We start from the raw sequence: 72,089 nt of genomic DNA, 5'->3' as shown, positions 1-72,089 counted from the left end.
TATCTAATTAGCTTATAAGAAGCGAGGAGCCCGCTCAAGTGGAGAGGGATTCGACGGGGCCGAGCCACTGGTCTGAAATTCGATAGCCGAGTGAAGAGGGTGGTGCCGGCGTCCGCAATTAGTCCGCTTTCCATTACTTAGCTCGCGGTGGCTGGTCGAAAATCGCGGCGGCATGCAACGGAAGCTCAACAAAACGGATCCTAACCAAAGAAGACTTGGCAGAACGAGGTCGTAAACGTGCCGAAAGTGCTCAAAAACGTTACACGGCCACGCAAAAAGTTTTATTATACGCAAATAAGCCCATGCTCTCCGGCAGGTGCGAGTAGCCAGTGCCTGAGCGATCGATGGCAGCCAGCGATCGGGGCAGCCTGCGGTTATTCATAAGGAAATTCAGTTTTGTTCGGCATATTAATGCATCTTTAACGCATACAGGGGACTTTGACGCGGTGACTTTTCGCGGTTTTGTGACGTTGCGTGACAGGCAGGTGAAGTGGGTGCAGCCAGAAAACTTTTGACTAATAGCCGAAGGCTAATGGCGAAAAGGCTTCGAATCAGAAATAACAATTTTTCTTTTGTTCGGTCAAATGCATAATCATTGTGTACACGTCATATCAGATGGCGAGCTCTCGCGGTTTTCGTGACGTCGCGGGACATACAGGTGAAGTGGGGGTGGTCCAAAATGTTTTTGACCAATCGCGGCGGGCTGATTGCAGAATTTGAATATAAAAGTTTGGAATAATTTTACGTTATAGCGCTCCTGATTATGGAGACAACTTTTGGTGCAAGGCCGTGCTACTCGCTTGGGCGCTGCTCCTTGTTTCCTCTCTCAGGGTGTCATGCAGCGACTGACCTGAAAAACAACAGTGGTGCTTTAATATACAAATGGCAGCAGCATGATTTTACAGAGCTCAGTGGAGCACTTTATCACAGGGCTTATTTTCGGAACAGTGGTCAACAAAGCCGTGCAGTGTGTGCGTATCTGAGTACCGTGTGGGAGGCCACCACCAAATAATGTGTATACCAGCCAGACGACTATTTCATTTCATTTAAATGCACAAAATTAATGCGTGGCTGGTAAGTGGCACAGGATGCACTTTGAAGCAAACATCACTCACCATGGGACAAACTGTGCGCCCCTCGCACACGCAACACACACGCGCACTGCACGTGCCAAACACACACATACACACAACACGTACGCAACACCCACACGCACACAACAAACATACACGCAACACAGACACGACTCCATGTTGGTGGTCGCTGCTTGTTTCAAATTGTAGAAACCTATACAGAACATTGCACTGACATGCTTCATTTTATTAGTGCCAAAATGCACTAAACTAAGAATGCGTGAACCTCAGGTTAACTGACGCGTCTGTGTTTTTCTTTTTAACTACAGTTTAGCATACAAAAGATACAAAAGAAGACACATTCAGAATGACAATTGCTTCATTTCAAGGGAGCAATAGTAAATAAGACAAATGAACAAGAAGACCCTGGGTTGGGCTCTACCTCTGCAGATACAAGTCTAAACACCACCCTCCCATTATCTTGATTGTTTTGTTGATTTTGCTTTTATGCGTGTCACCTATTCATGAAAATATGAACATACCTCTCTGCAACTATGGTTGAAACGTTTTTTTAAACCATGCAACCAGTTAGAATGTGATACAAAGACGAATATGCACATTTCCTCATGACTTCCTATGTTATAAATCTTGTAAACTAATGTTACTCATATCCAGCTTTTCTGGACACGTACACTCGCCCACAAAATATTGCGGAGCGTGCGAGCGCGTGGCGAAACGGCCCTGCTCTGCTTCTAGCGGCGCACCCCTCGTGTCGAGACCGACGCCTGTGCGCATGCGCGTCCCGTGAGAATGCAAGCGTGCATGTTTCCGCGCTTCCTCCTTGCGCGCCGGCGATATGCGAATGTAGCCGCGAGGTGCCCTCTTGCGATTGGCGCTGTGCCGGCTTCGACGGGCAAAGCTATGTGAAGCATGTTTATAGCCGCAAGCGCAGACGCATAGGGCCCGTTGGCGAACGCAACCAGTCATTTTTTTTTCTGCGGTGCGCTTTTTCGTGGCCAATCTTCGTTGTTTCTTTTTACGAACGGGGCGTTCTCCCGCGGAAGAGCGTGGCAGAAAACGCGCTCTATAGGCGGAGACAGGCAAGACGAAAATGAACGCTTGATTTCCTTTGTATATAAACGAAGTTTTGCCCGTCGAAGCCGCCACAGCGCCAATCGCAAGAGGGACACCTCGCGGCTGCACTTGGTTATCGCCGGCGCGCAAGGAGGAAGCGCGGAAACATGCACCTTTGCAGTCTCGGAGGAACGCGCATGCGCGCAGGCGTCGGTCTCGACATTTGAATGCACAATGTAACCACGCAAACGACAACGGACGAAGAAGGAAACACTGGACCAGGGGTCCGCCGCTTGAAGTGAAGGAGTTCCGTTTCGCCACGGGCTTGCGCGCCTCGCAATATTTGGTGGGCGAGTGTACCAACTAGCGCCACTAGCACCCCAAGCCGCCCCGGCACGAAGCTGGCGCGTTTGCAATGGAACAAGCGGGTTTTTCGCGAATAACAAGAGGTGCAGGTCGATTATTGATAAAGGCAGGTGAGAGACATGTTTTGGAAGACAATCCACACGAGCCAAATGCAGTGGTCACGCTGTTGCAAGCAAGAATTTTATTTCCAGAGTGGATAAAGATACAGCAATCGAAGCCTATGGAAACGACGAAAATGCGTACTTGGTTTTCGAGACAAAAACGGTAGTTGTATTGAAACTACGGCGTCAATCGTAATAGTCACTGTAGCGTATGTAGTCTGGAGACACAGATTTCGATTGATGCCTATCTCGGCTCTCTACACATAACGTAACACTGTTCCCAAAAGCGATTCTTGAAACACAGTCGCGCTAGTACACGTGCTATACATAAAAACCCGGGCATATCACCTCTGGAAACGTCGGGAGCCATGGCCGCGTGGTTCAATTGCTCACTCCCATTCCTTTTCTTTCTTTTTACCACCACGTACGACTCAGTTCGACAGTCTTCCACCAGATGGCCGTAACACGAAACTCAACATTTGTTTTGGTTTTGGTTTTTTCAGCAGGGCTCTTCAAATATTATATTTTGTATTTCTAATTCCTAAAACGTAGAAATGGGTTGCTTATTTGTTTAGTCATCGCTTCTTTTATCAGGTTTTATTACTTGGACAACATAACAACAAGCATGCGCATATTCTTGTGTTACGATAAAAAAAAACACCATCGTGCCTTGTAGCCTGTACACACTCAGGAATTCTGGACATTGCACCTTCACCATCCCGTGGAACTTCACGGCGATGCACATGCGTAAATGAATCGGCAGTTCACTAGGGTTGAGGATTGGGTGAGTTGATATTTCATTCTAAAACTTGTACAGCGCAACATTGAAGGCAAGAAACAAGCCGAGCCGGCCAGATAAAGGAACAGAGCGCTCTGTTCCTTTATTTGGCCGGCTGGGCTTGTTTCTTCCTTTCTATGTTGCGCTGTACCAGTTTTAGAATGAATGGGCGAAATTTTATGCAATTTTATTTCTATACAGTAGCCAAGTGTCAAGTTTCAACTGTCTGCGGTAGGAGGGTAGTCCTTGTAACAACATATACATTTATGGCACTTAGTCGGAACATTGGTGGTGCGTTAAATCAGTGTTTTCGTCGGGGATGGGCGGTTATGTGAAACAACAGGAGCAAATGGTTTCGCACCCTCTAAGCAGAGAGCACATTTACTTGAAGAAGCGCGAAATTTAAAGCGTAAAGTGATTTATTACAGCTGGAGTTTTGAACGGTAATTGCAGAGCGAGTGTCATTCAGTCTGTTTGCGCACGCATGTTTTTGTGAGGCAACAGGCAAGGAGAGAGAGAGTGTATATGGGTGTGCAGGCCTTGAGCGTGCATGCGTCCGTGCTTGCATTTGCGTGTGCGCGCGTGTTTGTGCCTCAGTATTTGAATATGCGTGCGCATGAGAGCGTGTATGCGTGTGCGAGCATACGCGTGTTTGTGTGTGCGTACATTTTTGCGCGTGTGTGCATGCGTGGGCGCTTGTAGATGTGAATGCGGGCGAGCAGGCGTCGTATCTCTGTGTGTGTTTGTGTGAGTGTGTAGAAACGTGCGCGCGCGTGCGCGTGTGTGTGTGTTTATGAGAGAGAGAGTGAGCATTTCCCCGCTTACACCTACACTTGCGAATGAATGGGATATAGAGTTTATTTAGACCCATATTTATTTCTACAAGACAAGAACGAATGACATTGCATTTATAGCATTATCTATAGAGACAAAGAGACATGCGCAATGCCTTGTTCACGAAATGCAGGAAAACAAGGCTAGACACCACTGTCCTTGGTCAGCGGGAACGAAAGCCAATCTATGTAAGTCAATACCTTATGCAGCGCAATAAGGCATTGCTCTCAGCCATGATAAAAAAAAAGAAGGAAGCTCGGTGAAAGTATGCTTAGAGACTTCCAGTGGACGGGTGTTGGCATGCAGAAATGAGGAGGCGCCTGTAGTCCGCATTACAGATGAAAGAGATCTTAACCATATCACAGTAGAGTCTTAAGAGATAAAGCTTCATTGAAGATGAATCACGCTTTAACTAACAGTACCGATTACTTTACCGTCACTGACTTCAAAATTTTCTGCTGCTGGTAAAACGTTTGCTGCATTGCACATGAACACAAGAAGCATAAAAAGCAAGGTAGATGACATAGCCACTTTTCTCGAGTCATTATCTGTTAACTTCGATCTGTTGTTCTCTGAGACATGGATCACTGAAAATGATGACCTGCCTCACCTGTCAGGATTTAATTAAAAAGATATTTGTCGTGCTATTATGAAAGCAGGCGAAGTTGCAATTTATTACAAAGAAACAGTTTTTCATGTGGTACTTGAATATTGCTGTATTAAACGAGAAGAAAGGCGGTTAACCGAGGGGCCCGATTTTTATTAGTCATATTATAAGAAGCCAACAAACACTGACCCCAAGGACAACATAGGGGTAATTACTTGTGCTTAATAAATGAAATAAATGACTAATAAAATCAGGCCCCTCGGTTAACCCCCTTTCTTCTCGTTTAATACATAACGAGGGTCTCGAATCCGGCAACATTGATTCCTTCAGGTAGCATGTGTGGGTTTATTGACCAGTTGCCTTCACCCAAAAAGATCACGCTCTCGTGACGCCTGCGGCAAAAAGGACGTTCCACGTCCGTCGCCAAGGTCTGGGAGTGGTGGCGCTGGCTAACACTCCCAGGGTTCTACTAGGACACATAAATGCCCAAGAAAAGTGTATCGGGAAGCGGCGCCACGGTAGTTCAATTGGTAGAGCATCGCACGCGAAATGCGAAGGTTGTGGGTTAGGTTCCCACCTCCGGCAAGTTGTGTTTTCATCTACTTTAATTTCCATGAATTCATCGTTTCTTTATTTCATTTATTAAGCACAAGTAATTTACCCTATGTTGCCCTTGGTGTCAGTGTTTGTTGGCTTCTTTTGATATTGAATATTACTGTGTTATTAATGAGGATGTTGAATGCCTAGCACTGCGAATTGAAAAAAAATAACAATTACTGTAGCCATATATAGACCACCTATGGGAAGAAAAAGTAACTTAATATGTTTCTTGGAGAATGTACTCTCGAATTTTTCACCGAGCTATACGGTTTTAATTATTGGTGACATCAACATAGACATGACGTCCAGTGATTCGTGTGCTAGAGAAATGGTAATGTTATTGTGTGCTTATGGTTGCACAAATCACCATCAACTCGCCCACTAGAATAACTACAACTACTGCTACACGGCTCGACATCTACATCTCAAATCGAAACGAAAATGATTTAAAGAGCGGGATTTTTACACACGATATAAGCGTCCATTTACCAATATTTTGTGTCACCTGTTCGGATACCGGTCCACTCAACAAACAAATACGTTTTAAATGACGTATAGATGACGCCGCAAGAAAAACATTCTGTGAAATTGTAGATAAAATTGATTGGAAAAAGTGTTTATAACGAAAAAAAAAATGCAGATAAAGCGTATGAATTATTTTGCCAGTCATTAAAGGAAAAATATAACAAAGCTTTCCCATTACAGCAGATAGATAAGCGTAAGACCAAATAGTACCGAAAGCCCTGGATGAATTCCGCACTTCGTAAACGTAAACATCAATTTTGTCCAGTTTACACTTATTATGATTAGCAATTTACGGAAATACGCTCTGGGTTACACGGAAATTATACAATGTCGGCGTTTTTTTTTTTCATTTTAGCGGTTTTCAATCATTGTTGTGCAAACACTTCACCATCTAAATGAAACTTTTACTTCTACAGTACCTACATTTTATATTTTTCTAAGGCTGCAAGCCTCATTGTATTAGCCGCAGCGGTTGCTCAGGAAAACGATTTTTCTATGCGCAAGTGTTTATTTATTGAGACTCCCGAGCTATTGCTTTCTCCTAATTATGCCGTTCCTGACGTACATCTGTCTGCATGCAACTGTCCGAACCATTTTTGCCTCGACGATGTACTTTCGCATGAACTGCTCTTTGAATTTCGTCATGGCTTGTGCACGTTGTCGTTCATACCCATAAATAACATACGACAAAGTTGTTGGGACTTGTGCGGAGCATTATTATAAATATATCATGAAATTGCACGTTCTTTAGGATGAAAATAAATGAATTGTAAGCACTGGGTTTAGTTTCACAACATTTATTTACCCGTGCAACCAAAACTTCTGGAGCCAACGTGCACACTTTACCTGCAGAACTTTCAGTTCAAAACAGACGCGATACTTACCTTCCAAGAAACGCCTGATATAATGCCAAGAATACTTTGTGCTACTAATCAAGAGGCATTAAAACATGGTACCGTTTGACTTGTACATTTCCAATCGCCCATGTTACCTTAGAGAACGCACGGGTAAACACGTTCTTTGCGAACTCGGAAGCGCCACTGATAAGAAGATTTTCGTAGTAGCGTACTCGCAACTGCCATGGATCCGGTACAGCGATACTGCCAATTTAAGCGGGAAAAATACATTTGATGATGTCTCCATTTGGAACTTCCTACTCTGGCTTGCGAGGTCATTTCTAGTGGAAGTTCTGTCTTCAGAAATAATCAATCCCCAACCGTGGCCTTCAATGCCACTCATCGATCCACAAAAGCATGCAGTCTTTAATACAACTACCTGAAGAACTGTGGCGCAGACATTCATATAAAATACGAATAAATTTGAAGATTTGCGAAAGGAATTTGCGTAAGGATTGTATGTCTCGAAGGTAGTCACAAATGGCACGCAGCCGACACTTTCGTCTGGTAGTTAGAGGTTGTCCTAAAAGATATATAAAAAGAAATAGAAAATATGGTAGTATTACCCAAGTTCTCCACTTGTTTAGCAATCAACATAGAGCTACTTGTTCACGTGAAAACACCAAAGAAGAAAAAAGACAAGGTGCAGTATAATTTCTGAGAAGAGTATGTTCCAATTCTCAATTGTTCAACCCACTCGAAAAAACTGAAAATTATCATAATCATTTGGCCAGACGATTGCGGAGGAAGTGTTCCAAAATGTTTTAAAATACAAGTAAATAAATGGCAGGTAAGTTGGACATGGTGAGTGTGAGAGCGCCAGTCTGTTCATGTTGGTATTACGAACTTTACATGACCTAATATGTACTATGGAGACAGTCGGCTATGCCATAAATGATAGACACATCTCGTTTATTCATTCCACACTTTCATTCATAGTTGTCGTCTATATACGAAGCATCATAGTACAACTTTTCCAAGTCCTAATTACTTTTTGTTATCACTATTTTCTACGACCTCACGCCTCCGGACAAGCAATCACTTTGTAACTGCTGGGTCCTTGTTAAGTTCCTCATAGTGGGTGAGATTACTGTATCAGGAAATAGCAGACAAAGAAAAATAAATGGCTTCGGGAGAATGGCGCTGTCGCAAAAAATGAGTTGAGAGCTGGAGCAATCGTGAAATATATCTCCTTTTTGTTTCGTCATGTGTAGACGTGCACCAACTTGCCAAAGTTTCCCTGCTACCGCACACACTTGTAACTCAGTCGGCGCAAAACCACACCCTTACTCACGTCTGTATCCCAAAAATATAAACACGGCGACTCACTCAATGAGGATATAGCGAGGTCGTCCCGTACAACCCATAACTGTACGGAAGATTCGAGGGTTCTGTAATTACTTGCAAACGTAACATTAAGCCACAAACAATTATCTATCCACCAACACTAACTAACCATAACGATGATCCCATTTCTACAACATATGAAATTTCTGTCACACATAGTTCTTTTACTGACGCTGGGAAGCAATGAAGATAATGGAAGTAAAACGTTTTAAAGCACTTGCTAATCACCCTAAAGGCTGCCATTTCTATAAATGCAGGAAACTTCTCTTACACAATAGGCGCTGTGATGCATTGACTCTCATTGGTTCTCGATGACTCCAGCAGTTTTCTGACGACAGAGGGGTTAAATTCTCCATTGTTCGTTGAAGGCACGTATAATGATGCAGAACGCTTGGAGAGGTAATAAATTGCAAATGCTCTACTTACCTCAACAACCTTGAAATTTCCCGCCCACATTACCGATAAGATTCCTCTTACCTCTACGAAATATAATCAACCTGACTGCTTCACGTAGTCGAGCACGGGCGCCTCGCTCATTGAATAAAAATACGTAGAAAACAAAAGTTCGGTTAGCATTTGTAAAGCTCAGACTTACTTCAGAAGCGTTAAATTTCTCGCACACATTACGCCTTCCATGCCCTCATCATCAGCCTGGCTACGCTCACTGCAGGGCAAAGGCCTCTCCCATATTTCACCAACTAACCTGGTCAAGTGCTGCAAACTTCTTAATCTCATCCACCCACCTAACTTTTTGCCGCCCCTTGCTACGCTTCCCTTCTCTTGTAATCCCGTCCGTAACCCTTAATGACCATCGGTTATCTTCCCTCCTCAATACAAGTCCTGCCCGTGCCAATTTCTTTTACTTGAGTTCAACTAAGATGTCGTTAACTTGCGTTTGTTCCCTCGCCCAATCTGCTGTTTTCTTATCCCTTAATGCTACACCCATCATTCTTCTTTCCATAGCTCCTTGCGTCGTTCTCAATTTGCGTAGAACCCCTTTCGTAAGTCTCCAGGTTTCTGCTCCGTACGTGAGCACTGGTAAGACACAGCTGTTATACACTTTTCTCTTGAGGGATAATGGCAACCTGCTGTTCATGATCTGAGAATGCCGGCCAAACGCACCCCAGCCCATTCTTATTCTTATGATTATTTCTGTATCATGATCCGGATCCGCGGTCACTACCTCCCTGTAGCTGTATTCCCTTAGCACTTCCAGTGCTTCGCTACCTATCGTAAACTGTTGTTCTCTTCTGAGATTGGTAAACATTACTTTAGTTTTCTGCAGATTAATTTTTAGACCCACCCTTCAACTTTGCCTCTCCAGGTCAGTGAGCATGCATTGCAATCGGTCCTATGAGTTACTAGGCAAGGCAATATCATGAGCCAGCCGCAAGTTACTAAGGTATTCTCCATTAACTTTTATCCCCAATTATTCCCAATCCAGGTCTCTCAATACCTCCTGTAAACACGCTGTGAATATCATTGCAGACATGATATCTCCCTGCCTGGCACCCTTCTTTATTGGGATTTTGTTGCTTTCTTTATGGAGGACTACGGTGGCTGTGGAGCCGCTATAGATATCTTTCCGTATTTTTACATATGGCTCCTCTACACCTTGATTCCGTAATGCCTCCATGACTGCGGAGGTTTCGATTGAATGAAATACTTTCTTTTAATCAATGAAAGCTATATGTCCTCAATTTTCATCAAATACATTAGAATCTCAGTAAATGGAAATCGTTTAAACAAAAATAGCCGTTGAAAAGTAATAACAGCCCTATAGTTGCTTGATGTTCTGTAAGGGAACTCCTCAGAAAAGTTCGTTACACGGGATCAAGTTTTTTCTTCATCTTCAGGCGAACGGAACTACATATGCTACAGAAGACAAAGACGAGCAGTGGATCCCAGTGGCACCGCAGTACGCATCACTGTTAGTGGCTTTCCCGCCATTCTTTCTCAGATTTTCCCGATACTTCTCCACGCTCTCACCCAAAGTGTCAAAGGTACATTTCCTGTCTATTTCGTGGTGGCCTGTTTATTTTGTGACATTGCAGTGGTCGAAGTTTGTGCTGTTGTTTCTTTCGCCTGACAAATGTAAATCAGCTGCGAATTTGCTTAACAATTCCCATAGCGGCAAAAAAAAAACCCTTCTTACGCACTTAAACCACGGCTGAAATTACAGACGATTTACAGAGGGGTTGCTTTAAGAAAACTGCAAATTTTTGTGAAACAACGTTGCTATATTTATTTCTTTTTATTATAAGATTATGTGCTAACTGTTCTAGTCACCGGCCTTGTACATGTAGAAACAGCTCCGTGCAGTTGAGCGCATACGCTGGCCGCGCTGTATCTTGGAAGTAATATGTGGCGGGGGCATAGATTATAGGCGAGCCGAGATGGGCGGGTCGCTTCCCGTTTGCCCTCGTCTCGCGGGCTTAATTATGGAGATCGCGTAATCTCATTTATCGCAAAGGGGTTGAAGCGAGGTTCAGCACAAGCGTCCGCTTTCTGATATGAACGTTCGTTATCATTTCAATTCATTATGCTAAAAACCACATTCGTGGTATTACATAAGGTGTTGTTAATGTATATACACAAGAAAAGGCTGGTGTTACGGTGAAATACAAGTTTGAACAGTTTCCAGAAATTCTGAATGACATGTGATAGCAGCGACATTGAAGGGTAGGTCGTTCCAGTCGTTGGCAGCCCGAGGAAAAATTGAAGCTTGAAAAGTGACAGTTCGTGTTCGAGGACGAGAAACTTGGTGTTGATGGCTGGCGCGCTGTGACATGCATAAAGATCATGGCGCGATGTAAGGTGGGCAGCTTATCAAGGTGTAAAAAAATTGTGATAAAGAGAGAGCGTGGCGTTACGATGACGAAAAGCAAGAGATGTCAATGTATATTCTTCCTATAATAGTGAAATGCTGAAATTATATGAATATGAAGAATGGACGAATCTAGTTACCCAATTCTGAACTGATTGGAGTGCATTGACGGTATATGCTCGGTGAGGGTTGCAGATCGTCAGGGCATATGCCAGATGTGGCTTGAAAAACGATTTGTGTGCGAGTAGTTTCACGTGTTATGGAGCATGACGAAGGTGACGTTTCGTGAATTCAAGGGTCCTGTTCGCTGATGAAATTACGCTAGTTGCATGCGCATTCCAGCTTTGGTCGTGGGGCAGAGTTATTCCCATAGTTTCCTACAATATACTAGAGGGAACTCTCGTGGTGCAGTCATTATCCCGCATGGGAATGAGGGGAAGTACATGGATTTGTCTCATATTCGTGCTTGTCGATTGAGACGTTCTTGTGGCTTCGTATATTTAGGGCATTAAATGCTTTCGTTGTCGTAAACTTCACAGCAATCAATACTCTCCGAAGTGCAGAAGACGCTCCGAACACGCGCGATGGCGACTAACCGCAACGATTGAGTTCGTCGACGTGGCCAAGTCGAAACGCGCCAGGCGCGTCAAGACACTGGCATGCCCGTAATAAATTCAAAAGGGTGTTTCACGTCGCTTGTCGATGCATGCGAACGTGGCTTAATGACTTCAATGTCAGGTCTCTGTGCTAGAGGTCCTGTGTTCGAATCCTGCCATCGGGCAAATTTCACGATGGTTAATTATTTATTATTCAGCACATTATGCGAAATGACGAGTTTACAAAGTCACAAATCCGTTTGAAGCCAGAAGGAAGAAGTTTAGGCAAATCCATGTGCTTCTCACGATCCACATGCTGTTAAACCGCTTCCATTGCAGCTCCCATAGACACTAACGCCTGAGTTCCCTCCCGTAATTATTGTATGAGACTCTATGGTGATGCCTAATCACCTATAGGACAGAACTGATTTCACTGGGACTCTTGCGATTTTCTAACTAGAGCAATAAGAATTACAACTGCGAGAAATTGAAGGAAATTGGCGCTTTTTGAGGTTAACTGTCATTGCCAACGGTTGCATGTCTTTTACAAGTTAAGAAAATAATTCTGAAGAGGTTCTTGGTCAGGGAAGTCAGTTAAAGTACGATAAACCGCATAATCACCGGCGAACTTGCGAATAGGAGAAGGTAGATGGAGCGTACTGTCACAGATGTATAGTACGAAAAGAAGCGGTCCTAAGACTGAGCCTCAAAAAAAGTCTAAAGTGATCAGGAGTGATTTGGAAGTAAAGTTATTGAGAACGACGAATGGGAAACGATGACTAAGGAATTCCTTTAACCATTGTAGTACGTGACGATCTAAATTCAATTTGGATAATTTTATTAGTAAGCGGTGCTGAGGCACTGCGTCAAAAGCTGCACAGTAGCCTCAATAGATGGCATCGGTTTATACGTTGTTATCAAGGTTAACATGCACATCATCAAGGATGCTAGCTCGTTGTGTTTCACATGATAGCCCCTTAAAGGACCGTGTTGAGAAGCTCGAAAGAAGTTTACCGAGTCTAAAAACTTCATGACATGTGAAAATATCACATTTTCCATAATTGTGCTAGGGACACTAGTTAAAGAAATGGGGCGGCAGTATAAGGGGGAGTCTTTGTTACCTGCTTTGAATACAGGTACGACTTTGTTCATCTGGTGAGACACCTGCATAATATGACTGCGAGGAGAACAGAGTGAAACATACCGCAGATATAGGCTTAGTATGCATCAGGATCTTTGAGTTGAATTCGTCTACACCAAAAGGAGTACATAATTTCTTTTATTTTGAATGACTGACACTATACCATCTATCGAAAAAACAATTGGTCGTATATGCGATGTTATGTTATTAGGTAGCGGAATGTTTATAGTGGTAGCGTCTTTAGTAAACACGGGGAAAAATGGTGTATTGAAAATATCACTGCACTCGACATTCGTGGCCGGGTCACCAGCGTCAATCATCACGCTCATAGTACGAACTTCTTGAGTATTTAAAATGCGCCAGAATTATTGAGGATTTCGAGTAAGTGCTGTGGTAGGTGGACGTTACAAAAGGTTTCTTTTTTTTTATCAGTGCAAACGGCACCGTGGCAGGCGTTCTCTGCCAAGTAGCAGTTCTCTCGCCCATGCCCGTGTTCCTCACGTTTGCATTTGCCGGCGCGAGGTTGTGCTCGCTAATTTAATAAGGAAGTGAATGGTTAGTGCCACTTATGCGACCAATAAAGCTATGAACTATATACGTGTGCTTGTTTAATACTTTCTTGTGATAATGAAATGCTTCCTTTTCTCTACGAAGCTGCGACTTTTTGACTTTTATGACTTTTTTGATGATTTGAATATGACTTTTTTAAAAAAAAAAGTCATATTTAAGCACGCACCATAAAATTCGCATGCACAAAGGCTATATTATTACCTCTCTATTCAGCAAATTTAATTTCGGTGGCTGTAATAGTTTTCCAGAAAGAGAGCACAGAGATCCGTAGCCCCTGTTTAGGAAACAAGCTTAATACGCTCCATTGCTGCTCAAGTACATAATATAAATAATATGTATAAATAAATAAAATAATATACTACAATGACAGCAGTTATCAGAGATGATTTGACTTCCTTAGTGAATTACCCACAACAAATGCCCCTTACTTTCACGATATGTAATCAAAGTGGTTTTGTTTAATTCACTAATGAATGTGAAAAATTGTACACACCGTGTATAAAAAATCAAAATAGGAAGAATACGTGGGCCCCAGTATTCTTTCTAAATCTAATGACATTTACAAACGTTACATTTTCACCATGCAGTTCAAATAATATGAGCCCTATTTTCCGGACATGTAAATTCGAACTGACGTAGATATTTTTCAATATACTGAGAAAAATGGCTGATAAACGCCGGATAACAAGTTGGAACACATTCTCACTCAATTTTTGCAATGACTGTAACTGACACTCAGGGTATATCGTTATCTCATCACGCTACAATTTGAACTGCGGAGCTTACGTAGCGAATGCGCGATTTGATTCCGAGGCAAGCGATAATGGTAGATTGTGGCGTAACTTTACCCATTTGGGGTAATTACTCTGAATAAAAAATTAATTACGAGTGCTTTGGTTTATTTTCTTGCATTTCGCACCTTTCGAAATTCCGCTGCCGTGACCTTCAGCTCAGCAGTGCAACGCGTTAGCCCTTTAAGATACTGCGGTGATTATCACACTAGCAAGTCTGGAACGTTTAGCCGTTGAGTTAATACAATAAACTCCAGAAGGAACGCTCCTCATGGCGCCCATGTTCTGGAATCGGCAACTGCAAGGGCACCGCCATCTTTGTTCTCTGCGCAAGCGCACAGGTGCAGACGATGAGATGCGATTCAAACCACACGCGCAATCAACGCGATACTAAGCCTACCTCTTTATGGTGTAGTAATCTAGTTCAGGCGCCTGCAAACACACTATATTAGGCACCCTAAGCAAACGGAGACTCAAGAACATGTGGAATGGTTCGCGAAAGCTATCTAGGTGCCACGGAATGAACATGCACCTGCCACAGCTGCAACGAATCCTTCCACCCTGGGATGATATGAAGGTTACGGAAACTAGACACAACTCCGCGAACATCAAAGGCGAAGGCAGGGAACAACCACAACAACGAGCATTATAGACGCACAAGATAATCACCAAGTAGCAAATGTATACGTTGACGCTCGCTTACAAAACTATGAATGACCAGCGAAATATGTACCGCTAGCGCTTAGTGCACAGAAAACGGGCATGCACGCGCCGTGACCCCTAGCGGCTATTCTCCCAGGACCGTCACTGAACTTCAACTGCAAGTCATCGAACGAGCCATTAAACTCTGCGATGGGCACACAGAAGGCCCGGTTCACATGTACGCTGACGGTCAAGAGGTCCTCAAGCAACTGAACTCCTGATCCTTCACAGCTACCATAGCGCACCGCATAAAACAAGCCTGCCGCCACCAGTGGCCTAGTAAACGTGCGCGCTTTCTCATATATTGGACACACGCCAGGAGCATGAGCGGAGAGAGGAACAGGGTGGCCTATGATCCTGCAGGTCAGGAAATTAGAGGAGACCGCCATCTCAGCATTGAAGTGAGCATACCATTGCTTGAACATACTAACAGCTACGCGTCATCCATCATTGTGCCAGACCTGAACTGAACAACGAGAGTAAGGCTCGACTGTGTGAGTCCACTGCTAACATGATTCCTCTCATTCGCGCCCGCCTTGGCTGAAGAGCCCAGGTTCTCTTCCTCAAGGCAAGAGCTAAAGCATTCATCGCACCGGATGTTCTGAGCTAGTGTAGAGGAACACAAGTGAAATGCCCCAGCAGCCGTTCAATCAACATCGACATGAAACCTCTGATCTGTTGCTGTCCTGCTACAGCTAGCCTCAGTGACAAGCACACCCGACCTCTAAGGGTTGAGTCGTACGAAGACATGGTCGCAGCTAAAGAATACGCCACCAGACGAATTAACGGTATGCTGTCCTTCGATAAAGAGGCACACATCTTTCCTTTCGCCTGATCCCTTACCCCAATCTTAGGCCGGAGGCCATCCTTGTAACAAATATTTCAATTAATCAACCAATCTATCAATGAGTCAATCAAACGATCGTAAATAATACGTGACAATTCTATAAATGAACATCCAATCTTTCCGAAAAATAGAGGCTTTTTACACGTTGTCCACACGTACCTGTTACTTGTAAATGAATTTTCTTTAACATTTTGAATATTTGGAGCCTTACAAAATCGGATCATAGAAACAAACCGGTGCCTTTGCGGTTGCGCCTTTTTAGTCCAGCTTTTCCTCTAACGCGTTTACCAGTAAAAACCATTACGGAGTCATACCTTAGCGCTCCATCCACCTAGATAGTAAATTAGCCAATGCATATTGCAGAGAAGAAAAAAAGAATACTAGCATTCTTCAACGGCAAAGGAAAATATCAAAATAAAAACATGTTGCTGATATTTGTTCTCAGTAATATTTGATCGCGTTCTGCATGGGACCAGGTATTTTTGGGATATTAAGACAAACTTATGAAAGCTCCCAGAACCTCAACGGAGGTTCTTTTGCATAGAAAGAATGGAGTTTTCTTTAGCCTGCAGGCTCCATTGACGTCACCGGATCGGCCATCCATATTGATATCTCTGTGGTTTCGCGTGGAAGCATGTACAGAAATTTGCTTACCAGTGCGGCAAGTCGGATGCTGCTTGCAGAAGTAAATGTTTAAATTAAAGAATGGTGTCGCAAAGTTATCGAGAAATGAACAGGACGTCAACTATATGTGCTACGGCTGTGTGTTAACGCCAAACCTTGCCTCCTTTTTAGTTTGTTTCTTACGAAGAAACAGCGTTAGGTTGCACAGCGAACTATTTTTTGGGACACTTAGTGGACGAAAGTAAAGCTTTCGCAGATATATGTTTGTTTGTAAACTCACTCAAACTGACGAACTAATACATTCTTGAGTTTTGTAGTTGCGATATTTAGCAAACAATTACCTAACAGAAAGTGATCAGGTCGGTTCTTTCACGCTCACCAAAAACACAGTAGCTGAAATCTGCAACGTGTTCAGTATGCTCTTTCTACTGCAAGTGAGTAAGGTAGAGATATAACATTGGTGTTATTTGGCGCAATGATATTAAAGCTACGTTCGTCTACAGTCTACAAGGTTCATACGAAAAGAACGAAATATTTTTGAGACGACGCATTGCGGATAATATATTTTCTTGCGGAAATGTACAATTAGTAAGTTGTAATTATATGTAGAAATAACAAATATGTAGTAACTACTTCTTATTTATTCGCTCGTGGCTCATTCCTCAGTTGCAGAAATTGGCAAGGTCAGCGTGCTGGTGCGCTTAGTAGAGATTGTAAGATTTGCACTACTTTTGTTGTATTCCTCCTCATAATCTGTAACTAAGAACAAAGGTGTGCCGCTTGACTTTGTCTTACATTACTCGACACAGCCTTCTTGGAGCACTTTTAATTGCCACTCAGGTTTATTTAGAAGAATGTTTGGTGCGGGGTACCGCCGAAGTAGGCCTAGTTACCGCTTCAATTTTACTGTCACAAGAGGAGCCCTAATTTATTTGCGAGCTAATTTGGCTTGTATGGGCAATAAATAATTCAGTATTTACCGCACCGTTATTGATAATTGATCACGCAAGGTCCCAGCATTTCCTTACTTGCATTTGATATAGAAATAAAATGCTACGTTTAAGGCTGTATTCCTTTTCAGAAAGCAAGAACTGTGTACCTGTTGTATTTTGAGCCAATATGTAATAGTCGATGCAAGGCATTGCTGAAGGAAAAGAAAAAATACATTTTAAGGATATAATTGTTACTATGCCCTATAGATACCACCACCGCTGAATATTGAACTTCCTTGATTATATGGTGCTTAACCGTTAACCTTTTTCGAGTTAAACAGATGTCAGTGAAATTCACTAGAGACGTTCTTCTTCACATGACCGTCAGCACGGCTGAGAGTGGCGCCGATTTTTGTTTTACAAACTAACTTCATGTATTGCCTGAAACCAGATACTTTATCTTCTTAACGGTTACTGAGCACATTGTGCTATGACGTAAATAGCAGTATAGGTAGGGCATGCTGGACATTAATGGCAGACGACAGCGTCCAGAAGTCGACAATCGTAAGGCAGGTTCTGGCGTTAGACGTTGCTGTCGCGATGTTACTTCACGGGAGAATGACGGTAGTAAAGTGGGGAACCGTTGCTCAATGCACACACCTAAGTCTTCACGAGCCGTGTACAAAGTTTGAGCCAATGTAGATCGCATTGATCCGATGAGATTAGGCCTAGCGCAGTACTGGATTTAGTGCGCATGCTACTGGCGGACGTGACCTGAAGCATAAGCCATTAAGAAAAAAAAGAATGCTTTTATCTTTTACATTGTTGAGTTGTGACCGCATGGATAAAAAATGAAGCATTCTTCATTTCGTAACGTGAATTTTCGAAGAAGCAGCGACACGGCGCACTATACGCATCGGTGTACATTGCCGTTCTCGAAGGCTGGCAGTCGTAGTCGACACTTTCCTTAATGTTGCTTCGTACATGGGTTTAGTTCTACTTACAGTTCAGCTGACTCATGGTTTAACTACCGAGATGCACTGTTTGCCTCTCATCACAACGTGGCAATCAGCGGTGGCCCCTTTTATGCAGGAACGTGCAACATCCGCTTCATTCAGCAGCCAACGGCTTCAGTATAGGTATCGACACACTTTATAAATGATCAGGCATAGCGTGCCATTGAAGTGACGTTGAAGAACAAAATGGTGTTATAAATGCGCGTATATAAACCAACTCTAGATTGGTCGAACTGCTTCCCGTAAAACAACACCAAAGTACAATTATAGCGGCTGATACAGGCGTCAATCGTCCTATAATCTGAGCTGCGAGTCAGGCACGTAGTCTCTTATACATGACGGGGTTCCAGCGAAACCGCTGGAACCCCGTCTTTTTTAGAAAGTTCTGCACAGTTCACTTTGCGTATACAATAACACTATTTTCGCGGACGGCAGACAATATATACCACTATCGATAACATTCGAGAAACTTCTCATGCATGCAGGCGTATCCGGCGCTGAGCGAAATACGTTTAACATTTGTTAGCCGGTCCGGGCACCCGAAAAAGATAAACAAGTACACGTGTAGTAGGCTGAAGTCCAAACCTATCTCCATTCTTTTGCACAGGCGAACAGTGCGTATTTGAAACACACGAAGTATGATAAATAGGCCGTACTATCTATGGTCTCCGGCTCATTTTATTTGAAGGTGTGCGATCGCCAGACTTTTACTCATTACCCAAATAAAGCACGCGATCACAATTACTTCTCTAAAAAAATATTATTGATTAATGTTACCAATACCTGCCAGACGAAAAGAACTGAGCAATTGCTAAAAAGAAAGGGATTACCTTATGGTTACTTTCTACCCTCTCTTCTCCTCCCCCATTGCAGAAATGTTGTATCAAGGGCGAGCTGGCCTTGCTTTTCCAATGCGGCATCTGCACCCCTTAATTAAAATTTCCTTTGGGTTTTCTTCGATAATCATGCCTCTTTCTTTTCTGGAGGGGGGGGGGAGACATCTGCAGCGACAATGAAAACTCGCTCAATGTGTGCGCTGGAGCGCAGGCTTTGTCTTAAAGCACGAACACCTTGCTTCCAAGAATGCGGTTCCTCAATGCCACCATGCTAAAATATCGGTTGTGTATGAACGGAAGTGTTTTATTGCTAGCGGGACTAAGACAAGGCGCTCCCGATAGGGCCGGTGAGAAATAGAAAAACCGCACTTACATGATGCTCTACTGGAATCAACATCCGAAGTAGTCATCGCTATGTAGAAGCGCCGTTTTAATTTGTTGGCCAACATTTGATGGAATTCTTCCCCGTGCACTTTACTCGGAAGTCATTTATACTTCTAGTTGTAACGCATGGCTGCAAAGGTTCACGTTACGTGAAATGTGGCCAAATATGTGATTTAGATCATTAAGAAACTGCATAATTTTAACCCCTAAAATACTGTCTGTATGTTGCAATCGCATAAATAGGTATATATGCGTCATGTATATATAAGACAGGTATAAACATATGCGTTTAAATGCAAAGGCATCTGTCAACATTAGAGTTGCCATTGAATGCACTTAGCGGTGACTAAATGAGAAGCAGCAGTTCTTACCGTCCATGAAGACCGCCTGCAAGGGCTTCCAAGAAAGACGATGAGATATTTATTGTGTGCAAAAAGCTGAAGTCGGACTTCCAAGATAGCTTAGCAAAGCTGCAACCCTGCCATGCTCCTGTGATCTAATCGTATCTTGAGGGAGAGAGAGGTAAAACAAAAAGAAAGCTACAGGATGCTAATTCCGAAAACGGGGTAACCTATGCACGTGTTTGCAGCTCTTCGTGCACTAATTCCAGCCAAATGTAAGGCCTCAATGCTGCGGGCGTTCCTAAGCGTGTTTTTCAAGCGAAGCTTGTATTGCCTCAGGAGTGGTGTTGAAGTGGTCACGCAAAAACTGAGTAGCTCCCAGAGCAGAGAACAAGCGGCAAAGGGCGGCTTGATGAGTTAGTTGACAGCTGCGCCGGCGCCGAAGAGTCCAATCAAAGCCGTTTTGTTCGCGCCGGGGAGGGAAAGGGTAGACAAAGTTCTCGCGCGCTTTGCCGGTTTCGTTTGCATTCAGTTAATTCTCGCAAAAGTGATGGCACGGCCACATGTTGTGCGTTCTCCCAAGGATCTGGCAGCGTTCGACGAGCAGCGGCGACAGCTCGCCTGTGAAAGGGCTGGCCGGCGGCACGCTGGCCCACCCGTTAAGGCGCGACTTAGCGCGAGCACGCGCACAAGATACGTCACTTCGGCAAGAACAACGGCGTCTATAGTTCGATGATTCGACGCACTGGCACCGCCAACGTAACCAGACGCGGCCAACGCCCACCGACGCTCGCCCGCGCGCCGATAGCCTCGGTCTATAAACGCACTTTTAGAGGGGCCCGAGGCCAGGCAATTTGAATGCAACGAGAAGAACATTCTGAGCTGACGTAGTGGAAGGAGGAACCAATACGACAGCGTTACCTGTGGGTTACTTAACGGTGGCAAAGGTCACGTGCAGGCGGTACAAGCTTCGCTTACCCCTATTTTCCGGCAGTCGAAGTGTTCTAGACTTTTTTTAGAATATGTAACTTGACACATGTAATTGATGACTGAAAAACGTAACTAAATTGCCATGAGCGTTACCTAGCAAACGAAATATTTGTTAAATTAGAAAATCATCGAAACACCCAATTGTTGGCTAGTAATTGCTTTCATGTGACTGACTGCGTACAAGTCTAACTGGAAGTGCCGTATATCGGAGATCGGCCCACGAAAGAAGTTTGAAACACACATACCCCATGTGGATAAGGGGGGGGGGGGGGGGGGTAAGTAGCCAAGAAGACCTCTCCTTGAACAATAAAAAAATAGTCAATGCAAACTACCACCTGTGTTTATAGTCGAAATGTAACTAAGTTAGCATTTCGGTTCACCTTCGAAGTGGTGTAGTGCGTAAAGATAAACATTGCATTGCGTTCCAACACGTAGTTTCGTAATCAATTAAAAACAGAGTTGTACATATTGTATTTACTTGTAGAGCACTTAAGCAATGACAACACACATATGGTATGTCGTGCGTAGGAAGTGTAACATTTCGATGGCTTGACATGTCTATTATTTTTGCAAAAACATTGCATTTATTCACAACACATGACTGCTTCGCGCAGCGAAACTACTATGCTACTATGAGCATTTAGCGAAGTTCCAGAGAAACAAACTGAGCTCCGCAGACCGCTATTGGGGGCGAAGGCGTACGGAGCAGCCATATATGGGAAGATAACGCGGTGCGCTCCTCATAGGTTTGGCTGGCGGCGTTCAACGAATACCCTACGCGGGAGCCGTACTGGAGATTTCTGTATTTTCGAAGCGAGATAAATATTTTACTGGCATAATATTAACCCATTAGGGACCGGTTTCTTTTTTTTCTTGCGATGTTGAAATAAATCTAATATATTAACTTACCTTTGTACTAATAACTCACACGCAAAAAATTATTAGTCTTGCCTAATTAGGTTTTGAAATATCGCCCGTGACCATATGGTCACACTGGGCCTTTACGCTACAGCAAAATACGCGAATTCAAAAACATTTATTTCAAGCTATGAAACATCACAAAAAACATACATTGCGAATAGTCGAGCACTTATTTAGTGTGATATGGTTTAAATCACGGAATACACATGCTTCGTCATACTTTGTGCATTACTTCTTCTGAACACGAGAGTACCTGTCTGCAGAGGACATTGGCTCTACGCCGTGAATGGTGCTTACGATCGTTACTACAGAATTGTCCATCCAGCGGACAACAATTATCCCATTGTCGCTCAGCACGGGCTCTTCGTGCCCGCGAGGTTGGCGCTTGACGAATTGTGGTCGAGCGATAGGGCAATCTTTGGGAACACGGTTCTGCTTCACTGTGCCCGGTGCCTTCGTAGCCCTGTGCATTGAGATGCCTGAGTAGCGGCATGCCTGTGAATAAATTATCCAAACAGAAAAAGAAAGGAAGGCCGTGCGTCTCTGCTGCGAGTTCATCCACCATTTGAAGAAGTGGCGCCGCTGCTTTTCCGAAGTTCTTTTCATATTTTTCAGATGTTCCGGGATTCCCTGCTTGCCTTGATAAACTTTGAAGTTTACAAGGTATCCGTTCTTGGCATTTAGGCACCATACTTTATACCCTAAGCAGATAGCCTTTCCGCGTATAAACTGTTTACAGCCATTACGACCATAATACTCAATCATACTTTCGTCATAGCTCACGTGACGCACAGGTTGCAAGTGCTCCAGAAACCTTGCTTTCAATAGTGCCATCAATAGTGCCATCGCATTATCTGTACGAAGCGATTTCTTCGCATAGCTTTGTAGGCCACCGTGTTGCTCATATCTAAGCCGCTGTCCCAGTGGCACTTTTTCCGTGGCAAGCGGTTTTAGCCGGACAAAACGAGCACTCCAAGAAAACCTAATTATTCTTTGGTAACCTCCGGATCGGATATATTGAAAAATAACGCATACTTTCTTGTTTGTTCGTCTAGCAGCTCCACGACGGCTTCGTCAAAAAAGATTTCGAACAACTCAACAGGTGAAAAGTCCCTGTAAGCAGCAAAGTTTGGGTAGGGAAATATGCCGAGGCTTTTCTGGAGATCACCGTTCGTCCACTTAGAAGCAGTGGACAATTTCGCAGGAATGGCCGCATCAACTACAGCAGAAGAAACCTCTCATGTTGCGTCACCTAGCCCGCCTGGGTCGTCATCGTTCGAGTCGGATCCACCAATGCGGCGTCCTTCAGAGAAAACAGTTTCAGCGCCGGCTCGTAGCTGCCGCCCGATTAGATTGTCAATGAGCCCGCCAGAGTCTTTATCGGCCGACTCTTCATCCAAATAGGTGCTAGAGTCTCGCGCTCGATATAAATCACTGACACGTCGTCATCGTCTTCTTCGAGTATCTTCGCTATTATGCCAACATCAACCTATTCAGACAATAAAATAAGAAATAACTACTGCGGGAACATGCCAGCAGCCGTGCAAGAGATGAGAATGCAGTTTAAAAAAAAAAAAATGTTAGGTAGCCTAAAGGCCCAGCGTGACCATATGGCGCCGCGCAAGATAACACGTTCGTTCATGGATAAATCAAACATTAATCTTTCACAAATGCTCATCGAAGGTCACATATTCAAAGAGCAATATGGAGGTAAGGATATCCGACTATTGCTCAAACAAGTAGTGAAAAAAAAAACATTATCCCTTGGAGTGATGCATGGCAACGCTACTCGCACAGCAACACTTATTCCCGCCCTTGCGAGGGGCTCCCACAAAACGACGGACACCTGCTGCCACTTGGTATCCATAAAGGGAAGCCTAGTCTGTCTAACGGCATGTCAAAGGCGATTTTGGTGCCGTTTTGCTAATCTTAATTAATTGAAATCCAATGTGCAGACTAACGTGACCATATGGTCACGCTGGTCTTTAATGGGTTAATCTAGGGCAAACACAAAGCACACAACACGCGCAAAGTGCCTCGAGCAGCCAGTCGCGCTACAATTTTGCGTGCATTTGCGGGCTTCTTTCATGCTCGCAAAAACAACTATGTAGCACGTATTGAACAAGAGAAAGGTGTATCGGGAGTTTTTCATTTCGCTCTACAATTTTCTCATTGACCCTTTTCATCTAATTTTTACGTTTGAGAAATTTATTATTAGGACGAATTTCCAAGTTAGGCGCAATGAAAAGATATTCTGAGTATCTTCAAACGACGGCAAATATTACTTTTGTTCTGTCCGGATACGTGACCTTTGCATATTTTCAAAGTTTGGCTCATGAACCATGGAACACCCTGCATATACCGCCACGCGTAGCTGCTCTGCTGATCGTTGCAGTGAACGGTGCGATGCCTGAATGAATTGCGAAATGAAAACACGTACACAGCTGCGCTCAAATCGCTCAGTAGGGAGTATCTTAATCGTGGGTGAATGTTTTTACGCTTTTGTTTGTTTTAACAGGGCACTCTTTATTTCTACACTTTGCTAAGAAAGAAACTGTAACGGGCTTCACCCTTGATGTTGAGCTCTTCTTCAAAAACATTTACCGAAAACATACACACACACACACACACACACACACACCGCATCGAATGAGGTGGAACCTTCTTTTTGTATATTGCATTTTACTTTGTTGCGTTGCGTCTTGATGTTCACATTCTTCGTAACCCTGTGTTACTAGTTTGCTTGTGTTTGCATTGTAATAACTAAATCCCCTTTACTCAGTGCCCTTTGGGCTTGTAATGCATTTTTATATAAATAAACAAATAAATAATTCAGACTTCCAATCGGCCAGTATCCAACGTCAACACGCCCTGGTTTTCATTCCGTCGTATCATTTCGTCATCTGGATTACATTGTCTGGAGGACATTGGCTTGCATTTGCATTTCTTTTACTTGGGACGGTAAGACGAAATGTTAGTAACCGAATCCTACTGTTTACATTTCACTTACTTCGACATAGTGATATGCACCATTCGCCGGGCACAAGAGCGTCGCATTTCGTTGTTATGGATAGCATAATCCGAGTACGACCAGCACGTTCCCAAATCGTGTTGTGTTTACAAAACAGACTTGTTCACCAAAGGCATGTGACAAAAGGTCACTTTCTTCCATCTGTAAGACACGCTATACTTGGGTTGCTTAGGATATGCTTAGTCGTCACTCAATGTCTAGAACTGGTGTGGAAGGCAGATTTAATTATGTATGATAGGAGCCTTCTAAGGAGATAGGCCACGCATACATTGGACGATCAACATTACACTCTACATTTCAATCATACCACACACCGTTAGCAGTCAACTCCACCCTACCCACCCCTTTCTCTTTAGGCAGTAACTTAAAACACGCATAAGGTACGTTGCGTCCAAATGACTTCCACCTAACAATTTAGAAATAAAACTGCAGACGTTGCCTTTGGTACGACCTGGAGTTCTTGAAGACTATGAAGTTGTATGATGGCCTCTTCTTATGTGGAAAGCGATGATCGTGGCAAGGAGGTTGGAGTGAAATACGCCCAGGCGGGAAAGAAAGAAGCCTACTTTAATGAAAGGGAAACCAGTGTGCTGATCACGAAAGAAAGGACAAAAGATCAAGCAGCGAGAGATACCCGAACAAGAACATTGCCATGCCTGGGAAATAGAAAAGCCCGAAAAACGACGATGAACTGTGCAGAAGGGAGACTTCATTTTAAATGACAGGCGGCTTCTTAACAGATACCTACATCTAGCTCCTGTGGTATATTTATGGACCTGGGGTCACTGCAAACCTTTTAGCAATGTAATTTGCCGCCCAATATAATCCTCAGACATCACAAACGTTATTCCGCCTAAGTTACAAGAGTCTTGGCAGAAGCAAAGGCATTTTCCACAGGAGTTCAATTATCGCGTCGGAGTGGTGGGTTAGGTAAACTTTATAAAAATGATACGAAATATTAGGAATTAAAATATTTGCCGTGCAACATCTACGCAAAACTAGCTCTAGTACCCATACATTAAAACCTGGGTGATTGTGTAACAGATCTAAGCAGCCTATCACGTATAGGATTACTAATTTAATGAGACAGTTTAATACTGATCAGTAGAAATGTTCAATTACTGCTTTTCAATTTGAAAAAAAAGAAAAGGTACAAACAGTAACTATTCCTATATTTGACGCATGGGCGCAACAAGCTGCTTTCTGCTTCGCTGGGATCAACGGGACGTTTAAAGACCATTATTTTAATTCACATTTGCACGAATTGCTTAAAACTATAGGTGCAGGTTTCCACTGAAGACTAGACATTGTTTTGGACTGTCTTCACAGAGTGAGTTAAAATTCTCACTACATTGCTCTATGATTCCCCGGTAGTAGTAAGAAACGCTTTGCACATGACGTCACATACTGGTTGTGCGTCTCCCATAGCCGAAATCATTCGTCGCGGTTCCAATAGTTGTTTGCGACTGTTTCTCAGAATGTAAGTACGCACTGTTTGATTAACTTCCATTGCAATTGCTTGTGGAGGGAGAAACGTGTCTCCCATATCCTTTGATGCACTTGCAGGACGACCGCTGCTGGCTGCGTACAGAAAGAAAATTGTCACGTGCGCTGGCGTCGTTCCATAATGATAGCCAGTGGCAACGGAAGCGGAAGTTTACTTTAGCCTACTGCCAGCTGTCACGCATGCTGAATATATGAATTATCTCATCTACTCATCTAGTTAGCTCGTTAAAAGCTTGTCAAGTACGCCCGCATGCACTAAATTTCAAGGTTGCTCAAGGTTTTCCATTCCTTTCTGTTGATCTGCGGAAGCGAGATGCATTTGCGCTTACCGAATAATATCTTTGTGCGGTCGCAGTTGTTTGCAATTACCTTCCGCAAAAAGTGTTGTCAGCAAAAACTGACTTGCGAACTGCGGAGCGCGTGCTCCAAGCATAACTGAACAGGTTTTAGAGGTCGTTAGCTAAAAGCGATGCGCATGCAAAAACAGACCTCTGGACACCAAGCGCCTTTTTCGCTAGTTGACACTAGTCCGCGTTTTTAAACCGAAGCGATGCTTCATTTTATTGTGTCCGCGACTGCAAATCGCCGACAAAAAAACCTCGAGTTTTAGTTCCTTCACTGGGCGGCGGTTTGATAGCCTGCGGCCGTCCTCTACTGCGCGACAGTGCAGAGTAGTGAACTACTGGCGATTCACACGCCCCTTCGTCGCAACCATCAGCAGTAGAGCAGCCGAACGTCGCACTTGATATTAATTAAGCGTGACAAGCACCAGCGCGAGAGCGAGGGTATGGAGGAGAAGTTTGACGTGGCTGGGGGTACTCTCGTCGTGAGCGCGTGAAGCGCGATAGCAGCGCCGGCCCTGCAGTTGCTTCGGCCGCCTTCGCCGTGGTCCATTTTAATCTGTTCGCCGACTGTAGTACATCATGAACGATGAAGACGGAAGAAGAGAAAAGTGTATAATAGCTGTGTCTTACCAGTACTCACCTATGGGGCAGAAACCTGGAGGCTTACAAAAAGGGTTCTACTTAAATTGAGGACGACGCAAAGAGCTATGGAAAGAAGAATGATGGGTGTAACGTTAAGGGATAAGAAAATAGCAGATTGGGTGAGGGAACAAACGCGAGTGAAGGACGTCTTTGTTGAAATCAAGAAACAGAAATGGGCATGGGCAGGACATGTAATGAGGAGGGAAGATAACCGATGGTCATTAAGGGTTACGGACTGGGTTCCCAGGGAAGGGCACCGTAGCAGGGGGCGGCAGAAAGTTAGGTGGGCGGACGAGATTAAGAAGTTTGCAGGGACGACATGGCCACGATTACTACATGACCGGGGTTGTTGGAGAAGTATGGGAGAGGCCTTTGCCCTGCAGTGGGTGTAACCAGGCTGATGATGATGATGATGGCATCATGAAAAGCGGCCGTGATAGAGGCACCCCTGTCTCAGTACATTGGTGGCATCAACATCCACCTCACCCTTCGCACCTTTCTACTCAACGCAAACGGTATCTTCCCCGCACATCTCCCGGAAAAGCTGAATACAGTCGTCATCTACACCTTCTCCTTCCAGAATATAACATAAGTGTTGTGGTCTACGTTGCCATGCGCTCTGGTAATGTCGAAAAATAATTACACATAATGGTCCTCTTTCTATCCTGTATGTTTCAATGCACCGAGAATAAATGTTATAAATCCAAACGCCTACCTATTCTGAAGCCTTCCTGCAGTTCTCCCAATATGCCATTTTGTTCTGTTCATGCCTTCAGTCTTTATATAATGGTGTGCATTGTTAACGTGTATGTTACCGATTTAATAGTCACCGTTCTGTAAGAATGAATTGCTTTTCGTCCTTATTGTTAAAAACAAATCAATCTGCTCTGCCGCAGACTGTCGGGTATGAGCCTATCAAGAAAGAGAAAGAGAGTGAAGTTTATTGAGAACCAGCAGTTTAGTCAGCTGGGCCTAGGCCACTCACGATGGGACCTCGAGGTCCTATCAAGCAATCCTTCTTTTTCTACCGCTTTCAACAGAGCTTTTCAGCACGACGGAAACCTCGCCTAAACCTGCGGCTTTGCGTTTAGCAATTTTCTCTTAACCTTCCTTCCTGTTGAAGTTTCTCAGGACCAGCACCTTTCTCTTCTGATAGTCGTTCATTATCTTCCCTCAGAAACCACCTCACCTTTTCCTTGAAATTATTGGTCTGTTCTTTTTCCAGGTAATTGAATGTTGCATTCCCTTCTAATATGTGGCCATCTTCGTGTAGCATAGGTTGTACTGTACCCAACGTTCTCGCTAATAAGTTAAAATGTTTACAAAATATTCAACGTGCGGCTTCCTATTTCTAGCGCTCTTCTCACAACCAACTTTCCCATTAACCTTTACTTTTGCTTGAACCCCTGTGTAAACCAGAGATGTTTTCTCCGGACACATTTCTCATTTACTGTCTGTTTAATCTTGGGAGAACTGTGCGTCTTTTGCCTCCCTATGATCTCGTTATGCTTTCTGTCGTTCGTCCATCGCTTCCCTTAACTCCCTGTTCCACCGGCTTCTTGGTTATTTTATTCCTTTCTAACAAGCACCGCTGCGTCTCTGTCCTAATTTCTCTCGTCCGTGTACTTATGTGGTGATGATTCCTACTCATTTGTTGGGCCATTTCACAAGTTTACTTCCTCTCTTACTATATTTGTTAGTTCAACATTCAAATTTGAACTGGCCATTCTTCGTTTATTTTCTCTTTCCTTACTACATATGCCATATTCAAAACCATTCGTTTATGTTCACTGCTTAGGCTACTGTAGCCTTCCTCCTCAACGACAAATTCTCTCGTCACGAATTACTTTGGTGATCAGACAGTAATCGATGGCAGTATGCATATTTCTGCCATATCACGTGATCTGGTGGTCACATTTAGGCCCCGTATTCTCGGTAACAAGGTTACGTTGCGCACAGACATCTAGCGTTGCCTTCCCGTTGTTGTGGGAATAACCGTGTAGATCCTGTCGATGCGCATTATTGTCACTCAACAGGATCATTTCGGTATCATTCTCGAAGCTCCCAGTATCCTCTTTTATGCATTCCACTAACTCTTGGTTCTTGGAAATTTTTACGCGTCCATAAATGCGTCACGCTCGGCTAACTTTCTTTCAGCTGACAGCGCCTGATAATCAGATATGCTTTTGACACTTTGAATTTACTCTTTCTATTTGACTCCACGATGTATAAGCATTCCGACTCCCCCTCTCTCTCTTTCAAATTTTGTTCTATTGCACCATTTCCAAACACAATTATCGATAATTAGTGGATCTCCTTAGTTTATACGATGCGTTTATGTATTAGCATATACACGTATTTGTTCTCTAATTCAATGCTTCTCAATATCTAACAACTTTTCATTTGGTCTACTGTCTTGCAAGTCTATGATATTCATCATTTATCATTTATTTACCCTTAAAGGCCCTTGGCTTAGGGCATTACATAAGGGGGGGGGGGGCAGTCGTTACATATACAATGGTCGGTAACAACAAAAAAGCAATACAAAGTGCAGGGTTCATGTTCATTCATCATTATCATAATACGGCGACCTCCTTTCTTTCTTTTTTCTTCCTTTTTCTATTACGGCCTGTCATGCTAGTCTAAGGGTCCCCTAGGGCGCTTTTTTTATTACTACTTACATTGGCGTGTTGGGCTCCCGTGGGGCCCCAAAAGAAACGAATGCATGACTAGTATGTCGCCAGTACACTTCTCGTCCACACCTGTTATCTAAGTGCATTCTGTCTCTGAAAACCGCCATAGCTTCTTAATTCCCTGTTGGCTTCCACAATCTCGAAACCTTTCGCTCGGCTCAATTTCCAAACGTCCTCATTAGTGGCCGCGACTGCTCTTTGTACGTTAGTGTCACGTGCAGGTACCTCCGGCACCCTGGACACCACAATGTGCGCCCGAGGAGACTTATCACGCAAACTGGCCACACCATTCGTCAAACGGCGGCACCGTTTCTGGCGGCACTTTTCTCTTTACCAAATCATGTTCATCAGTTGCCGCTACTACACCGTTTACTTCCTGTGCGTTCTCCGCGAGCATTTATCTAGGTCGCTCTGTTAAAGAACAATGTCCGTGCTAGAAACGTCCCTACCGCTAGTCCTTTCATGCGTTTGACCCGCTCCACAATTTCCTCGCTGCACCTAGACGAAATGGAGCTACCGGTGATTATCACCGTTTCACTTTTTCCTACTGACGAGGCCTCTCCCGGGTTCTCTTCGTCAACCTTTTCTGCGTGATGCGGATTTGATACTACACATGGAACCCTGAGTAGCTGCTTTCCCTTTGTGGCAGTTTCAAGGTAGTTGACCATCCTTCCTGCTGCCCAAGGCGCATGTTCCACGCATTACACGAGCATTGATGGTACTTCCGGTCCTGTCATTCCAGGAATGGCACCTCTAGCATCTACATCGCACGTTCTGCCGATTGTCTCAATTTCCTCTCCATTCTAATCGTTCGCCTCGTCAACCCCGCACGCTGCCAGCTTTGCCGCCTTTCTTGACATGTGAAGTACTTGGCTTTTTCTACTGCAGACACTGAAACTTTCAAAGCATGCGTCTACAAGCGAAGGTGGATGAGTTTGGCTAGAGTGATTTTTGGAACAGCACCAACACCATGCCAATTCATTCATCGCGAGATTTTGTTCTATTAGTGTATCGTTGACAAAGCCCTAGGCTTCTACGAATAAGTACGCGCAGTTGCGTTATATTTGCAGCTATAACGTTATAAGGGCGATTAGTTTAATGATTCATGCGTGCATATTGAGCAGCAGTCCAAAAATCAGACAATCTAAGTTTTGTGCGTTGTCGCTGTTGGTGCCAAAGAGCTCAAGCTTAAGAAACCCTGCATCAGGTTCACCTTTCTTTAGGAATAGTCACATATAAAGCCCTAGTATATGCTATATGTGGTTCTTTGAAACCTTACGTGTTTATTTTACAGAGGCCACTTTATTAACCTTTTTCTTTACATGTTCTTGTTTTGCTCTGCTTCTACGACCGCATTATAGTGATGTGCAGGTACGATGAAATATGATTACTATTATTAGATACAAGCTAGGATGAATTCAAAGTGCCTACTGATGAATATAGATTAAAGCCATAGTTAGTTCCTCCTAGAAAAAGCCCAGGGACTAGACACTGTGTCCAACTTCACCAGTGCTTCGGGTGTATCCTAATGTCCAAAATGTGAAAGTATTAACCTTGATGTTCCGTTTTGAATCCATCTAAATGTTCTTGTCAACAATTGCAATCTGTTTCAACGTTCTACAGAGCAATGGTCTACAAAGTTTGCCCACTTTGCGAAGGTACCCGTGTCACGTACCTCAGATCGAATGAATGAATGAATGCATGTTTTTTTTATTGGCGCAAGAGCCAGGTATGGCCAAAGAGCGCCATGCCAGTTTTAGTGACTTCGCAGTGTAGTGATGAATTCCACGAAGTGCATATGACGTGGCTGTAAAGGGGCCAAAAATATAGTCGCTGTAAAGTGCGTAAAGTCTACGGGTGAAAAGATTATGGCGATTACTAATGACGTCTACTATGAGCCTTAAAATACATTGCGAAAAATGATATGATATACAAAACATGTCAGATAAAAAGATTGCCCTCAGCACTATGTCCTCACCAGTGCCCTTGAGACACAAGGGCCTAGAGGCATGTGCCATACAACACTGGTATCGTAGCCGCATCCTCAGAAGAGGGGAAGTGCTACGAATGTTTGGGACCAATAACATGTAGGACAACATGATTGAAGAAACCAAGGACTGTTTTGGCGTTAAAAAGCGGTTCTTTGCCAAGAAACAGAGCCGGGTGAATAGACCTCAGACTCTGCCCAGGCGGCGCTGCGGAAAAACCCGTCACCAGCGCCCCCATCGGAGCCTTGGCACGAAGTGAGTAGTGCAAGGAGAGCTGTCCGCAAGCGAAGGTGCATAGGCCACAATGGACCCTTCTCTTTCGTTTGTGCTGAGGCACGGTTTCCTAAAAATCAAGGACCTGGAAAGCTTCTTCCGCCCATCCACGCTTCGGACAGGAAGCTTAGCAGGGCGAAGTATGTGTACAATATAAAATAAAGTCTGAAGTGTTATTTCGGCGTGCTGCAACTCGCAAGTACAGAGATCATGAGGTTTGTCTATAGGCATATCAGCATAAAAATTTAAGCATTTCAAAATGTTTCATATTGAATATGTCCTGAACAGAAGACTTATTAAATATCTCCTATATCTTTATGTATTTTGTCGTAATGTTTTGTCTCGCAATTATATACAGAGTGTAAATCCTTTCATAGCCTTTTCCAGGGCAGCCAACAGAAACCGTTTTCCCAGGCAGCAAATAGCGTGCGATCATAACGAAAGTAAGCTTCCTACAGTGCCTACGCGCTGCATTTTTCTTTCTCGCAGGAGCTACAGCATCATTCAGTACCTTAATTTTAACTTTTTGCAGACGCTTCGAGCAACAAGCGCGCACAAATAGATGTAAATAAATGCGATATTTTCTTCTTTACACATGTGCGTTATTTCGCAATTATTCATCCAGTGCTTCTACAGCAACTTTATTGCTCACATTTGAAAAACGCAGTCGAGCAGGCTCAGCACATTGCGAAGGGTGCTTGTTGTATCGACGCAGGACATACAAAATACCGAAAGTAGAAATGAGCTCGCGATGCAACGAAGCTCTAGAACAGGATTTTGAATTCATAAACGAACCAAAATGTTTGGTTAAGCTGACCTGCCAGATCCCTCCGTTCCACTTGTTGAGTCAAGCTGAGACGGACGTCTGTTAACAGGCGGAGATATCGATGGCCCATAAGCAAGATGGTTCGCAACGTTGTTTTTTCTGTTACCAACGAAGTGGCGGCTGCAGATTCGTGATTTTTCGCTTAGCTACCACGGTCTTCCGTCAGGGCTACGCAACACAATTACATAAGAACAAAATTGTCGCACTTTCTCATGCGAGCCGCTGTGTTGTGGGGAATGCAAGTAATCCGATTACACAACAGGTTGAACGGCCCGTATCCAGCGCTCTCGCCTTTCCTCTTCATACGATCGCGATGGAAATCGGTAAAACTGAACGTCGTTATTCCGTCCTTCACGTTCATGGCAATTTACAAGACAACAGTAGCGTCGATTGCGGCGTTTCTTTGTAGCGTGCAGAGCTATCGCGGTTGCCGTCGTTTCCGCCATCAGTCTGACGAATGAGCCAGCAAGCGCTTTATGGCACGTCCGACTAGCATAGAAATTCATAGCTCTCTATCTGGGTGTTAAATGCGCAGAACGCTCGCCATATGGACCAAAATCTAGTTAAATCGTTGTTTCGCAGTCGCTAGCTGCATAGGCAACATAGCAAGGGAGTCGGGCTTCGCACTACTCAATTACTGCCTCTTCGCACCGGCAGGTGGCGCTACGCGTCTTGCAAAACTCCAGAGTCTGACGTCCATTGGGGTACAATAGTGGTATGCCTGAGGAAAATGTTTCGTTCTATCAGCTTCGGCTTCCCGACACTCCAGTAGGACGTGGAGCGCGGTCAGCCTTTCCTCGCATCTACCACAGGTTGGAGGTTCATTTCCAGAACTTGGAAGATTGTGGGTCCCAAATGTGTGTTCAATTCTGAGTCGACAGAATAGGACATCTGTTCGCCGTGATTTTGTGACAGAGGGCCAAAAACCTAACCGTGGCTTTATCACGTGCAGCTTGTTATTTGTGTGTGCATCCCACAAGCGTTGCCAGTGGTTCCGCAGTTTCCTTCGTAAGAGAGGCTTCAGATCAGTTGCAGGGACCGCAACGGTAAGAGTAGCTTGCGATGTAATTCATCCGGCCATTTGGTGTCGTAGAACATTTCCCTCAATGCCTCTATGGCCAGCAACCCAGCCTATAATGATATGCTAGGTAGGTATGCAAGCTCTACACAGAACGGAGTGGAGCTCAATAAGTACAGGATTTTTGTGTTTACAGACTGACTTTAGGGCTTTTACGGCGCTTAGAGAGTCTGTGAATATGACTGTTCTTTGAAGTTTTGATTTCATTATATGCTTCACTGTCGACAATAGTGCATGGGCGTCTGCCGTAAATATACTAGTTTCCGGGTGCAGTGCGCCGGATTCTGAAAAAGATGGGCTGATGGCTGCGTAAGCAGGAGGAGGAGAAACATTTAATTAAAAGATAGGACAAGCAGGTGTCGTTCTGCTTGTGCGGGAGGCGCCCTTAGTCCAGGGCTCCTGCGGCTCTTGCTGTCTCCCGGGCCCGCCGCACCAGTTGCTGCTGGTTCCGAGGGTCCGAACTAGTCAGCACGGCCTCCCACTGTTCGGGTGTGGGGTTGGGCATTTGCGGGGCCGCCTTCACGTTGGGGCACGCCCATGTGGTGTGATATAGAGAGGCGTAATCATTACAAAGGGGACATTTGTATGAATATAGCGTAGGGTGTATTGCGTGTAGTCTGCTTAAATGGGGGTATGTGTTGGTTTGTAGATGTCGCCATGTTACGGCGTCTTCACGTGAGAGGGTCTTGTGTGGAGGCGGGTATTGTCGTCTGTTCAATCTGTGGTGTTGTAGTATGGCGTTGTATTGTAAAGGTACGGGCTCCATGGATGCGGCCGTATCCCTCTCTTGTGGCGCCCGGGAGGCATGAGCTCGGGCTACAGCGTGCGCACGCTGATTTCCACGGAGGGACTCGTGTCCTGGAGTCCACACTATTTCAACGTCCGGGAATTGGGAGGCTTGTTTGAGGAGTCGGTGGGCGATTGAAGATATTCTGCCTCTCGCGTAGCTACGGCAAGCTGCCTGGGAGTCAGTAATAATTGTGACGTAATCGTTGGTCGGTCTAGAGGTGATGACCAAGGCGATGGCTGTCTCCTCCGCTATGAGGGCGCTGGCAGTGCGGACCGTCGTCGAGACCACCTGTTGTAGATTATAGTCGACAACGCTTGCCGTCATGGCTGCTTTTGGGGGTACTGCGCGGCATTTGTGAACAGTGTGGTGGGGAGACTGCCATATTTTATCTGTAGAGTTTTTGCGCGAGCTTGGCGACGATCGGCATGATGTTCCGGGTGCATGCTTCTGGGGATAGGTGCTACCTTCATGTGTTCCCGGAAGTTGGGGGCCAGATGGATTGTTTGTTCGTGGCCTTTGCCGTGTGTGGGGTAGCCTAGGCGCGCTAGGACTGTTCTTCCTGTTGGTGTGAGGGCTAGTCGTTCTCGTTGGCTTGTGAGGTGGGCGTCTATAATTTCTCTTATAGTATTATGGACTCCTAGGGCTTCAAGCTTGAGTGTCGCTGTTCCCGGTGGTAGGCCGAGCGCTTGCTTGTAGGCTTTCCGAAGAAGTACGTCTAATTGATCTAGCTCCTTGGGAGTGAGGGGCAAGTACGGGGCAGCGTAGGCAATGCGGCTGATTATCAGGGCCTGGACGAGCTGTATTATGTCGTCTTCTTTCAGTCCATATTGTTTGGTGGTGATACGGCTGACCATTCGCATGATTTGGAAGGTGGTCTGCTTGAGACGTTGGATGGTGTATGCGCCTCCGCCGTCCTGTTGTATGTGGAGTCCGAGAATGCGGACGCGGTTTACTGTGGGTATTTCTTTGTCGTCGAGGGTGAGTGTGATTTGGGGTAGTTCATTGAGTTTTCTTCGTGATTTCTGTCGAACGACTAATAGTTCTGACTTCTCGGGGGAGCACCGGAGACCACTTGTTTTTGCATATTGCTGGACGACGTCGGTCGCTTGTTGAAGGGCGTCTTGTTTCTCTCCTTCGGAACCAGTGGTGGTCCAGATAGTGATGTCATCGGCGTATATTGCATGCCTGATTCCTGGTATTGCGTTGAGTTTGTCAGGTAATTTCATTATAGCAATATTGAAAAGGGTGGGTGATAGAACAGCACCTTGTGGGGTTCCTTTGTTCCGAGTAGGTAACGTCGGGGTTCTGAGTGAGCCAATGCCTATTGTGGCCGTGCGGTTGCTTAGAAAGGCGCGTATATAATTGTAAGTATTACGACCACAGTTCGTGAGGCTTAGGTTTGTAAGGATGGTATGGTGAGCCACATTGTCGAAAGCGCCTTTGAGATCGAGTGCTAAAATCGCTCCGGTGTTGTGCGGTGAGATGTGTTCAAGGACTTGTTCCTTCAACTGAAGAAGGATGTCGTGGGTAGAAAGGTGGGGCCGGAATCCGAACATTGTTTCGGGAACGAGGTCGCTGGATTCTAGGTAAGGTTGAAGCCGGTTCAGAATGACATGTTCCAGAAGCTTGCCTAGGCATGAAGTCAGCGAGAATGGTCTCATATTTTCTAAGCTGGAGAGTTTGCCTGGCTTCGGAATGAGTATGATGTCCGCGTGCTTCCAGTCTGCTGGTAGCGTACCCGCTTCCCAGTGATGATTAAAGAGGTCAGTAAGAGATTGAATGGTGCCATCATCCAGGTTGCGCAGGAGCTTGTTATTTATTTTGTCCTTGCCTGGGGTGGTGTTTCGTGTGAGTGCATGGAGTGCTTGTTACACCTCAGTGATACTGATCGGCTTCTCGAGGTCGTAATTGTCACTCCCGCTGTAGGTTGGAGGTTGTCCTTGTGCGGGTTCGAAATCGCCTATGTACCACGCCCGCAACTCCTCCAGGATTTCGTCATCAGAACCCGGATGGTTGTGGAGGATACGTTGAATTGTTTGCTGGCTAATTGCCTTGCTTTGTGTGGGGTCAAGAAGATGGCGTAGCAGCGACCATGTTTTGGCCGTGCTAAGATTACAATGAAACTTGTTGCATAGTTGTCGCCAGTTGTGACGGGTGAGCTCTCCAGCATAACATTCCGCAGTTGCCGTGAGTTTCGCTATACGTAGTTTCAATTTACGGTTATGTTTTTGGCGCTTCCAACTCCTAACAAGGCCTCGACGTGCCTTCCAGAGGTGAAGAAGGTGCGGGTCTACGGCCGGTATGTGTGTGGTGAGTGTGATCTGTTTCGAATGTTTGGCTACGTCTTGTTGGAGCTCTCGTACCCACTGCTCGAGATCCGTAATACCGGTTGAGGAGTCATCCGCTCGCTCTTTGCGCAAAGCTGTCCAAGCTGTCCAATCCGACCGTACTTAACAGTACGGTCGGAATCCCAAATCCCATTTCCCACTTCCTGATGAACCGGCAGGTTCATCAGGAAGTGGGATTTGTGCGTGCTCGAGATTCATCTTGGTGCCATCATTGGTGGCCATTGGAGCGCCGAACTAGGCCAAGGTCTACGACTAGACCGTACCCATCGTTAGGCTTAGCTGGGCGGGCGCCTCTTGCGATGTTCAGAGTCCGGTAATTCGTGGAGCAAGCGACTCACAGTATAGCTTTGGGTGTCCACGTGTTCCGCTCGACGTAAGGAGTCGAGTGAGGCTGGTTGTGGCGGCGCTGACGTCAATTATCTAGGGTTTAGCGATGTAAAGGCGGAACCCATGTGCGGTGCAACCGTGCGTGTAACTCAGTGTAACCGTGTAAAACTCAGTGCAAGAATACTTATACTGGAGTTCTAAACAAGGCATGTTAATACGTGCCTCTGACGCATGTTTCATGGCATCTACAAACGACATAACCGTGTCACGTACTTCAGAGACTAGCTTGCGGAAACAGAAAAATTGGAGGACGCTTAAGCTTCGCCTTCAAGTGTGGAACACGACAGCGTTCCCGTCGACCCGCCAAGGGGTGTAAGACAATGGGCTACGGCGAAGCGACTACGCGCCCCGCATCGGACGCGGTGAGCGTCGAGCTACGCAGCGTTCGGCGCGGCAACGAAATGTGGGCCTGAGCAAGCGACGCACGCCTGAGCCTTAGAAACTGCTCGTTTCTAAGGCAACACCGCATTCACTAGACGAGCTTTTGTACCGCTTTGAAGCATCGAACTCGTGGCTGAGCGACTTCCTCTTCAGCCACCGAGGTGAGCGGACGCGGAATGTCGGGCTCTTCATGAGCGGCTTCCGCGACCCTTTTGGGCCGCGGTATCAGGTCAACTGAAAAACCAGGTCAGGACTACCAAATGATTTTGCCAACGCTGCCAACAGGTGCGTCCGTTCTTCATACGGTTTTTTTACATGGTGACGTTAAGGCGAGGCCTTACAGAGTGGAACATTTTCGAGACGCTCTTACACGGCTGTCTCTCATGCCGGAAGTGGTTGCACTGGGTGCATATCAAATGAACCATCTGTGGGCGGTGACTTTCAAGGACCAAGAAGGGAAAAAGAGGATTATCGCTGCAGACGCTTTTGATGTCAAAGACCACCGCTGTGTGGTCGTCGACCCGTGTGACAGAGGCGTCCGTATCAAGCTCTACTGGCTCCTTCACGGTGTACCTGACGACGACGTTCGCACTGCCTTGTCGCCTTTTGGAAAGGTGACTGAGATCACCAGGGACAGGTGGCGGGTACAAGGATGCGTTGACAAAGGGTCAACCACCCGTACTGTCACTATCAAGCTGAAGGTAGGCGTCACCGCTGAAGACTTGCCCCACCAGCTGCGAGTGGCGGAAGATGTTGCGCTCGTGCACGTCCCTGGCAGAGCTCCCCTCTGCCTCCGATGCCGCGGCATCGGGCACATCCGACGCGAGTGCCGTGTACCACGCTGTGGGCTTTGTCGTCGTTTCGGCCACGACGAGACCCAGTGCGTCCGAACCTATGCCACAGTGACAGGCCCGGCATTGAAGGAAGATGTCACAGATCACTTGATGGACGTGGTCGACGCAGTGGAAGCCGCAGGCGAAGGGAAAGAGACCCAGCCCTCGGTGTTAACGCCCCTGAAGAAGGCAATGACTGTTAATGAAGAAAAGTCATCGGACGGCTGGAAAGACCCATGGGATGACATGGTGGAACCAACTAATTCAATAGAGGTCGAGGTGAAAGAGGCCAAAGAAACGTGCACATCAGCAGAAGTGACGACCGGTGAACAGCACGAAACTGACGACACCGTGATGCCAACGTCAAGTAGTGCACCTGCTAAGAGGCTTCACGAAGAGGTGGATGAGCAAGAGGAAAAGGATCAAGAGACTGGGAATGACGAGCCTCCTCCGAAAGCTACCCCGGGACGCCGACCGGCGTTCAAGCCCAAGCCCGGCGTTCCTGCCAAACGCCGTTCTACAACCCAGACGCCTCCGCGTTAGCGGAGGCGTTCCTGGGTTAGGAGAAATTGTTGTTGGGGTGTGGGGACTGGGGTTTGTGGGCAGGATGTGCGTCGGCCGTCGTCATTGGGCTTTGATGTGTAGAATACCATGGTCCGCCTCCCTAGACCGTCGAGTCATCGTAGCAGATGTGAGACAGACGATGTGCGGTAATTGGTTTGGATTCTCCTCCCGTTAAATGGCAGCTAATTTTTCGACTGGTCTTTGTGTCGCGACGTTGAACGTGCGTGGACTTAGCGGGCGTAGAAGGCAATGCCAAGTTAACCGTATTCTTATTGAAAATAATATTGACTTATTGGCCATTCAAGAAACAAAAATTGCAACTGATGAATGCACGGAGCAAATGGTTAACATTTTCCGTCCTAGATATACCGTAAGTGTATGTCATGCGGCGGGTAGGTCTGGGGGCTGCCTTATTCTTTTGCGTAGCAGTATTGCTGTAGTTGAAGCCGTCACATCATCCGAGGATGGCAGAATGGTCCTCTGCGATTTTACTTTTTCAGAGATGCCTTAGAGGGCTATATGTGTTTATGCTCCGAACGTAGCACGGGAGCGGGAAGTGTTTTTTGGTGATATTCAGCAGTACTTGAATTGTGAAAGACATGTCATATTACTGGGTGATTTTATTTGTGTTTGCTTTCCAGAAGATAAATCTAATTTGACTAGTGTTTGTGATAAAAGTGCGTTGCTTTTAAGTTCGATTGTAAGGCAACAGGAGCTTGAAGACATCGGTTATGTGTTGTCAAGCGGAAACCATACCATGTATACGCACTATCAAGGTCAGTGTCACGGCAGGCTAGACAGAATTTATGCTCCGTTAACCTTTGTACCGTTATTTTCAAGTTATCAAGTGCTACATGTTAGTTTTAGCGATCATTGCCTCGTTATGTCAACCATAGGAAAGAAACAAAAACCATCGAAATTCAGCTGGGACTTATGGAAGCTAAATGATAAGCTTTTGCAAGACGACGTTTTTCAAAAGGCAGTTCAAGAAAAGCTCGAAAATTTGCTCAGCATAACTACGTCAGCGTTCTTCATTGCAGAATGGGAACTCTTCAAAAGAGACGTTAAATTAACCGCGATTGAAAGAGCATGCGTAGTCTATCAGAAAGAAAAAGAGCGTGAGAAGGAATTACACCTTAGGCTAAAATACATGCTCAGCGCAGAAAGCTCTTCGCCTGGCTTATTTTCGAAAGAAATCAAAGAAGTGAAGTGTGAACTTGAAGTCATGGATGAAGAAAAGTACAGGGGTGCGGTATTAAGGGCAAGGGCGGAGAGTTTATGGATGGGGGAGACGCCGACCAAGCGAGCAATAAGTGACGAGAAGAAACACGCGGTTTCCAAAGAAATAACAGAAATAACTTATCAAGGGGAAGTCACTAGTGATGTTGGAATGATTGAGCACGCTTTTGAGTCTTATTATGAAAGTTTGATGGGGAAAAAGACATGTGATATCGAAAGGTATAGAACTGACTTCTTGCCATTAATGCCAACATTATCAGACGAGGTCTGTGAAGCGCTCGACAGACCAGTAAGCCTTTCAGAAGTTGAGGATGCGATTGACGAACTTAGTCCCGGCAAGTCGCCGGGGCCTGATGGTCTGGGAGGGGCTTTCTATAAGTGCTTTAAAAGTGAAATAGCTGTAGCATTACATCGCGTGATAAGGGAGATGTACGAGAATAAGGAAGCACCTCCTTGTTTTCGGACATCGCACGTTATTTTAATTCCTAAAGCAAAAGATCCTGCGCGACTTATGGCGGTTGAAGCCTACAGACCAATAAGCTTGACGAATACGGACTACAAAGTTTACACTAAAGTACTGGTGCGACGATTGCAGACCGTTATAAAAGAACTTGTGGGCCCCCATCAGACATGCGGTATCAAAGGCAGATCGATCTTTTCGAATATACATACTGCAAGGACCATACTGGAATGCTGCGATGAAAGAGAGGACAGAGTCGCCATGATACAAATTGACCTTGAAAAGGCTTTTGACAGAGTCGTCCATGATGTCATATTTTTGCTCTTAGAACATGTTAAAGCCGGTGCAGTGATAACAGATGGAGTAAGAATGGTGTACAAAGATTGCACTGCAAAGTTAGTAATTAATAGGAAATTAGGCGCCAGTGTAAAAGTGGAGTCATCAGTAAAACAAGGATGCTGTTTGTCACCTCTTTTATTTGCCTTGTATTTGGAGCCTTTATGTTTGAAAATAATTAAAAGCCTGTCTATTCGTGGCTTTATCTACGCAGGAATTGAGACTAGAGTTCTGGCGTATGCGGATGACATGGCAATTTTTTGCCGTGATACAGGAAGCGTGAATAACACTATGAAAGAGGTCGTTTCTTTTTGCGCCGCAACTGGAAGTGTTGTCAACTGGACTAAGTGCCTAGGTTTATGGCATGGCAGCTGGACACAGGTACCCGAGTATTTTTGCAATATGAACGGGAGCGTTACCCCTGGAAAATATCTTGGGGTGCTATTACAACATTATCGTGACAGTGTCGCGTATTGGACCGAAGAAGTAATGAGAGTTAAAGATCAGACAGAAAAGTGGGGCGGGCATAATTTTTCGATGTTTTCAAGAGCTAGTGTTTGCAATTTGTTTTTAGTTACAAAGGTGTATTATGTACTACAAGTGTTATGCATGGCAAGGATTTCGGTGCAGAAACTTCACAGGGTGTTTGCGGTATATATATGGGGATCCACTTGGGAGAGAACTAGCCGGTGTAACTTGTTTCATTCGGTGAAGAATGGAGGACTAGGATTAACACATTTGTTTTTGAAACAGATTGTTAGTAGGTTCTTTTTCTTAAGGGACCAAAGTGATATATTTCTGCGTACTGTTATTCAAGTGAGATTGAGTTCTTCTTTGCTTGAGTGGGTTGTCTCATCAACAAATGAGCGTACTCGAACACCAACTGGCTTTCTGAGGGAAGTTGTTATCTTCTTTTCTTTATTGAAAGCGCATTTTTCGAATGAATTTTTGACTTCAGTGACGCGTAAGAAACTTTATAGTGATCTGGTTGATGTTTTCTTGCCGCATCCTGTTTACCGTATGATGGATAACTTAGGGCCTGAACGCAATGTCCTGAAACGTGTTAGAAAAATGCCGGTTAGATCTTCAGCGAAAAACTTCTTTTTTCAATTGCATTCGGGCACTCTCCTTGTGAAGCCATGGCTGCAAAGCAAGGGCTTCTTTGTTCCATGGTCTGTCAACTGTATCATATGTAAGAAACCTGAAACTATTGAGCACATCTTCTTGGATTGCCATGACTCAGTTTTCTTGTGGGATGTTCTCAGACGAACTCTGAAGAAAGACCTGCCGTTAAGTCCTTTCGGTATTCGTTTCTTACCGTGTGCAGACACAGGGGGAGTGCCGGCTGACTTGATGCTTTTGTGTGTGAGCAGCGTGTGGAAAACGCGTATGGATGTCAGGAATGCCCGCGTAGATGAAAGGTCTGCGAGGGAACACCTAAATGATAGTCTTAGGTACACGCGTGATGTCCTCAAGCACATGATTGAACCGCCAGAGTGGTTTCTGGAACTTGACACTTTGGTGTCTGTGATATCCTCTTTGAGTGCCTTTTAAATATGTAGTCTGTCGAAGTGATGTAATATTATTTTTCTGCACCAAGTGACCTACTTTGTGCGCGTTTGAGTGCTGTTGAAATCAAGGTAATAAAGAAAAAAAAAACTCGTGGCTGAGCGGTAGTGTCTCCGTCTCACACTCCGGAGACCCTGGTTCGATTCCCACCCAGCCCATCTTGCAAGTTGTTTTTTATTTATGAAGTGCCTGCTGGGATTTATCGCTCACGGCCAACGCCGCCGACACCGACGCCGACGACACCGGCTTTTCTGCGACACGAGCTCCTTAACGCTGTCGCGTTAAAACGGTTGTCAGCTGAATTGGTCAGCAAAAAGGCCGAAGCTGCTTACACATTACTTTCTTACGAGAAAACTTCTCAAATTATGCATCTGGTAAACACGTTTAAGTTGCCGCCAGTTGAGCTTCTTCATTCGTCTAGCCACACCCCTTGAAGTGCCCGGAGACACGTGTAAAATTGCAAACAGACTACGCAATTTTTTTTAAATAAACAACGCCATGCAAGGACAAGCCTGGAATCTCAAAAAGAGCCAGAACAAAAACGAGGTGTAGACATTTTACGCGCAAGTATTGTTACCGCTGTTCATAATCAGTGACGGTGACACGGAGAGCGCACCCCGAAGCACAACACTATATCGCGTCACGACAACGCTACACACACGCACGCACACACACGCACACAAACACGCATACGCGCGCGCGCATGCGCACATCTTTACATGAGGCGACTTGGCGATTGCCACTTGGTTTCGTCCATGTTTACTTTAATACGTTTAACAGTAAAATCAATTAATTGTCATACCTTAGTGCACGATTATGCTACGTAGGGGATAACGAAGTATACTGTGCAAAGAAAAAAGATATGAGTAGCATTCTTCAATAGTAAATAAGAAAATGTACTTATAAAGGCAAACGCTGGGGATACTTTAATTAAATCTTGATGGATCGCTGTTTATATTTGTACGGCACCCTTGAGGATATCAAGCGAAAGTTATGTAAATGGCCCAGGACAAGGATGGAGTTTCTGTAAAGTAGCAAGAGTGCGCTTTTCGTTAGGCTTTCGGCTCCATCGGGACGGAGCGGTGGGCCCCCAGTTGTTACCACATGCCAAGACGATCGCTTTCGGGAATACAACATTCAGTGCGAGCTCATTGGCTGGACAAGCAAAACTGATTAGCTGATTGAGCACGGGGCCACGCGAAGGCGGTAATATCGCCGTAAGTGATCGTCCGATAACACGTCCCCCAGTATAGGAAGCCAGGTGCTTCCGCTTATACTGTGATTCAATTAAAATGCGTGCCACAAAGCTATCCATAAATGAACAAGACGTGAACTATCTATGCTTTCTCGTAGCACCAAACACGACCTGATCTGTGGTTTGTTTCTTCAGAAGGAAAAAGTATTAGGGCGTACAGCGGATTATTAATGCGAAATGGTTATATGCCTCATCACGCGAAAAATCCGTCTCAATTGGTGGCGTGACCTAATGGTGGTACCAAACATGGCGGAGGGTGCAAAGAGTGAAACACAGATGAAATGCTTGGACTGACGTCACGTTTTATGAGATGATCCTGTACACTAAGTAAATTAACGCCTATGAAAAGAAAATGAGGATAACTATTATGGATGTGAATCGAACCCTTCCCTCCGTGATGTGAGATGAGCACGCTTCACCGAGGCCACGGCGGCTCTACGGTTCTGTTTGACTAATGGTGTGCCTAGAGCGTGCGTCATTGCATACGTCATGTCGAAGGCATCTGGCTGACCATACGTGTGGCCTAGTGCGTTCATCGTTGGGCACGTTCGGGCCCAGCCAATGCGGAGAAGACGGTGCCTCGTCATGAGTTCATGAAATTAATGTATAAAATACAAATAACTAATGTACAACTGAATGCTCCGGAACATTTCCTAAAAGGTATGATCTGCTCGACGGGAAACGGGCGTGTTGGGACGCTTGGTGGTGAGTTCAATACTGATATCTTAAGTGACTCCGGACCTGCTATAGATTTGTTACTAATTTTACAATGCAATGGTTTTCGGGATGAAATAGAATCCCCAACACGAATCACTCCTTCATGCACATCTATACTCGACATATTTATCACCAACTCTCGTGCCGAAAAATCAATCTCCGAAGTCCTAAGCTATGATTTCAGTGATCATTTGTCCATTGTATTAATGATGAAGAGACTGCAGCCAATGGAGAAACGAGAAGCTGCCGAAATAGAGTATCGTGATATTTCAACATTCACGTTAGAAAATGTCCTATAGAATGTCAGGCATGTTGACTGGAGCAAAGTACTGGCGATTACAGATGCAAATGCTTCCTATGATAAATTCCTAGATCTTTCGAACAGTGCTATTATGCCTCTTTTCCAATGACATTTTTTCGTAATCAGGCAAACCTTGGGTTACTCGACACCTGCTGAAAGTAATTAAAATAAAAGGTAAAATGTTTCAGGCATTTCTTCTGTCTCGTGACTACAGTAAGTTAATAGACTTTAAGTCATTTAGAAAACAGCTTAGCAAGGCAATTAGGAAGTCGAAGGAAGAATACTAAAGATGGATTTTTGATATTGATTGCCTGCATAACAGTGATGTTCTTTGGAAGAAATTAAACTCAGTCTTAAACCGGTAGCCTATTTTCTAACTGTATTCATCACCTTGTCGCTGATAATACCATATTTGAAAGAGAGAAACTTTCGAAACGCATTAATCAATTTTTTGCAGACATAAGTAACATAGAGAACACTTCTATATCTGCTGCTTGTATCCCTAAAACTCCGCATTCTCCTTCTTTCTCATTCTCATTCAGCCTATTTCGATCGCAGAAGTTTTAAGGGTTTTCGAAGGCATTAAGAATAGCCATAGTCGACATGCCGATGACTTTCAATTAAGCCCATATAGTATGTGTTATATGAGATGGCACCTGTCATTTCGCATATCTTTATTATCGCAATTTCTGCTGGCATTTCTTCCAAATAACATGCATGTAGCTAAGGTAACCGTAATTCATAAAGGTGGGGATAAAAACTCTTTTTCTAACTATTCCAGTGTCTCGATGTTACCTGTTTTCCTGAAAGGGCATGAAAGGGTGAATAATGCAGGAATTGACAGTTTCTGTAGCAAACATAACCGTATAACAAGTCATCAATTTGGGTTTAGGAAACATCGTTCCACAGAGTGCTCTTTTCCTGCACAAAGAAATTATTTTACAGTACATGGAAAATAAATTGATGACACGCCTACGATCCTTGGATTTCAGTGAAGCTTTTGACGGGGTAAATCACACCATTTTATTAGATAAAATGAAAAGCCATTGATATAGAGGAGTAGCAGTGGAATTATTTGGTTCATACCTCGCGGGTCGATCACAATATACTGAAATAGGCAGATACAAATCGCGCATGATAAAGATGGTATCAGGGGTGCCACAGGGAAGTATTTTGGGGCCTATCCTTTTCCTATTTTATATCAATGATATAGTACAAATAAATAAAACTCGCAAATTCGTTATCTACGCAGATGATTGCTCCGCGTTTCTTGCAGGAAAAGATGCAATGCACGTTACTGTCGATGCAGATGCGTTTTGTTCCAGAGCAAACGAATGGTGCAAGGAAAATTGTTTGACACTGAATGAATCGAAAACAAAGTGCGTTAAAAACGTTAGTGAAAGTACATGATTCCCTTATGCTTGTCCCGTTCAATGTTTCGATTGAAAAATGTGTAAAAACACCTGGCATTATATTTAATGAACATGTTTCCTGGAACCAGCACATTCAGTCATTATTGGTTAAATTAAGCAAAACAGTCGGCATTATGAATAGGTTCCAACAAGATCTGCCGGTGGCAATTAGAAGATTGCTTTATGATGCCCTGTTTAGTTCTTATTTGTGTTATTGTGTGCTAGTTTGGGGTAGCACTACAGCTGAGAACCTACACCAACTCGATGTAGTACCATAAAGAGCAGTCCGCGACGTATCAAGTGCTTCTTATGTAGAACACACCCCGCCTCTTTTTGAAAAACATAATATCCTTAATGTTCTGAGATTTGTACATTTACACCCTAACGTGTTCCTATATGAAAGCAGTTCATGGCAGATTGGATGCTTTTCTCGATATTGCAAAACTTGTGCACACCCCGACAATATATCCTTTTCGGTATCAAGCTCCATGGCACGTTCGTTTTTCGCGCGCACAGTACGGCCGACAGAGAATTCTGCATACATTGCAAATGACATTAAATCCCTATGACACACTAAATGTTGACATTACAACGTTAGCGAAGAGAGACATAAGAATTGCATTCAGGCAATAGAAAAAAAAATTTGTTGTTTTGTTGTGTCTAGCCATGGTGTCAGGTATGTATATTGTGAGTGCTTAGCCTTTCTATTTCATTCCTACTTCCAACATGTCCTTGGACAGGCGTGTTTGATTGTAATTTAATCTTGGATTCATTGTATGTCTTGTACTGTGCGTTCTATGAAGGTTTACTAATTCTAAATGTGTTTCGTCTCCATTGATGATGGGTGGCTGGAGCCTAGTCAAGCTGCAGTGTATCAGCTTTTTCTTCGGCCAATTTTCACGCCTTGTAATGTTGCGAAATAAATTTTCTTTGATTGACTGAAAGACCCTCGTAAGATCAAACCAGACGGAAACGCTATCTTAAGAAACGCGCGACGAAGTTCAAAACTGAACGCCTCTGCGAGGCGCGACAGACACTGACACGGCTAGTTTTCTCTAGCAAGCACCTGACGCCAACACACTATCCTTCAAACTTCATCACACATCTTCTCACGAGAAGTTTCCGTGTGGCGTAGCAGAGGGCAGCGGTCTCTTTTAATATTGCCCAATTTGTCGCCATTTTTTTAATTTTAAAAATAAGATGAGCGTATGCCAAAACGTCTTTGACTCCGCATTAAATTACGGGGTTTTAGGTGCCGGAACCACCGTCTGATTAAGAGACATACCGCAGTGGGGGACTTGGAAAATTTGGACCAGGTGGGGTTCTTTAACGTGCACTTAAATCAAAGTACACAGGTGTCCCGCTTTTGGGAAAGTTGGTAATACAACATACTGTCGTTCTTGGAAAGCTTCTTTGCCCCCAGGCTCTGAAGCTGGCAAGCGGCAACATTCGTGGAGTTCTTTTCATGACGGTTGTAGTGACTTTCATTTAAAACGATCCCAGTTCTCCGTGATAGTTAGCGCTCTATTAAGTACAATCGTGTTCTTAATTATGCTGAAATATTTCCGCCGTAAATATATATCTCTGCGTTTTTCTGTTCGATATGATATTTCATAGTTACTATTCGTACTCGAAAAATCTATATTCGATGGCCTACGTCTAATATGTAGATAACCTATTATGACCTCTTAAGTTTTCGTTGCCGTCAGATGCGAAATATAGAAATACAACACGATCGGAAAGGACACAAATAACGTACTTTTCCTAGCTTTAGAATCCTTTTAGTCTACGTATTAACCCTTAAATTCAGTGGAATGCGCCTGGCTGTATGCTGCTAAGACGGTGATGACAATTAGCGGAGCTTTGTAGAGGTCCAAATACTAGAATTTCGCCTTTGATCTAATTGTAAGCCACCATTACTGACTGTTTCGAAAGGCGTCAGAAACGAAAGCACTTTCTTCAATGGGGCGAGGCTAAGCTCAGCCGTTTCGATGCTTACGCCTTACTTTTTTACGCAGTCGACACGTATTACTCGCTTGTTGCGTTCTAAATTTGAACACAAAATTTATTCCAGTTGGTTTTGGTAAATTACATCCCTGACACGATTGCGGACTTCTACCAATCGAATTGATTTATTGACACCGCTGAATCCGCATCGTTCAAGCGCATTCAAAAATGATTTGTAAATCATAAAGACATTTCTACAGTGTGAGCACCATGTGAAGGCTATGATGATCACTTTGCTGCGAAATACAATTAACATATTGAGGCTGCCAATGAGAAGGCAAAAATCTGTTCATCATGCTCACGGATTTTGTGCCATCATACAGCGAGTTTATTCCACTTCCTATGTGTAGCTTTTGAATATTATATTGCGTTCTAGAAGGCCATTTTTCAAGCAACCTTTCTAACTTACAAGCCGTTAGAATATCGTCATTTGGTCATGTAGGTCAATAAAGATATCGCTGATTGCTTTACAGAAAACTGTGCCTTAGAAAGACTAGAAGGTAACTAAATTTAGTGACGAAACCACTAATAAGGCATCACTGAATAAATACTGGTAAACTATACATGGAAATCTAATTTTGTGTTTTCAGAAATGGTTATGTAAGACGATGGCAAAAAGCACGAGATGATGATAGCGCTGGAAGATTAAACCTGTCTTAGGCTGCGCAGCGAAAGCTTTCTCAGCATTGCTGGTGTGTCAAGCACGTCCCTCGGGCGTCTCGTGCAGCGGAGCACGTTAACGTGTAACTGCTTTGTACGGTCAGCCGAGCATCAGCTTCTACAGCAGGCGGCGACGACACCCGAAAGACAATCCTAGCTGCCCTAGCAGGTGATACGTAATAAATAAATAGTACCTATGTCGGCGCAATTCTGAGAGAAAACTTGGCATCCGCTGTTGTTTTGTTGGATTTGTCGGTGTACAAGCGACAGTGCCCACTTTCAAACGTGCGAGTGTGTGTGCGTGCGTGCAGAGGGGGCAGGAAAGGGGCATATCTCCCTCACCCACACACCAGTAGATACGCCAATGATAAGCATGGTGCCACGCACGCACATGCATATATAAACACATCTCAATTGATGGCCGCAAGAACGCCCTGTTAACAGCGCTGGCGTTATGAAGAGCGTTGGCAGCAAGCGGGGAACGCTTCGTGCTGCCTCTGGCTTCACTAAGAGAACACATTTCACGGACAAAAGAATGAAAGCAGCCTTGAAAGTATTGGGAACCTCAATTGCACTATTGAGGCTAAAACTATGACCGATCAAGTAGCCCAAATCCGTGCCTTAATGAAACCTTGAAAAAGAGATGCAGGCTTATAGCAGTCGGGAAATTTACCAGCTGGCAGTGAGTTGAACTGTGATATGTGCATAGCGGTGATGAGTACCTTGAAGAACGAATGCGGCCTAGACCCCGCCTACCGCTTGTGGAAAGCAAAGACACCATATTCACGGCTTCAACTACCTTTCTGTAAGGTCGAGTGAACTTGGTTGGGACTACAGGTGACGTATTCCCGGCTTTCAAATGTGGGGGAGGGTGAAATGGCGTACCTTGCCACCCCCGTCACCGTAGATTCTCCTATGGAATAAAGTCCATCAGATGTTGACTAGGAAATTCCAACAGCGATTCTACATAACGAGTACCACTTCAGACGTTGGTCCCACGAAATCAGCTACGAGTGATTTTGCACTTTCTCACTGACATCATCGGCAGCGCCTTGGCTTAGCCCCAGAAAGAACGAAACATTGCGTTCCATACATGACGCATATCTCAGCATTGTGCACATTGAGTAACCACAACCTTGAAAGCGCGGTGTTCGTGCTTTACAATACAGCCCTTTGCTCCATCGCGCACATTGAGTTAGTTATCCGTCTCGCTGCAGATGTCTTCACGAAAAGAATTAGGCGAGCAAATATATTTAAGAAAATTTGAACGCTACTTATACTGATAAAAAAAACCACTTTTCGAGGGTTCCAGAAGCCGCATCGAAAAAGATCAAGCCAGCTTCTTCTATTGACGCATATGGGCAGTGAGGCAGGAGAAAAAATGGTGGAAACAAATAGCACAAATATTCTTCTGGGTCAGTTATTCGTAAGTTTAATCAAACATCTTTTTTTAAAGAACACATTCTGATTGTTGACTTTATTTTTGTAACGCGTTCAAGTCTGGCGACCGAGTACTTGGAAAAAAGAGAGCAGGAGACACGTACTACTGCCTATTCATCTTCTTCACGCAATTTCAATACGCTCAATTCACTTGTCCTATGTAGTTAGCATAGATTAGGACTTTTGGAATATGATGGCTCATATATTGAAACAATAGTTTCCCCTAGGGAACTCGCGCCCATACCTATACTGAAGCCGTTGCCAGCAAAATGAGGCGGTTGGTGCTCGCTGATTCATTAAAGGGGCCACAGCTTGTTGCCTGTTTCGTATGAGAGCCAAACAGCGTATCTCAGAAATAAATAAACAGCCTTCTTAACAATACAAGTAGAGACGCCCATGTACGTAGCCAGATTTAAGAAGATTAACGACGGCGAGTACTACTGACAGCTTTCCAGAACGACAAAGCACCGATGTTTATACTGAACTGTGCCGCTGCATCTCAGTATTTGGGTGTAGGCTGTAGGAATGCGTAATGGTTCACTTCAAATCCGTATGGCCCAAACTCAAGTACATAAAATCCTTGCTTTTTCATTCTTATGGCTTAAGCTTCAGATCAGGTCTGCCAGTAGTAGCTGGGGCACAATTTCGGGTACTGTGGCAGGCATAACCTAATCGAATCAATGCGATCGACATTGGCTCAAACTTCGTTGGCGGCTCCTAAAGGCTGAAGTTTGTGCACTAAACAGTGCGTCACCATGATGAAGCCACCATGAAGAGCACCACATGGCGGACGAACGTGTTCTTCTATGGCTCCAGGACGGCGATGAAAAATAAGTTTTTTTTGTGCATGCTTTAAGCTTGCTTCTGTATTTTTATTCGTTCATTTTTAGGTTTCAAATAAAAATTGGCTAGTTTGCTTTATTTCGTGTTAACAGTTGTGTTTCCTGTATAACTGGTTTTGCCGGATGGTCAGAGCGTTCTTTCGCGCCACGTGTTTCAACACGTGCAACCGTGTGGGACGTTGAGTCTTATTGCCTTTCAATAATAGTTTGGAAGTTGCAAGACTATTAGATATTAGTGGTTTCTGTGCGCGGGTACATTGTTATCGGGAATATTCATTTGGTAGGAGAGAGAAAGCGTGGTAGCGTGTTTGAACACGTGCGAACACGAGCCATACTTTAAGTATGTGGGGTATTTATTGCATCTAAAACATTGGTCATCATTATTTTGCGGCATTTCAAAGAATAAGATTTTGTGCGCATATGCTTTTTCTAGGAGGCATGAGCTCTAAAAGCCTCAGTGTTTGCCTTTGAGAAAGCTAAGTGCAACACATCGCAAGAAAGATAATTTGATCTTGGGTTGCAGCGCGAAGGGCCACCGACACAGATTAGAAGCAGACTTAAAAAATAAAATTTTAGTGGAGAGTTAGCACTCGTCCTGTCTGCTTCTAGTCTGTGTCCGTGTCTCTTCGCGCTGCAACCCAAGATCATGTTACCGTACCAAGTCGCCCAACTCTCTGTCCTTTTGCAGAGACGATAAAGCGTGCAGTGTGCTGGGAGTCCCTCAAGGTAAACGAGGCCAAGGCTGAAAATGGAGAGAAAATCAAATCAAAGGGCAGGGAGTCTCAGCAAAGCATGTGGAATGCGTCCAAAGAGGGAAGGGGATAGCTGGAAAGAGCCGCACGTACCTTCATCATCATCATCATCATCATCATCATCATCATCATCATGGTTACGCCCACTGCAGGGTAAAGGCCTTTCCCATACTTCTCCAACAACCCCGGTCATGTACTAATTCTGGCCATGTTTTCCCTGCAACCTTCTTAATCTCATCCACTCACCTAACTTTCTGCCGTTCACTGCAACGCTTCCCTTCCCTTGGAATCCAGTCCGTAACTCTTAATGGCCATCTGTTATCTTCCCTCCTCATTACATATCCTGCCCATGCCCACTTCTTTTTCTTGATTTCAACTAAGATGTCATTAACTCGCGTTTGTTCCTTCACCCAATCTGCTCTTTTGTTATCCCTTAACATTGCGCCTATCAATCTTCTTTCCATAGCTCGTTGCGTCGTCCTCAATTTCAGTAGAACCCTTTTCGTAGGCCTCCAGGTTTGTGCCGCGCACGTGAGTACTGGTAAGACACAGCTGTTATACACTTTTCTCTAGATGGATAATGGCAACCTGCTGTTCATGATCTGAGAATGCCTGCCAAACGCACCCCAGCCCATTCTTATTCTTTTGATTATTTCAGTCTCATGATTCGATCCCTTACCACTTCCAGTGCCTCGCTACCTATTGTAAACTGCTGTTCTCTTCAGAGACTGTTACATATTTCTTTAGTTTTCTGCAGATTAATTTTTAGACCCACACTTCTGCTTTGCCTCTCCAGGTCAGTGAGCATGCATTGCAGTTGGTCTCCTGAGTTACTAAGCAACGCTTTACTAAGCAACGTACCTTCAGGCGGCCTAAAAGGAAAAACAGGAATGTAGGGCCATTGCCGCTTGTCAAGTCCTGATCGCCCGGAAAAGGATGACGAAGGAAAGGAGGCAGAGGCCTCGGCCGTACGAAAGAGTGAAAGAGGCACTGTAATAAAACTAAATGGCAGGTATAAAATAGATGTAGTACAAGCCTATACTCCAAGCTCCATTCACGATGATAATGAATAGTTTTATGCAGACGCCACATTAGCGATGAGGATAATGCAAACTCGGTATACTGTAGTCATGGGTGACTTCAAAGCCAACGTATGGAAAATGCAGGCTGGTGAACAAGCAATTGGAAACTACAGCGTCGATTCTGGGAACACTAGAGGAGAGATGTTTGTAGAAATCGGGGAATGGAATAAGCTCTGAATAATGAACACCTGCTTCAAGAAGCGTAGCAACAGAAGGTGGACATGTAAAAATCCCAATGCTGAAACAAGAAATGAAATATATCTCGTACTTTCTGCCGATACCTACATAGCGCAGTATGTAGAAGTGTTAGGTAGGGTAAAGTGCAGTGATCATTAGTTAGGGAGGTTTAGGATTCTCCTTAATATGAAGAGATAAAGAGCAAGGGCGCTATAACGCAAAACAATTTCAAACTTTTCTATCCCAATTCTGCAATCAGCCCTACGTGATTGGTCAAAAACTTTTTTGGACCACCCCCACTTCACCTCTCTGTCACGCGACGTCACGAAAATCACGATAGCTCCCCATCCTATATGACGTGTACACAGTGATTATGCATGTTTTGAACGAACAAAAGAAAAAAGTTATTTCTGATTCCACACCATTTTGGCCATTAGCCCTGGGCTATTGGTCAAGAGTTTTCAGGCTGCACCCACTTCACCTGCCTGTCACTCAACGTCACAAAACCGCAAAAACTCACCGCGTTAAAATGACGTGCACGCGTTAAGGATGCATTAGTATGCCGAACAAAACTGAATTTTCTTCTGAATAGTCGCAGGTTGCGCCGTTTCGAAGAGAATAAAAGATGGCTGCCGCCGATCGCTCAGGCACTGGCTATAGTCGCACGGGCCGAAGAGCATGGGTTCTATTGCGTGTAATAAAACTTTTTCCGTGGCCGTGTCATGTTTTCGAGCACTTTTGGCGCGTTTACGACCTCGTTCTGCCAACTCTTCTTTGCTGAGGGTCTGTTTTAGCATCATCCTTAAGCTTCCGTTGCATGCCACCGCGATTGTCGACGAGCCACCGGAAGCTGTGTAAGGAAAAGCGGACCAATCGCAGACGCAGGCACCACCCTCTCAATCCTGTTATCGATTTTGAGTACAGTGGCTCGGCCCCATCGAATCCCTGTCCACTTGCGCGTGCTCCTCGCCTCTTGTAAGCCAATTAGATAAGACAAGCTGCTCAGTGTAGGCAATGTTCTTCGTTTTTCAAGACAAAAGTAACCTCCTATGAACGAGGAAAGCTTTTGATTGGTCGGTTGAGACAACCCTGCTGGTGACCGCCCGATGCTTGCGTCGGCAGTTACGCAAATTTGACGTCAGGAGATTGGAATAAAAACATATTGGAATAGTTTTAAGTTATAGGGCCCCAAGATTTGTCAAGAAGAAACAGGCCAACCTGGATGCAGTAAGGACAAAAACAAAGCAGTTCAGTCTGGTGCTTGCAAACAAATATGCAGCCTTAGAACTGAGCGATGAAGATAGCATGGAGGTAATAAATCAAACCGCAACTAGGTTGCCTTCAAAAGCAGCAATTGAAATGGGAGTAAAGCACAAAGGCAACATGTAAGTAAGATCTGCGGTCTAACAAAGGACCTAATAAAGAAGCGACAAAGAATGAAAGCGGTCAACTCAGGAAGTCAGACAGAATTCCCGAAATTCTCAAAACTGATCAACATAGAGAAGGTAAGAGATATAAGAAATTATAACGGGAGAAAGACTGAGGAACCAGTAAAAAATTGCCGCAGCATGAAATCAGTGAGAAAACTTGGCATACGACAAGCCAAGAAGTATGTACTGAAATATAAACAGAGTAATATTATCAGCTATTCCTAAGATATAGTAAAACAAGCGGAATAATTCTATACAGGCCTGTGCATTACCCAGAGCACCCACGATACACCCTTTGAAGCTAGTAATGAATGGGTTACATGTGCTCCATCTAAAACTAGCGATGAAGTTAGAACGACCTTCCAAAACATGAAACGTGGAAAAGTGCCATGATAAGATAGAATAACCATTGATTTCATCAAACATGGGAGTGACATCTAGCTTGAAAAGCCTGCGGCCGTTCATACGAAATGTCTCGCGACTTCCATGGTTCCAGAGAACTGGACGAATGCCAACAATGAGCTAATCCACAAGAAAGGGGGACATTGAATAATAGATAAAAATTTAGGTTCCTTAGCTTACTTCCAGCATTGTGCTAAATATTCACCAAGATAATTACGAATGGAACAAAGGCGAAACTTGACTTCACTCAACAAAGAGAACAGGCTGGCTTCAGGAAGCCATACTCTGCAATGGATCCCCTCTATGTCATCAGTCAGGTAATTGAGAAACCTGCAGAATACGATCAACCTCTCAATATGGTTTTATAGATCATGAAAATGCATTTGATTCAGTAGAGATACCAGCAGTCAAGAGGTATTACGTAATCAAGGAGTACAGGAGGCCTACGTAAATATATTGGACAATATCTACGAAGATTCCATTGCATATACTTGATTCTGCACAACAAAAGTAGAAAAATCCCTATAAATAAAGGGGTCAGGCAGGAAGACGCAATCTCTCCTATGAAATTCACTGCATCCTTGGAAGAAATATTCAAGGTGATAAACGATGAAGGCTTATGAGTGAGGTTCATCGGCGAATATCTCAGCTACCTTGGGTTTGGAGAGAACATTTTCCGGTTCTGCCACACTGGGGACGAATTACAACAAAGGATTGATGGCCTTCGCAGAGGGGGTGTAAGGTCGGGGCTTAACGGTAATATGCAGAAGACAAAGATAATCATCCTTAGATAATCCTTGATCCTTAATCCCAAGATAATGATAATGATAATAGGCTGGCTAGCAAGCAAAAGTTCAGGATTGCCAGTCAGCCTCTAGAGTCTGTGAAGGAGCACGCTTACCTGGCTGAATTACTAACAAGGGACCCTGATCATGAGAAGAAAATATAGAGAAAAAATAAAATGGGCTGGAGCGTATACGGCAGACATTGCCAGATCCTGACTGGAAGCTTACCACTATCATTAAGAGGAAACGTGTAGAATGAAAACATTATACCGGTGCTAACATATCGGCAGAAATTTGCAGGTTGACAAAGAATCTCCAAAAGAAGTTAAGGACCGTGCCAAGAGCGATGCAATGAAGAATGTTAGGCATAACGTTAATTGGCAGGAAGGAAGCGGTGTGGATCAGAGGCAAAACGGGGACAGGCGATATTCTAATTCACATTAAGAGGAAAAATGGAGCTGGGCAGAACCAGCTCCATTTGCGTAGGTGAAACAACCATTTCCGGGCATGCGTAGGTGAAACAACCAATGGACCATTAGGGTTACGGAACGGGTGCCAAAAGAAGGGAAGGGCAATCGAAGACGACACAAGGCTAGGCGGGGTGAGGAAATTTGGAAATTCGCAGGCGCAAGTTGGAATCGGTTGGGATATGAAAGTGTAATTGGAGATTTCATGGAGAGGCCTTCGACCTACTGACATAAAATTGGCTGCTGCTGCTGCTGATGATGATGATGATGATGACATATAATGTGCGGGCAAAACCTAAGGTTTTGACGTAAATGAAGCGTTTGAAGCGTTCTGGATAATTACAGGTTCGTTCTACTGACTATGGAGAATTTAGACCCTGTCTCCTGAGAAAACAAGGACAGTCACAGAGATCGAATATAATGGAAATAAATGATTTAGAATCACTATTGTGCGACCTAATTTTCCTGCGTGTATAAAAACTACTGCACTTAAAGTGCTTGCAAAGTACTTTAAACGTTTTACTGCTGTTATCTTCAATCTTTCCCTGCATCGCTGGAAGAACTATGTGTGACAGCGGTCTCAGATTAGGCAGAGATAGGAGCATTGTTTATGAGTAATGTGTGGAAAAGGCTATGGTTTCTGTCTTAATTATGATGGTTTCAAATGAATACGAAACCCTCGAATTTTCTGTGCCATTATTTGTTAAATGAGGCGATGAGGCGATGTCCTCGGTCAACTGAATGAATCACCTCGTTTATAATTTGCGAAAATAGAGGACGGTAAGGGTGCAGGTGATGTGCACACTGATATGGATGCGTGTACGGTGGCAGGGCATCGTAGGGCAGTTGGCGCGCATATATACATGTGAAATAAAAGTTGATCTTATGATTCCTTCCAGTCTCAGCTGATGTATTGCAACAGCGCCATTCTCCCCATGCCATTTCATTTTTGTTTGCCTGCTATTTGCTAAAATTATACTCTCAGCAACTACGGGAACTCTACAACGAACCAGTAAGAGTGATTGATTGACAGGAGGTGTCAGGTGGCACAAAAATGTAAAAAACTTGAAGTAACTAAGAATTTGAAAAGCCTTTGAATGACGCTATATACGTATGCGATAACCATAAATTCTGCCAGATTATAGAAAGTAATTTCTTGAACCCATAAATGAGATGTGATTGTCTTATATACGTAGTAGCCAAAATTCTGTTTATATAACATTGTAGGCCATCTTGTGACGTTCGAAGTACCACCATGGACACATCTACTGGCGCTCTCAGACTTCTGATGTCTAACTGAGGGACATTCATCTAGTCTGAATTTAAAGTAATATGCAACACTTGATTCAGTGCTGTCTGGTCCAAGGATTCTGCTACTTTCTTCTTGTTTTGCTCGAGTGGGTTCAACATTTATTAAGGTAAATGCTCCGCGAGATTGAGCGCATACTGTGGCCGCGCTCTTTATCTGGGAGGCAATCTGTGGCGGGTGCATACAGTAGGCGAGAAGAGATGGCTTGTTCCATTGCGTGCGCTGCCTTCTCGTTACCTAGTCTGGCAAATTGCCTAATTCTACGTGTCGGACACGCGTTGAAACAAGAGGCAACCGCCGCGTTCATTTCCTAATATCCACTTTCTCTTTCATGCCAGCTTCGTTCACGTTTGCGCTTGCGGGCGTAACACTGTATTTGCTAATTTAATCAGTAAACGAATGTTTAGTGCGACTTAAGCAGCCAATAAAACCATGAGCTATACTTTGTGTAATTGTTTAATACCTTGCTGTCACAATGAAGTGCATCGACTTTTGGATGAAACTGTGACTTTATTTTTACAAATGCAGCTATTTAGGTACGCATATTCACCCTCTTTACAGCTAAATATGTTTCGGTGGCATTATATATATTCCAGGAGAGCGTATTAAGTTATCGCTTCCCCCTTGTCAAAACACAATCAAAACAGTCCTGCTGTGTGTAATACATAATTTGCTATTCAGGCCCGCCGATAAATAAAGTCATTGGTCCAACGGGAACGGTCACAGCCGCTGAGAAACCTGTTCGTGAAGAGTCCGAAAAACGCACCTATGCGGCCGCAGTAAACCGACCTCAAGTACCACTTGGAAACAGTCAGCAGGAAAACTGCCAGCATGTGATATGCGCTTTGTTCACGGCACTACGTTCCCACGTCGCAAAGATGCCTGCCAGTTCAAGGAAGGATATGCTGGAAGCAGTGCTGGCTCTTGAGTCAGTAATACTCTGCTCTACTTGCACATACCCTGAATAGCATAATGGCAATTTCTCGCCCACTTGGTCCATTCCGTCGTCCAAAAGTGCCCTTAATAATGCAATGGAACTGCGCCGGTATTCTACAGCGTCTTTCTGAACTCAGCCTTTTTCTTCGAGACATACCTATGCCAATTCTAGCCCTCTCGGAGGCCGGTCTCCCAAATGGAGGGACGATCCCAGGGTACATCAGACATGGAAATCCGACTATACCGTCATTAGCAAATGCAAGTGCGATGATATACATCAGGCGAGAAATACCTCACGTCACCTAACCAGTGCAAGACTTTTGTTCTACCTCCTTGGAAGTCGCCGCTGTGCAAGTGTGCCTAGGAAAACGAAAATTCAGTGTGGTGTCGGTGTATATGAGTCCGCGCAGGAAGGTCTCCATGGAGGCGTTTATTAAGGACCTTTGCATTCGTTGTCCCTCTCCTAGAATAATCTGTGGCGACATTAACGCAAATCATTCGCTTTGGGGAGATAAGACCGCAGATTCCCGAGGCAAGGAACTTGTCGCAGCCGCGGATACTGCTGACTTATGTATCGCGAACGATGGTAAACCGACTTTCTTCAGACCACTAGATTCATGGAGTGCCATAGACCTCGTGATCCATTCTACAGACCTTGTCGTATCGTCCACAACGGCCCCAGACAGGATAGGCAGTGACCACTTTCCGATCTTCACCAACATCACCAGATTTCACACTGCTGGGCGACAATTTTGTGCTGCGACACGCTGGGACACATACAGAGAAGCGCTGGATGAATCCCCTGGTGAGCTGTTCGCAGATATGCTGCGGAGCAGAAGAGTGGCTACCTGAAAGTTGAAACTGCCAGATCATTTCCCTACTCCTGATTTGAAACTAAAGAACCTCTGCGCAGTGCGTAGGAGAGCGGAGCGCAAACTAATGAAAAAAATGGGAAATCTATCTGCGAAAACTGAATACAACAGGGTAAACGCTGTCATACGTCGTCACACAAAAAGGTTAAGACGAGTTCAATGGGCTGCTTTCTGCGAGAGCTTATCGGCGTTTACTCCCATGACAAGGATATGGGGAGTAATGAATAGCCTATCCTGAAAGATTCGCCTACACATGCCATTCGAAGCACTTGCTTTAAAGCAAGGAAATGATTTGCAAACCCTTGCAGAAGATTTTGCAGACGTATACACATCTGGCAGATCAGCAGGACTATCGAACCCTCTGTTGTCTGAAGCATTGAATACATTGGATACGCCGTTCACCTTTCGTGAGTTGGATTTGGCGCTTAGCAAATTAAGAAGACCCTGTGCTGTGAGTCCAGATTCGATCAGCAATCAGATGCTGACAAATCTGCCATATGAACGAAAACGAGCCCTTCTGGACATATTTAATCACCTCTGGAGCACAGGAGAGATCCCAGAAACGTGGATGACAGCATGGGTGGTGCCAGTGCTCAAGTGCGGAAAGGATCCTGCAAACTTCACCTCATATCGGCCAGTACCGCTAACATCATGCGTATCAAAGTTGATGGAAACGCTAATATGTACGAGATTAACATGGTATCTTGAGCAAGGAAATAGACTACCATCATGTATGACCGGAATTCGTCCACGGTTGAGTGCCCAGGACAGTGTCTTGGATCTACTAAGCCATGTCGAGCACCATCGCGCAGACGGCCTTTCCACATTCGCCATCTTTATGGACGTTGCCAAGGCATACGACTGTGTGCTTCATACAGGCATCATCAATGGACTCCGAGCCATGGGCGTCTCGGGAAATGCTCTTCGATTCGTCCATGAATTTCTCAGTGATCGATGTGTCCAAGTTAAGCTCGGAAGTATAATGAGTGACAAGCGACGAATTTCCCTCGGTGTCCCACAAGGAAGTGTCCTATCTCCCTTGCTTTTTAACGTTGCCATGGCCAGCCTTCCAGATGCCCTGAAAGTAGGTCCGACGGCAGTTAAAATGTCCATCTACGCAGATGACATCTGCATTCGGATCTCGGGGTACCAACACAAACGTTTGGCCCTGTAGCCCAGGCCGCAATATCCACTATCGATCGCCGCTTATCGACGCTTGGCCTATCTTTATCAGCAGAAAAATCGGCCTTCATGCTTTTCCCGGGAGTGAGACGCAAGTCAACACGTCTGACGCTGAATATCAAAGGGCATTCAATTGTTCGTGCAATTCATGTTCGATTCCTGGGCGTCACCACCGACAACAAGCTACTATGGCGTGGTGCAGTTGAAAGTGCTGTGGCTGCATCAGTGGAAAGAGTCAACACACTTCGTCGATTGGCAGGTGTACGTTGGGGAAACAATCCTATATCCATGCTTAAACTGAACGCTGCACTGATAGCAAGCCGCATTCTCTGTCAGCTTTCTCTGATATCACCGTCATCGAGTCAATTCGAGCACTTGGAGGTAGTGCACAGAAAGGGACTTCGCTTGGCGATGGGAGTTCCAACGGCGGCTTCAAACAAGAAAGTCACTAATGAGGCAGAGTCTCTTCCACTCCGCCTCCTGGCATCTCAGGCCTTACTGACGCAGCTATTAAGGCTGGGCGAGTCACGCGCAGGCACGGCGCTTTTCCGGCGGCTAAGAGCAAGAACTCGGTCACATTTCCATGCGGCGCTGAACACCTTACGATGTTTAGGAGTGGAATGGCCTAAACGCAGTCGCCTTGTCCCACCATGGTTCTTTTCAGACGTTACCTGCAGCCTCAATGCACCCCACCTACCGACGAAACGCACCATTTCAACAGCCGAAGCACAGTTTATTGTGCTGGACCACTTGAGCACTGTGTTTCAAAGCCATCTACAAGTGTACACAGACGGTTCGGTGTGCGCACAAACAGACGGCTGTGCAGAGGCATGCTGCATACCATCCCTTGATGTGTCATGGTCTGGCCGACTGGATCGCGTAGTTTCCTCTACAACAGTAGAAAGCGCCGCAATCACCGTGGCTTTACGGAAACTACGGGCCTTTTCTGCACAAGATGTCGTGGTGCTGACGCATTCCAAGTCAGCATTACAGATATTACATCGGGGCCTACCTCTAGAGAAGTTTACAAGGCAGTCTCTGGCACTGATTAACGACCTAACGAGCAAAGGATTTAGCATAAGGTTTCAATGGATTCCATCACACGTAGGAATTGATGGAAACGAGAAAGCTGATGACCTTGCACGCCTAGCGCTGACATGTGCCCCAAAAGTGAAAGCTCCAAAAGCTTTTCAAAACCCTAAGGGTGCAATCCGCCTTCACTTTAGAAAGATGCACAAGAATCCACACGAATCCTGTGTGCCTCATGGATTTACACGCGAACAAGCGACGCTTTTGTACCGCATCAGGACCGACTCAGCGCGCACCCCAGTTTGGTTATTCAAGGCTGGGCTTCGCGCTTCCCCGCTCTGTGTTTTTTGTGGTGACATTGGCGACATCGAACATTTCATTTGGCTATGCCCGCAGTTTGACACAGAAAGAAAAGCGATGGTCGACAACCTACAAAAGAGCGGTCTTACGCACAGGACCTTTGAAGACGTTGTTTTCCCCGGAGGGCCCGCGGCATTCAAGAAGAAAGCGCAACGACTGCTGATAGCTTCCTGCGAGATATGCGGCTCATCGACACCTGGTGACAAACCCCTGATCTAAACTCGAAGGAGGATCAGGCGGAACAATTGTCGGCTATGTATGCCAGGCTAAACCCCCGTGCTTCAACATCACCACCACCACCACCACCACCACCACCACCATCGCCACCACCATCTAGTTATTTCGACCATTTTACATTCCTCTGCGCAATTAACACAATAAGTCCTTATTTTGAAGCAATCTTTTCTGAGGGCCATGTCCAGTTCTCAAAAAAAAATTTAATTGTACAAACCATACACAAAGAATGAGAACAGGGATAATATGTGGGCCCACTTTTCTACGAAGCTTAAATTTTCACATTGAAAGAAAAATGAGATGAGCCCCATTTTCGCGACTTGTACACTTCGAGTGACATAGAAATGTCTCAAGATACAGGCAAAGTGGCTTAAATATACCGTAAAATGAGTTCGAGCACTTCATACCGCAGTATAAGTAATGAATGACACACGCTCTTGTATTCCCCAGAAATACTAACATTACTGGTTTTCTACAAATAATATTTTACTTCCCCACGTTCGTAAAAACTGCAAAAATTTAGCGCCGTCTTCTCTGGGCACCACTTTTGAAGTTCTATACCGTACTAAAAGAAATCATCATCATCGGTACAGATATTTCTACACCTCCACAAGAAACGTCTACTATACAAGTTTTACAAAGAATTGCCGTAAAGTTATTATTTCTGATATTCTTGTTTTGGTTAAAATGTGCGTTGCTTACAGTTTTTTCTTTTTTTCATTATTATGAATATATAACTTATGCAAAGTGTATTCTAGGTGTTCCTACTGTCTCTGAAAGCATCAATTTTGCTTCGGTTTTTGCGGCACCGCTTTGTGCAGTGGTTGCTTTTTTCGCTGTTATTGAATTAATATGCTAAATAATTTTATGAAGCCTGCGCTGTTGTTCAGTCACATATGTTTTCCAGCTTCCTCTAATGTTGTATGTTGTAATAAATTAATATATTGTTTCCATTTCATTTGTTTGCTTTTACTTTATACTATTGCGTTCCGCGTAGTTTTTCTGTTAAAATTCATGACTTCTACATTTATTTTATATCTGGCTGCACTATTTAACTGATATGTATAATATTGGGTGCTCAATCTAATAGTATCATAATTACTGGATCACTGAATGTAATAATGTCACTGAAGATTTTGTCAAGCACGCAAAAAATGTGAATAAACTTTAACATGAGCTTGAAACTTCGCTAGCGCATCACGGTATACATTTAATTATGAGCCTTATATGCAGTCATCCCGATTTGATTGTTACGCACACTATAATAGGACATTATGGAGTTACATTAGCAAATTTGGGCTGTTTACCGTGCATCCAAATAAATCCTGGAGTGTTCTTTCCTTCTGTGTTGCATTTTGCTATTATCGAAATTGGTACCAATTGCGGCGATTTCATCAGAGATTTTGATCTCAGAAGTGCAACGCCTTAGCTACTAAGCTAGCATGGCGGTCGTGACACCAGGAAGTTGGAAACTTTGACGCATAGGTTGAATATAATGATCTCAAGAGGAAAAGCTCCTCATGGGGCCATGTATTGGAATCACCAACTGCAAAGGTGCCGCCATGCTGCTACTCTGTGCAGGCACACACGCGCAGACGACGAGATGTAATTCAGTCGAGACGCACAGTGAACGCGATAGTGAGCCTCCCTCAGTAAAAAGTGCCATCTCATTCAGGCGTCTGAAAACACATCATGTAATACATCGTAATTGAATCGACGCTAGCTATGCAGTGCAATGGTGAGCGACTGCTACCTTGACTGCATGGCTTGGACCTTCACCTGCAAGGGCTAGACCACCTCCTTCCACCCTGAGATGTAATAAGCGTTAGGAAACCGATACCACTCCCCACGAACACCAAAGTCGAAGGCAAGGCACTTCGATAACAAAGAGCATTACACGTGCAAAAAAAAAAATCACAAAGGAAAAATAATATAGGCTAACGCTACTTTTCAATACGATGAAGCTTTCGGCAAAATGTTACCGCTACGCCTTAATACAAAGAAAAATAGCAAGCACACGCCATAATCCACAGCGGCTATGCTCACTTGACAGCCAGCGAGCTTGAACTGCAAGCCATCGAAGAAACCATTACACTCCGTGACGGGCACAGAGAAGACAAATTGCACACCTGCACTGACAGTCAAGAGGCCCTCAAGCAGCTGAACTCCAGATCCTACACGACTACCAAAGCCAGCCTGCCGGCACCTACGGAATAATAGACGTGTGCGCATTCTCGTATAATGGAAACCTGGCGGCGGCACGAGGGGAGAGGGAAACAGGCGGGCCTATGAGGCTGCAGGTGAGGAAATTACTAAGGACCGCCGTGGCAGCCTTGAAGTGAACCCACCATTGCTGGACAACACCTATATCTCCCCTACATCCATAGATGTACCAGACAATCAGATTACCCAACTGTAGCACGAGAGTAAAGTGCGACAGTCCATTTCTAGCATCCTTCCTCTCATTTGCGCTAGCCTTCCTGGAGCAGCCCAGGCTACCCTCCAGAAGGCAAGAGCTAAAGCGTCTATTACACCAGTTGTTCTTAGCCAGTTTACATGAATGCAAGCTAGATGCCCCAACTGCCCGGCGATGAACGTCGATCTGAAACATCTGATCTCGTCCTGTCCTGCCACAGCCAGCCTCAGAGACTAGCACACTGTACCTCTAAGGGCCGTGTTGTACGCCGAGTGACTTGCACCGCAAGGAGGCACCACAAGAAGAATTAAGGCTTTGCTGTCCTTTGCAAAGTAGGCAGCCATCCTTCCTTTCACTTGATCCCCTACTCTCATCTTAGGCCACAGGTTATCCTTTCTAAAAGTGTTTGAATCACTTACTCAGTCAATCTTACATCGTACATGAGAAATTCATAAATGACCATCCGAACTTTCTGTAAAATCGCCGAAATTTTTAAACGTTTTCCGCAAGTACGTACATCCCGTATGTGATTGTTTTTTAAATAAATATTTTGAATATTTTAGCCTTATGAAACAAGAGTCATAGCAAAAAGTGTCGCCTTCATGGTTGCCACTTTTTGAACCCAGATTTTCCTCTAACGGGTTCATTGGTGAAATCCACTGCGTCGTCCTGCGTTATTGTACTCTCAAGCACCGTAGTGGATAAGGAAATATATTTTGCATACGTAAACAAGAAGAGTAGCACTTTTCAGTGGCAGAATGGAACATGACAGAATAAAGACATGAGCGGCGGATGTTTAAGTCAGTAACATCTCATCGCCGTTTGCATAGGCCTAGGACCCTTTGGGAGTTATAGTGAAACTGATGTAGAGATTGCAATAGATACACGCAGGTTTGTTAACATGGCAAGAATGCAGTTTTCATTGCGGTGATGGCTCCATCTGCAGTAACGTGACGGTGGTCCCTTAAAATACAACATCCTTGTCACCTGAAAACATATAAAGAAACTAAAGAACGGTGCCGGAAGTAAGATGCTGCTGGTTATACTCTGTCAGTTTCACTTACGAAACCAAATCATTCCATGATTGATGGGTGCCGCAAAGCTATTCATAAATGAACAGGATTTCAACTATCTGCGCTATCGCTTTCTCCTAACTCCGAACCCAGCCTGAGTTGTAGTTTGTTTCTTAAGAAGGAAAAGTGATAGGGCGAACCGCGCATTATTTTTCCCGACACTTAGTGAACAAAAGCTAACCTTGCGCAAACATGTGAATGTGTGTACACCCACGGAAATTTACATAAACTAATAGATTCTTAAATTATCTAGTGAGAATATTTCTTAATTAGTATTCTAAGGGATATAATGAGGTCTATTCTTTCACGCTCGCAAAAGGAACATGGTTGCTCAAATCTACAAATAGATCAATATAGTGATTCTTCCGAAAATGAACAATGTAAGCAAAAAATACAGGTGTTGTCTGGCGCATTTAAATCAAGACAGTCATCTGTCCATATTCCCAATGGTTCATGCAGAAAGGACGAAAACTTTTCCGAAACCATACCGTGGAGACACTTGTACCTTTTCTTGTAGAAATGCACTTTTTTTTTCTGAATAACTAGACAAATCACAAATACGTGATAATTCATTCCCATATACCGCACGTCGGCTGTCCCTCATTTGCAGAAATTTGTATGGCCAGTGTCAATGTATAGTAGTAGGAAGTGTTGGATGAGCACCCTTTCTGTTAGATTCCTCCTCAAAATCTGTCACAAACAACAAAGGTGTTCGAGTTCACTTTTTCCTGCATTGCTCAACCTAGGCTTCTTGGATTCTAGGAAAGGTTGTGCGAGGAGACGAGTAAGTGGCCCTCGGGGTCGGTTCAATTTCAGACAAGGGACATAACTGTTTGATGAAGATTATACTTGAGATGTAAGGATAATAAATTATTCAGCAGTTACCACTCTTTAATATATATCGACTATACCAGGCGGAAATTTCTCCTTACGTACATTTGACAGAAAGGAAATCGTATGCCAGACTCATTGCTCGATTCGCTGATTTGATCTGTTCAATTGATTGACTTGTTGATTTATTTATTTGTGTGATTGATTGATTGATTGATTAAATTATTTACCTTTTCGTATAGAAGGCGCCGGACTAAAACCACTTCCCGGGACCAGAGCAAGGAATTCGCTATATAATTCAATGAGTGAGTGACGAACTAAATAAACAACTCACAAAATTGTTTCGCAAAAATATGATAAAGGTATAAATGTGCCTTAGAAGGTGAAACTAACGCTTGCTGACCGTAATTAGCACCCCAGCTATGTCGTTATAAGTCATGAATAACAATAATTGTGTTACGATAAGCAAAACGTGAACAAGGTGAATGCAGGAGCCAACGTTTCGACAAGTGGACTTGTCTTCTTCAAGGCGACATACGCTTTGATCGCCACAGTATATAAAGGTGGGGTTCTTATAAAGGGGAGAGGGTGTGAGGGGAGAGGGTGCGGAAACGAGGGAAGGTGGGTTAGCGTGTCGAATTGAGAGTAAGGAACGCTGTGCACAAGGACAAAGCCAGCCCCCCCTGTTCTGTTAACGCCCACGTGCTAGCCGGTGTGTCAAGGGCGTCTGACACGCCGGGCTGAAAAAAAAGAGGAAAGGAAAGTAAAAAAAAAGAAAAAAAAATGGGGGGGGGGATACGCCAGATATCAAACTACGTGTTGTTGCCTATAGCTTGAAGGTTAGCATAGCGAATAGATTCTAAAGCTCCCTTTGAAACGTTTATGCCTATTGGTTGCAATGTCTTGAACATATGGATAAGGTATGATTCTCTGTAGTTTCTTTCTCGTTCAGAACGGAAATTTGACTGTAACTTGTAGAGTTTAAGTTCATCAAAGTTATGACCTGGTTGGTTGAAATGCTCGGCGACGGCTTTGGGATGCTTTTTAGCTGTGTCCGCGCGATGTCCGTTTATTCTGACGTTCATCGATTGTTCTGATTCACCGATATATTGTTCCTTGCAGAAGGAGCATGCAAGCATATAAATCACATCCGAACTTGTACAAGTGAAGCTATAGATTTGACTTCGTGTGTTCAACTATTTGCGGTGCTTTTAATTTTAATGTCACTTTGAAGGTGCCTGTAGGTTTTGCACCTAGGGCGACAACACGCTTTTTATACGGGGGAATGCCGTTGGCTGACATTTGCGTGCACTAACGTGTCTTTAAAGTTCCTGTTTCGGCGATAGGTAACCCTAGGTACATCCTCGAACGCTTTTCGCAGACGCTCGTTACTTGATAATATCGGGTGGTATTTTCTTAGGATGTTGTTTATGTTTGGGAGTGCATTAGGATATTTTGTTATTAAGTCCGGCGGTCTCTAAGATTCTAGTGTGGGCTGTCTCTTCGCCAATTCTGACTGTCCCTCCAATCTTGACGCAGCATCATAAGCTCTATCGAGAGCAACTTGGGGATAGTTCCTTTCTGCTAGCGTTGTTTAAGGTCATTTAGGTGGTGCATATAGTCGTGGTCTTCGCTGCAGATTCTTCTCATACGTTTCGCTTGTCCAACAAAAATTCCTTGCTTGCAATGTCACGGGTGATGACTGTTGTAGTCTAAATATTGCTGGCTATATGTAGGCTTCCGGTAAAGTGTCGTTCTCAGTTTTCCGTTTTCTATGTACAGCATCGTGTCCATGAAGTAGATCTAACTAGGAGAGTGGTGAGCAGTAAATTTAATACTCGGGTGAAAGTGATTGAAATGGCTAATTAAGTCGGTTAAGGTGCTTGTGCCGTGTTCCCATATTATCAATATGTCGTACAATGTAACGAAGATAGGTGTGGGGTTTTAAAGGGTAGGATTTGAGCAGGTCTACTTCAAGCTGTCCCACGAAAATGTTCGCATACGTGGGAGCGAATGGCGTACCCACGCTAGTGCCGAAAATTTGCAGGTAGTGAATAGAAGCGAATTCGAAATACTTGAGCCTGAGAACTAACCTAAGGAGCGATAAGTAAACTTCAGGAGCGAGCGCTTGGGGATTGATTGCGAGGGATCTAGAAGCGGCTTCAATTCCTTCACTCATGGAATGTTGGTGTAAAGTTCAGAAACATCCAAACTGACTAAAATAGCGCGGTCGGAAAGGATTCGGTTGGCGTTGATGCCGTCGATAATTCGAAAAAAGTGCGGCGTGTCTTGAACGAAAGTTGGGAGGGTGGTGGGTATGTTTGACAGGTGGTGACTTAATAATTTAGACAGTGACTCAACAGGTATGTTGTTATTAGACACAATAGGCCGACCTGCGATTTCTGCTGTAAATATTTCTTCGACCGGAACTTTATGTATTTTAGGAAGAAGATAAATGCGGCCTGCTCTTTTGCTCTTGGGCATCATGAAGCGATATTCAGATTGCGTGATTAGGTCCCTGGACAGGAGCTCCGCTATTGTGTTTATCACAATATTGCAGTAATATGAGGTTGGGTTAGAGTCGAGGTTTCTGCAATGGGTGTGGTTGCTCAGTTGTTTAGAGGCCTCATTCTTTTACTTTTATATAAGCCAGATTACGATACTGCCGCCTTTATCTGCTGGTTTTATTACAATATCATTCCTTTTCGCAAGTTTAAGGATTTGGTGTAGAGCGGAGGTCGAATTTTTGCGTTTCTGGCAATGCCGCGTAGACTTTAGGATTTCCTTTGATATCAGATTTATGTATAAATTGAGGTCTGGGCGCTGTTCGATTTCCAGTGTCCACGTGCTAGGTGGTCTAAGAGAGTCCCCATCTTCTTTTCCTACATCTGGTCTATCGAAAAAACACTTCTTCATGCGCATGCGTCGTAAAAACTCCGTTATATCTTTGTGGAGTTCGTATTCGTTTACTGCGTTGTTCGTCGGACAAAACGTTAGACCACGTTTCAGGAGATCAACTTCTTCGGGGCTTAGAGTATGGGATATGTCAATTACATTGCTGCAGTGCTCTGGATACTTGCCTGAGGGACTGTCGGTGGAGCTACGTGCTGCAGGGGTTACATTAGTTTCTTTGGGTGGATCTGCAGCTCTAATATTCTTTCGCTCCTATTTATCTAGTAATTTTTCCTCCTTAGTTTGGACGAATTGTTTAAGTTCTCTTTTTTCCGGTTTAGATAACTTTATGCTGTCGAGTTGATCAGCAATTATTATGAGTTGTCCCTTGCAGTTTTCTTCGAGAATGTCAATAAGGGAGAGCGATGCATTTTCTAGGACAGCATTCCACTTTAATAATAGTCTGGAGAGTAAAGAACCGAGAGCGCATCTAACCTTAATTATGAGACCTTTTGGGATTTTCCTCTGTTTTATTCAGCTAGTGTAAGTTTTTAGGTTAAATCTGTAATTTGTTTGTTTGGCGACGAGTTTGAGGGATTGGAGGAAAGGGCGACATTTGTTGTTGCGTGTGCTATCCCTAGTGCGTGGTAGTCATTTCTGTTTGGTTCGGGGAGACCTCCGGGGCGAAAAATCTTCAGGTGGTGTCTTTTTACTCTTAATTTTCTTGTCGTGGCCTGCACCGATGTCTGTATGTGTATCTGTCTGCGCATCAATTTGCTTATTAGTGTATGCAGCTGTTTGCGTGAAGGCTTCGCCGGTGGTTGTGGGCTTCCGTATGAGCGGGCGTTGTTGGTTCCGCGTCCACCATCTGTGTAGATGCTTCTTAGATTCTAGATTTGGTGGAACGTGCGTGCGAGCTGGTCTTAAAAATTTCAGGCGTGTGTCTCTAGGTTGACGCTAACTGGGACGCAGGAATTATTGGTGCTGTAGGTTGCGTCGATTTAAAAGAGTTCCTGAGCCTGCACCTAATGTTGTTAGCCATTACCTTGACGACGAAAAAATTGGGGTGTATTCCGTCCCGGGCGAGCAGAATGTCAGGGTCCTGGTCTATTTCAGCGTGGTGGATCATCATCATCATCATCATCATCATCATCATCATCATCATCATCAGCCTGGTTACGCCCACTGTAGGGCAAAGGCCTCTCCCATACTTCTCCAACTGCCCCGGTCATGTACTAATTGTGGTCATGTTGACCCTCCAAACTTCCTAATCTCATCTGCCCACCTAACTTTCTGTCGCCCCCTACTACGCTTCCCTTCCCTCGGAATCCAGTCCGTAACCCTTAATGACCATCGGTTATCTTCCCTCCTCATTACATGTCCTGCCCATGCCCATTTCTTTTTCTTGATTTCAACTAAGATGTCATTAACGCGCGTTTGTTCCCTCACCCAATCTGCTCTTCTCTTATCCCTTAATGTTACACCTATCATTCTTCTTTCCATAGCTCGTTGCGTCGTCCTCAATTTAAGTAGAACCCTTTATGATCCGTGAAGGATGACATCGACGTTTTTGTGTTTGTTTCAAATGTCAAGAAGAAAATCATTAAGCTCACGTGTCCCTAGTGCGTGAGCTAGGAGCGTTGCTGATTGTTGAATAAGTGGCCTGTGTTTGTTTGCGTTTACTTTTATATGTAGCGCGTGTTGGGCAATACGAAGCTGCATAGGAAGTGTTTCATGTCGCTCTACAATTTTCTCATTGACACTTTTCATCGAATTATAGAAATGAAAAATTGATTAAGTAAGGTTAATTATGTGATTAGGCGCAATGCAAAACACAATCTTAGTATCTCCAAGCGACGGTAAGCAATACTGCCTTGGCCTTGTTCAGCCACGTGGCATTTGCGTATTTTTGTATCTTGGTGCATGGTGGTTGTATACTTGTATATTTGTATATTTTGAACGTCACGCTGGTCCCAGTAGCATATATGAGCACCTATATTTAGGTTGTGCATGCTCCCAGATAATACCAAGAGGCAAAAAACATACGTTACACGGAAAAGTAGTGCTAATTCGTTGAGAAAGACTGAGTGCTTAAAGCAATGTGATTGTAGTGTAACGGTACAGCACCCGCTTCAAAGCCGTGAAAAATAATACGCTTTTATTATTTTTGGTTCTCAAGACTCCAACACGAGATATACAGATGCGGCAAAATACCGAGG

General features: G+C 44.4%; 1 protein-coding gene across 1 annotated transcript; it reads left to right on the top strand.

Annotated features, from left to right (window-relative positions):
• The first annotated feature begins 34,136 nt into the window (after window positions 1-34,136).
• On the top strand, window positions 34,137-39,382 carry LOC126535328 (uncharacterized). The gene is made up of 3 exons (XM_072289442.1): window positions 34,137-34,170; window positions 37,162-37,278; window positions 38,202-39,382. The coding sequence occupies exons 1-3, from the start codon at window positions 34,137-34,139 to the stop codon at window positions 39,380-39,382; spliced, it is 1,332 nt and encodes a 443-aa protein (XP_072145543.1).
• Window positions 39,383-72,089: the final 32,707 nt, after the last annotated feature.

Source organism: Dermacentor andersoni, chromosome 7 (genome assembly GCF_023375885.2).
Source record: "Dermacentor andersoni chromosome 7, qqDerAnde1_hic_scaffold, whole genome shotgun sequence".
In the NCBI taxonomy this organism is placed as follows: domain Eukaryota; kingdom Metazoa; phylum Arthropoda; class Arachnida; order Ixodida; family Ixodidae; genus Dermacentor; species Dermacentor andersoni.
Note: the sequence above shows the minus strand (reverse complement) of the source record. Positions and strands in the feature narration are given on the sequence as shown.

Excerpts from the sequence above, each read along its gene's own strand:
- LOC126535328 (XM_072289442.1), top strand. The coding sequence starts at position 34,137 with ATGGCCAGCAACCCAGCCTATAATGATATGCTAG. Across the intron at positions 34,171-37,161 it reads AGCCTATAATGATATGCTAG|AGGTGAAGAAGGTGCGGGTC; the intron begins GTAGGTATGCAA and ends CGTGCCTTCCAG. Across the intron at positions 37,279-38,201 it reads GCTCGAGATCCGTAATACCG|CGGCTTCCGCGACCCTTTTG; the intron begins GTTGAGGAGTCA and ends GCTCTTCATGAG.